The sequence below is a fragment of the Callorhinchus milii genome, unplaced genomic scaffold (genome assembly GCF_018977255.1).
Source record: "Callorhinchus milii isolate IMCB2004 unplaced genomic scaffold, IMCB_Cmil_1.0 Scaffold19, whole genome shotgun sequence".
Classification (NCBI taxonomy): Eukaryota; Metazoa; Chordata; class Chondrichthyes; order Chimaeriformes; family Callorhinchidae; genus Callorhinchus; species Callorhinchus milii.
In genome coordinates, this window is record NW_024704760.1 from 504,810 (window position 1) to 576,898 (window position 72,089).

Genomic DNA, 72,089 nt, shown 5'->3' on the forward strand with positions numbered 1-72,089 from the left:
CCCCCCACCGGAATCTCTGACCTTTGACTGGACCCACACTGGGCCAGCGTTTAGGAGCGTAAAAACTGTGAAACTTTCTGGAATCCGGGCCGAATTGGGAGCCGGTTGGTTTTCCGCAGCTCTTAGGAAGGTGTCAGGACTTTTCAAGTCATATTTTCCACGAAAATAATAATTGTGCAGGAACGTGAAAGCCAAATCGACCAACAGACTGGACTGACTGTGCTATAGCTCCTGAAATTGATGAAGAGAGAGAGCGAGAGAGGGAAAACGAGGGAGAGAGAGATTGTCGCTAACAGCTGCCTGTTCTGGGTAATTAGCCTCCGCTACTGGAGATATTTTATCACCTTGTGATTCTCCAGCTCGTCACTGCTCACATCCCTCAAACTGCACACACTCCACAGTCAAGTGGCTGCTCAGTCCTCAGCTATGTCCTGGACATTAATCCTCCTTCCCAATATGCCAGAGCTGTGAGCGGCAGCGCTCCCTGTTCGGCAAGTTTTCTGGGTTTCCTGCGGAATGTCGGAGACTGATGGAGCGAGTGAAACAGTCCAGTTAGTGTCTGTCCACTTTCCTGTCCACTGTGGCCAATCCAGCCTTGAGGTGCCGTGTCACAGGAGGCAAGTCCTCTGGAGGCTTGTTCTCTGCTGATCTAACCAAGAACATAGGAACAGGAGTAGGCCATTCAGCCCCTCGAGCCTGTTCCACCATTCTGTAAGATCATGGCTGATCTGTTCCTCAACTCCAATTACCCGCCCTTGCCTGATTTCCCTTGATACCCTGACCTAACATCTATCCAGCTCAGTCTTGAAAATTTGAATGGATCCAGCCATAATCCACAGCCTTTTGCGGGAGGGAGAGAGTTCCAGATTCCCACTGAGCCTTTGGGTGAAAAACTGACCCTGATTTCATTGCTTCTCTTTTTAGAGGCAGTTTTTCACAGGTTTCCCTTTTTTATGAGTAATGTACGATTAATGTTGGGAGGGTGGGGGTGGGCAGAAGGCGAACAAAGGGGAATCTTAAAAGAGAGGATTGAATTAAGCCTTGGAAGATCCAGGTTTTCCAGCATTATTCCTGGAGGAAATTCCTGGATTCCTGATATTCCTTGGGAAACCGACCTATCGGGGGAATCGTTTAAAACACAAATGATGGGAAGGGATAAAAACAAAGTCAATCAAAATCAGGAGATTTCCGCCGGCAGGTCAGATAATTTAGTAACTTGGGCCAGGGCTGGGGATGCGATGCGATGTGTAATAGATCAGGACTGATAATTAATTACAATCCATTACATTATTCATGAATCGCCGCACAATGATATAAATGACCTTTTTTCTCTCTCTGAAGCTATAATCGTGTCTCCATGGAAACGCTAATGGCTCCTTAATACTTCAGAAATGTTATATTATATATATGTATATGTATATGTCCCCCTTTCGTTCCAGAATGTCATAGATGCCATTAACCCTCTGCTTTATCCTTAGGAGGAAAATGATCCGAAGAAATCGAGCGTTCACCCGGGGAAGAGTGAGTGAGACTAGATCAGGGGTACAATTATAGGGCGGTGAGAGGGTGTGTGATAGAATGGGGAGGGGGGCTGGGGGTGAGGGGGCCACAGCACTATATCGAATGCCAAGGTCATTATAATTTATTCTGTGATTAACCGTAAATGTAGGACATCACTTCAATATCTGATAGAGTCTAATAGGTTCTTATAGCCTCTTAATTTCAAGCCAATGGAATTCATAAAGAGCCCCCCACTGGAGCAGCGGTGGTGGGGGGGGGGGGGTGGGGGAGGTCAGAGGAGGGGGAGGTACAGAACACTCTGGCGCTCTCTCTCTCTTTTTCTCTGTCTCTCTCTATCTCTGTCTCTCTCTATCTCTGTCTCTCTCTCCTGGCACAGACACGTGCTGGTAAATTTATATCAACAGCTTGTTTATGAGCACATAAGACCTTTGCTTTATCTTTAGCCATGTGTCAACCGTTACTCTCAAACCCCCACCCTTTCCATGCCCCCTCCTCTCCCCCACCACCCCCCAACCAACCAGCTCCTTACAGGTTACCACTAGAGAAAGGCTTAAAACTGACCGAGTGCGGGCGGAGTAAGTGTGGGCAGGCGGGCACTCAAGACACACTGCCCGATCAGTCCGTGTACTGCACAGGCAGCAAGTGTTAGAGTGAGCGAGAGGAACTGTCAACGTATAACTGTGAGCAAGTGCTGGTCGTGTTGGCATCACATGCCGGTGGCTGCCCCTCTCACTCACAGGACAGTGCCACCTGGGGAGGGAGGAAAGGGAGGGAAGGGGGGAAATGTGGAAGAGAATAACAAAAGAGGAACCAGCTTCGTGGGGGGTTGGGGTTGGGGGTGGGGCGAGACGTCCGCACTGCTCTACCCCCCCCCCCAGGGAATGTTCTCCATCATCGGTCAAGCGTTGTCGCCGGGAGTCTGTGTGCGGTCGCTGCAGCTCACACACCACACAGTGGAGTATAGGTTCCAGACGAGGACGGTGATGTGGGTTGGTGGGGTGTGGACAGGGCGGGCTGGGGGGCTGGAAGTACTCTTGTCGGCTGGAGGTTGAGGTGTGACGCCAGGTCCTGGCTTCCCCGGTGATGATTTTCTTGTTAAAAGTTGAAGTGCGAGAGTCTGCGAGTTATTCCAAGTCTTCGGCCCTGAGCTCCTCCTCCAGCTCTCTGCCGTCCGGCATCTCAGGGTTCACACTGGCCACCGGGGGGGCAGTGAGGGACACCAGCCTCTCCTCCTCCTCCATCTCCGCAGGCTCCTCCTTGATATGTAGCTGATGCCTGGGATGGGGCATTGCACAAACACGACTGTCATTCAATGTTCCATTCTTTGCTCCTCTGAACTTAATGCTTTTTCAAAACTCCCTGTCAATCTCCATCCCACCTCCCACCCAACCCCCCCACCATCCTCCTGAGTCGAGACTGTTCCGAAACTCTCCTCTATCTCATTGCGTCCACAAACCTCGAGATTGTGCAACTCCTTCCCCTCTTGCCCTCCTCCTCCAGGTCTGACCGCCCACTGTTTGCTGTGTATGTGTTGGGTCCCAGTGACCGCACTACGTACCCGTGCTGGGGTGGGGACAGGCCTGGGCTGCTGCTCCCGTTGCTGTTGACCTGCTCCACGGTGCTGCTCACGTCGTCGTGTCCCACGTTCATCAGGCCACTGGTGGACGTGTTGCTGATCAGGCCCGGGCTGCCCAGCAAGGGCAGGCTGCTCTCAGCTAGGGCCGCCTGGAGCGAGAGAGAGCGTGAGAGAGAGTGAGAGAGTGAATGAGTGAGAGAGGGAGTGAGTGAGAGTGAGAGAGAGTGAGTGAAAGAGAATGTGAGTGAGTGAGTGAGTGAGAGTGTGAGTGAGAACAGGAAAGTAAGTGAGTGAGTGAGTGAGTGAGTGAGTGAGTGAGTGAGAGAGCACGAGGGAGAGAGAGAGTGTGAGTGAGAAATATTCACATATAAGTATAAAGATTATTCACTATTGAGAATATCATTTCTTTTTCAATTCGTCCTATATATTTCATTGCTTGTCACTGACTTTGAGACACGCATCAGATGGGGATCAGAACCAATCAAAGAAAAGTGTCTTTTGAGGAGGGGAGAAATGGGGAGGAGGCGTCTAAACCCATGCTCCTTGTCCAGGAATCCCAGGTTCAGCCGACACGTTCCCAAGTCTGTGTCCTGGGAATCCCATTGCGTCACTGGGCTGCCCCCTGCTGGCTGAACACACCAGCTCTTGCCCACCTGCTTGCCGGGTCTTGGGGAGGGGGGAGATTGGCACAGTGTGTGTGTGAGGGGCTCAGTATGTGTGTGTGAGGAGTTCAGTGTGTGCGTGTGAGTGAGGGGTTCAGTATGTATGTGTTGTGTGGTGTGTGTGTGAGGGATTCAGCGTGTGTGTGTGGTGTGTGTGCGCGCATGTGTGAGGGGTTCAGTGTGTGTGGAATTATAATAATCCTTGCATTTGATACAGCGCCTTATCACGTCTTTGTCACAAAGTGCTTCACAGGATACACTGTAAAGTGAATTGACTGTATATTTGTGGGCGAAACGTGGCAGCCAATTGCGCACAGCAATGTCCCCACAAACAGCGGTGGATTGAAGTGACCAATCTATTATTATTATTATTCTTTGGGAGGAATTATTACCGCTGGAAAAGTGAAGCACCAATTCACTAACAACTGGGTTCCTACTTACTGCTGGTAAACGGAGGCGCGTGTCCGTGTGTGTGTGGAATAAGGAAACTTGCCCAATGTTTCGCCCTGACCCGCCTGGGAATTGAACCCAGGTCCTCTCGCTGGCGATGTGAGTGCTCTAACCACTGAGCTACAAGACTCCAGTTGAGGGTGGGGTTTCCATGACATGAAAGGCAGTACATTAATGCAATTTGTTGTTGTTTCATCTATCGCAATTGGCTGCCGCGTTCGCCCACAAATATACAGTCAATTCACTTTACAGTGTGTTCTGTGAAACACTTTGGGACGTCCTCCCGACGTGAAAAGTGCTATATCAAATGCAAGGATTATTATTATTATTATTATTATTATTATTATTATTGTCACCTCCTCCCCAACACATGGTCTAATTGCTGCCGGGCTGAGTGTAGTGTGAATGAGAGGTAGAGATACCGTGGCCAGCCGCCAGGTGTCTCTGTCCCCTACACTTTCTCCTTTCTTTATAAACCCTCTACAAGGGGCTGCACTCCTCTTGGGAGGGGGTTGGGGGGGGGGAAAGAGGGAAGAGGTGGGGGCCGTGACATGGTCGTTATAACGGCAGCCAAACCGCCATCGAAGCTGTAAAGCCGGTCGGGCGCCTGATGCTGTCAGACAACAACAACAACAGATTGTATTTATCTTGGGTCTTTCATGTTGGGAGGAACGTGGCCGGGACAGAACACGGCCTCTCTGGAAATAATTATTATTTATCAATCAATTATCAATGGTGATCAATAATCAATGGGCCGAGTCCAGCTGGATTCCCGTCAGTAACCACACAACCAGCAGCTCAGCGGGAATCCAAGATGGTGGCCTGGCCAATTGTCAGAAGGCTGGGGGTGGGGTGGGGGGAGATGTTTTAATTTGAATGCCTTGTCTTAAATAAGGAATGGAATGTGTTGAGCAATGGCGCAGGTTTCACCCCCTCCCCCCGAAAAAGTATCTTCGCAGGAAACGAACGTTAGGGAGACGGAGACTGACCTGATAGGTTGCGTTAAGTGCTGCCCCGTAGCCGAGGCCTGTGATCACGTTCTTCACCAAGGTGGGGCTCCTGGAGGAACAAACAGTCAGTCAATGGGTAAAGGCTCGGGGGGCTGTGCACTGACTCAGTGGAGGGGGGAGGATGTCTACCGGCTCGGAGTGGTGGTGGGGGGAAGACTGTCTGTGGTGCTGAGCCAAACACACCCAAGACGTCCAGCCGAGGCTGCAGTGTGGGGGGAGCCGGGGCGGGGTGTGTGGGTGAGTGCGAGGCTGGTGTCTGAGCTCCGTGTCCTTACCCAGTCATCTTGGGCGGCCTCCTCTTCTGGTATTCCAGCTCGTCCACTGTCCACACGGCTCCCTTCACGTTCTCCACTCGCACAAAGCACTTGTGGAGGCTCAGGTTGTGGCGAACTGCATTCTGGGTCACAGAGAGACACGCTCAGCCTGGCACGCCTCGCACGCACGGCCTGGCACGCCTCGCACGCACGGCCTGGCACGCCTGGCACGCACGGCCTGGCACGCCTCTCACGCACGGCCTGGCACGCCTCGCACGCACGGCCTGGCACGCCTCGCACGCACGGCCTGGCACGCCTCGCACGCACGGCCTGGCACGCCTCGCACGCACGGCCTGGCACGCCTCGCACGCACGGCCTGGCACGCCTCGCACGCACGGCCTGGCACGCCTCGCACGCACGGCCTGGCACGCCTCGCACGCACGGCCTGGCACGCCTCGCACGCACGGCCTGGCACGCACGGCCTGGCACGCCTCGCACCCACGGCCTGGCACGCACGGCCTGGCACGCCTCGCACGCACGGCCTGGCACGCCTCCCACGCACGGCCTGGCACGCCTCCCACGCACGGCCTGGCACGCCTCCCACGCACGGCCTGGCACGCCTCACGCGCCGCGCACACACATGGATGGCCTCACACACACACACAAGGGTCCCTCAGGGATGGGGGCAATGGGGGAGGGGAGGTTTTAACGTGTTGGGAACCACATTCAATTGATCAGTTTAACCCTCACTCAAACACTTGCATTTATACTAATATACAGATACATCTCAATGACATTTCACAGCCATAGATAGAAACACGTCCCCCTCCCCCGCCAGTGAGGTGTATAATTATGAATAAGGTAAACGGGGCCTTCCCATTAACGTGACTGTTCTCAGCTTTGCAAATGAGAATGACCCCAATTTCAGATAAAGGCCTGTATTTATATTTGCATTCCAATCCCTGATGGAAGATTTATTCATTCTGTTAAAAACATTAACAGCAGTTTGACAGGTCAGGCGGCAAAAGCAACATTACCAGTGGCAACGCAGCCAGGATATCAGGGCTTCAGACACCAACTAACGAACCAACTAGCTAACTAAACTAACTAACTAACTAACTAACAACTAACTAACAAACCAATCAGCCAACTGACAAACTAACTAGAATTGGTTTGGTCCCTTTTATCTCTCTCACACATATTCTCCCTCTCACGCAGTCTCTCTCACACCCCCTTTTTCCGTGTCATTGAATCCCGGAATTCCCAGCCCAGAGATTGAGGTCTCTGCTCCTCCCGAGGCAACAGGAGATTTTGCCCCCGGTCCAGCTTTTTCGGATTTCTGGAACCAAGAACCGTTGAGAGACCTGAGTTCAATTCCAGGCGAAACCTCGGGCAAGTTTCCTTACTCCACACAGACCCTAATAATAATCCCTCCAAAAAAAAAAACAATAATAAATTGGTCATTTTCAATCCAGGACTGTTTGTGGGACATTGCTGTGCGCAATTGGCTGCCGCGTTCACCCACAAATATACAGTCAATTCACTTTACAGAGTGTTCTGTGAAGCTCTTTGGGACGTCCTCCCGACGTGAAAAGCGCTATATCAAATGCAAGGATTATTATTATTCTTATTATGGGATAAACTGGGATGCGCTGGGGTGACATGGGGGGCAAAAGGTATCCTAGCGCTTTCTCCCCACTGGATTTATTCTCCTGAGGATCCCCCACTTGCCTGTCTAGATGCACATTACAAATTAGTGAGATTTCAGTGGAATTAGGTCAGCCAAGCTGAAGCATGCAGTGTAGGTGCGAAGGTTTAATGAACTTCCCCTCGACAGGCTAGTTAGTGAGTCTAGAGATCAAACACAGAGAGAGAGAGAGGGGGGGGAGAGAGAAATAGAGAGAATGAGAGAGGGAGAGAAAGAGGTAGAAACCCACGAGGGAATCCCTCTCCCAAAAGGAGTGGGATTCCTGCACGTATTACGGATTTCTTAATTAGGAAACGCCATTAAGAAATACCGTAAAATTGCCTTTTTTTCTGTCCGGCCCCGGGAGCTCCTTACACCAGCCCCGTGTGACCCACTGTCCTGTTTACGGAACAAAAACAATCCAGTGAAAGAGGTGGTTTGTACCTTCCACGTGGCCGTGTTCCTGCGGAAATAGGCGAACATTCTGGTGAACCAGTTGTAGATTTCGTTCAGTGTTAACTGCCTGTCTGAGGTCTCCAGGATTGCCTGTGGGGAGGAGAGAGAGGGCGAGGGAGAGAGGGCGAGAGCGAGGGAGAGAGGGCGAGGGAGAGAGTGTGAGAGAAGGCGAGAGAGAAACAGCTGATAATGCGACACTTTCCCCCCCACCCACCCCAGGGCTGCACTGGAATGTCAGGCCAGACTGTTAGCCCCAACGTGGGGCTTATTCCCACAACCTTCTGACGCCGAGGCAAGAGCGACTGAACACGTCAGGCTGAGACAATACGTTCTGAACAGCCCTGAGGGGGTCTCTCACATGGTGGGGGCGGAGGTTTCTCACAAGGTTGGTGGAGGACTCACTCACATGGTGTTGGGGGGGCGGCGGGGGGGGACCTGGGGGTCGCTCACCTGCCGGATCAGCGACGCGTACGTGAATGGCGGCCGGACGTCAGCGTTCTTGTAAAACTCGTGGTTCTGGGCCAGCTCTGGGGAGAGAAATGATCAACAATAAGAGGGAGCGGGACCAAGCCGGGGGAGAGGTGGGCACCGAACCGGGGGAGAGGTGGGCACCGAACCGGGGGAGAGGTGGGCACCGAGCCGGGGGAGGGGTGGGCACCGAGCCGGGGGAGGGGTGGGCACCGAGCCGGGGGGGGGGTGGGCACCGAGCCGGGGGAGGGGTGGGCACCGAGCCGGGGGAGGGGTGGGCACCGAGCCGGGGGAGGGGACTGAGCCTCACTGAGCGCGGTGCTGGGTGCCAGTACCTGAGGAGATGGGCAGGCAGTACTGATTGGGGGTGGGGGGAGGGGCGTGGTAGGTACCTGAGGAGATGGGCGTGGCCAGGCTGGGGGAGGGGCAGGGCAGGGGGCAGGTACCTGAGGCGATGGAGAGGCGGTACTTAACTTTGCTGGATGGGGCCTGTCTGGGGAAGGGCGGAGCTGGGAACCACTACCTGAGGAGATGGGGAGGCAGTAATGGGCGTGGGGTTGGACTGGGCCTGGCGGGGCTAGGGCGGAGCAGGGCGGGGCCAGGCTGGGCAGGGCCGGGCAGGGCGGGGCCGGGCTGGGCAGGGGGCGGGTGGGTACCTGAGGAGATGGGGAGGCAGTACTTGTCCGCATGCCGCCGTCGGATGCTCCCGATGCTGTGTAAGGAGGCGGAGCTAATGACGGATGGCCCCTGGCGGATGGGCGTGGCCGGGGAACTGGCCGAGGTGGGCGTGTGCGGTAACAGGTCCCCAAATGGCTCGGCTTTGGACAGGGTGACACTCGATACCAGGTTCAGCTGCCATCACACGGGGAGAGGGGGAGGGGGGGGGAGAGAAGTCGGGGAGAGAGAGAAGGGTGGGGGGGAGAGAGAGGGGGATGGGGAAGAGCGAAGGATGGGAGAGAAGGGGTGGGGAGAGGGAAGGGGAGCGGGGAGGAAGAGAAAGCAAGAGTTAAAATAATAATAATAATCCTTGCGTTTGATATAGCGCCTTATCACGTCTTTTGTGTACTTTGTGGGTGAAACGCGACAGCCAACTGCGCACAGCGACGTCCCCACAAACAGCCGTGGACTGAGTGACCACGTTTTGTTGAAGGGATCATTCCCCCCGGGAAGCGATCCGCCAATCGACTACCAACCGGGTTCCTAATTACTGCTGGGTAAACAGAGGCAGGAGCAGGGGGCTCGGGCGGGGGAGTGGAGGTGGGGGCTCGGGCGGGTGGGGTTCTACTCACGGGTTGAGCGAAGGGCTTGGGGTCTGATGGCCGCATGTGCAGGTGAGCCATCATGGCTTGCAATCGCTCGCTCTCTTTCGACAACTGCAGAGAGATAGAAACTTCCGGTCACTCAATACATCAAAGACTTGGCGGAGCTGTGCCCCTGATTCTCACCTGTGCCCTGCCCCCACCTCTCACCTGTGCCCCGCCCCCACCTCTCACCTGTGCCCCGCCCCCACCTCTCACCTGTGCCCCGTCCGCAACTCTCACCTGTGCCCCGTCCGCAACTCTCACCTGTGCTGTATCCAGATGTTTTGGGGAAGAGAAACACTCACCTGAATCTCCAGCTGTTGAACCACTTGCATCTGTACCCGGCACTGAGCTGTGCTGCGATCATCCAGAGCGTGTTCATTACTCAGGTGTCTGAGGAGCAACAACAGCAAAACACGTCACTCACCAGGAGAAGCCGTCGGCCACACACGCGTATTACACAGTGAGCGTGGGGGGGCTGGGGGAGTGGGGGGTGAGTAATATGTGTGTGGGGAATGTGAGTGTTTGTGAGTGTGTGTGTGTGGGGGCGGAATGCGTGTGTGAGGATGTGGTGTGTGTGTGTGTGAGGGTGTGGTGTGTGTTTGTGTGAGTGTGTGTATGTGGGGGGGAATGTGTGTGTGAGGGTGTGGTGTGTGTTGGTGTGAGTGTGTGTGTGGGTGGGGGAATGTGTGTGTGAGGATGTGGTGTGTGTGTGAGGGTGTGGTGTGTGTTGGTGTGAGTGTGTGTGTGTGGGGGGGAATGTGTGTGTGAGGGTGTGGTGTGTGTGGGGGGGAATGTGTGTGTGAGGATGTGGTGTGTGTGTGAGGGTGTGGTGTGTGTTGGTGTGAGTGTGTGTGTGTGTGGGGGGGAATGTGTGTGTGAGGATGTGCTGTGTGTGTGTGAGTGTGTGTGCGGGCACGCTGCCTGGCACTCTCACACTGAGCCTCGCTCACACACTGGGACGAGGTTCAGCTTGAAGGGCTTTCCTACAGTAGCTGCTGTTTGTCGAGTGTCTAATCATTTTAGTCAGAAGAAAAGATTAATGTGTGTTTACATGGTTTGTTTCCCCGGGATCAGCCTCCCTTTATCACTGCTGGTTAGTTTACAATCCCCTCAAGTGCTGCAGACTTGGCACGCACACAAACACTCGCTCCTCTCATGTCTCTTCCCGATCCCTGCCAACAAGAGGGGAGCTAATTGCCAATGAGCTCATTAAAGTGAACTATTGACGGAGCGTGAAAACAATTTGTCCGCTGGGTCTCGGCCACACGGCAGGCGGACCGGGAGCGTGGCAGTGCCGGGGGCCGGGGAGACTGTCTCTCCGGGGCACGGGGTAAATCCCGGGCATCTGTCACAGCGCCAGGAACACTGTGACGTCTCAAAGGTGGAGTGCGTGGAGCTGGTGTTTGAAGGCCGGTAAAGGACAGAAATCAGTGACTGAGGGACGTCAGCAAGACTACAAACAGTAACAATCCTTGGTGGCCGGACTTTCAGCTGCTAAGCCCCAAAACTCTGGAACACTCTCCCTCTATCCCTCCCTCCGCCTTGTCCCCCTTCCTTCCCCATCTCCAGGTCGCGCCTGAAGATCTTCCTCTTCGACCGTGGCTACAGTCACCTCCCCCCTCCCCGGTGTCGTGCTCCGCCACTGTCGATGCAAATTGTTGTCGTTGTTATGTGATATAGCTCCTGTGACCTCGCAAGGTCTCCAAGTGCTTCAGTACGGAATCGTGTCAAGTGTAGTGACTGCATTCATAGGGATTAATCCGTGGGGATTGTCGGCCAGGACGTTGGGAGAGAGACATTCCCGACTAGTAACGGAGCGGGGAAAATTCTCTCTTGGCCTTTTTTGCTTCGTTTATAATAATAATAATAATCACTTTGGTTTGTGGATTTCATTCAAAATTAGCATTTAGCCAGATCAGATAGAGCCCGGCCCGGCCGGGGTACAGACCCTGCAGTGTGGCCCGGGCTGGGTACAGACCCTGCAGTGTGGCCCGGGCTGGGTACAGACCCTGCAGTGTGGCCCGGCCGGGGTACAGACCCTGCAGTGTGGCCCGGCCGGGGTACAGACCCTGCAGTGTGGCCCGGCCTGGGTACAGACCCTGCAGTGTGGCCCGGCCTGGGTACAGACCCTGCAGTGTGGCCCGGCCTGGGTACAGACCCTGCAGTGTGGCCCGGGCTGGCCGGGGTACAGACCCTGCAGTGTGGCCCGGGCTGGCCGGGGTACAGACCCTGCAGTGTGGCCCGGGCTGGCCGGGGTACAGACCCTGCAGTGTGGCCCGGCCTGGGTACAGACCCTGCAGTGTGGCCCGGGCTGGCCGGGGTACAGACCCTGCAGTGTGGCCCGGGCTGGCCGGGGTACAGACCCTGCAGTGTGGCTGCTGCACTGACATTTACATGCTGTGTTACAACCTGACTGACATCAGCACTCGGCTGTGTCAGGCTGTTGGTGATGGGGACGGCTGGACTCGCTGTGTAAATAGCCTGAGGCTCGGGCTGATTCCAGCCTCCTCACTGCACGTGTGCGTTATTTACATCTGTAACTAGCGGAGGCCTGGGCCACCAGCCCCCTCCCCAACACCAGCCCCCCTCCCCAACACCAGCCCCCCCCCCACCCCCCCTCCCCAACACCAGCCCCCTCCCCAACACCAGCCCCCTCCCCAACACCAGCCCCCTCCCCAACACCAGCCCCCTCCCCAACACCAGCCCCCCTCCCCAACACCAGCCCCCTCCCCAACACCAGCCCCCCTCCCAACACCAGCCCCCTCCCCAACACCAGCCCCCCTCCCCAACACCAGCCCCCCTCCCCAACACCAGCCCCCCTCCCCAACACCAGCCCCCCTCCCAACCCAAGCAACTGAACAAAATACAACACACTGCGCATACACAGCAACCCTCACAGCCAGGGCTAAGGCACCAAACCCTCTCCCACTCACTCCACATTCCCAATAGATCTAATCCCTTCCCATTCAACAACAACATATAGCGCACAGAGACTCAACAGGAATTACTGTGGAAATCTAATCCCTCTGTGTGGAACGGCCAGACAAGTCAGGGTTAATCGGCTTTGATTGTATCTGTGGACCGATGATAGCAGTAGGGCAAGCGGAGTAACCAATTATTAGCCACCCCCCCAACCCCAATACGTGCGTCCCAATTATCACTGCCCCCCCCACCCCCCCCCCTGTGAGTGTGTAACTCACGGCAGTAATGAGGTCAGTACCTGGGAGCTTTACGCAGGTCTCTGTACTGTTAACAGACCGTCCGTGTTTGCACGTTTCGGTTAATTGGCCCAAATAAACTCCGGCTGTTAAACATCGGCAGTAAGTGCGCCTCACACGTCCGGGGGACACTGCGCTGCTCACTTTGCCGAGCAGTTTGGTGTTGGGGAGTCAGACACTAGGAACACACTGGGAAGTAACCGGCTCCAAACCGGATCGGATCAAAAACATGGCCTTTAACAATGGCTGAAATCATATTAATTCGTCAACAAAACTACCCAACGTACGATTTTCTCTCTGATTCTTTACATTAGTAACAATAATCCCTGCATTTGACACAGCGCCTTCTCACGTTGTCAAGAAGTCTCAAAGCGCTTCATAGGATACGCTGTAAAATGGAGTGACTGTGTTTTGTGGGCGAAAATACATGTTCAATCCACTTTGTCTGCACACAAAACTCACTGACACATGTAAACGTGACACAGTTCATGACATACACAAACCCTCAAATAACATTAGCCCCCACCACCCCCCAGCCCCAACCTCGCACCCCCCTCCCCAATGCCCCCCTCCCCTCCACACCCTCCCCCACCTTCTGCTGTCCGGTCACGTACGTACTTGAGAAACTGCCCGATGTCGTCACACAGCTCCTCACAGCCTGGCCACTTGCACTCCCCGTGCCCATACAGCTGGTGTGTTCCCGTGGCCTCCTCGTGTGATACACTGCGAGAGACACAGAAACTGCTCAGCAACAACAACAACATGACATTTATATACCACGGTGAACACAGGAGATGGCAAGCACCCAGGTAGGGAGTGCCAGGCAATGGGGGCGAGGGGGTTGCCAGGCAATGGGTGTGGGGTGCGGGGCCAGACAATGGAGCGAGGGGCAGTGCCAAGCAATGCGGGCGAGGGATGGCAGGCAATGGGGTGAGGGGTGCCAGGCGATGGTGGAGCAGACCCTGGTGACGTCTCCCTGTTACAGCCACGTACCTCTCTCTCTTGGGGGTGTGCATGGCGCTCCCCCCGTTGAGCAGCGAGTGGTGGGAGATGGAGGGGGAGATCTTGCAGGTGAGGAAGGTGGAAGCGGGGGAGGTGCTGGACAAGTCGAGTCCGTCAGACTTGAGGCTGTCCTCGAGGTTCTGGGCGCTGGTCACCTCCTTCCACAGCTGCTGCAGGTCAGTGGGACACATGGCTGGGAAACCAAACAAAACCTCAGTGACACCCAGTCCCAGCTCTTGCCGGCACCCACATCATCATAGTCATCATCTGTGTGTGTGTGTGTGGGTGGGTGTCTGTATACACGTATCTGTGTGGGTGTGTGTACCTTGTGGCAGGGAGGGCAGGGACAGTGGGCAGTGTGTGTATGTGGGTGTGTGTGAGGGTGTGTGTACCTTGTGGCAGGGAGGGCAGGGACAGTGGGCAGTGTGTGTATGTGGGTGTGTGTGAGGGTGTGTGTACCTTGTGGCAGGGAGGGCAGGGACAGTGGGCAGTGTGTGTATGTGGGTGTGTGTGAGGGTGTGTGTACCTTGTGGCAGGGAGGGCAGGGACAGTGGGGAGTGTCCAGGCTGCAGCGTGACGAGGCCCTGACGCTGAAGGCTCAGTAGCTGCTGTTGTTGGAGCTGCTGCATCTGCAGGAACTGTTGCTGGAGGGCGAGCTGCTTGTTCCCCAGCTGTGAGTACATGCACACACACACACATGCACACGTACACACGCGCGCGCGCCCACACGTACACACACATGTGTACACACACATACATGCACGCGCGCACACACACACGCGCGCGTACCCCCAAAACACAGATACACAGACACATGCACACACATACAGAGGCACAAACGCACAGAGAGAGAGAGAGAAAACGAGAGAAGGAAGTTAATAACTTGCCTCTGATGTGATCCACTGCCTAGAATATCAATCATCAATCATCTCAAAGTTTCTCAGTCAATCTGTGTTCAGTGTAGTGACTGTGCATTTTTCTGACACACCCAGAAACCCATCGCGGTGCTTAAGTTACCAAACCAGACAGAGTTCCGTGTTTGCCACCTACCTGTGTCTGGAATGGGACGCACTCTGCTTACTTTATCCCAGAGAGTATTGGGGAGGGGGGGGGTAGAGGGAGGAGGAGGCGTTGGGAACTGAAGGTTGTTCATGGACTAAATTGGGGAAAGAGTGTGAAGACTGAATCTCGCGGATGTGTCCTGCCCCGCCTGGAATATACAGTCATTACATTTTACAGTATATCCTGTGAAGCGCTTTGAGACATCTCGAAGACGTGATGAGGCTCTATATCAAATGCAAGGATTATATTATTATTATTAATCCAGCCCATGGGGGAGAGGGGATGAAGGGATTGTAGAGAGACTGGAGGGAGGGAGGGAGGGAGGGGAGGGAGAGATGGCTGAGGGGGGGGGGTTGTGGAGCTGCTGTAAAGGCCCCTTTGATGTGTGGGATGAAATATGGGCTGCATCACCCGTGTAGATGAGATCTTTAGAAGCAACAGAAGTGAGGAAATGATTCCTGATCGCAGTCACGGGCCTCACAAACCAAGTCAGACACGGAGGCCCCTGGAGATAGGAGCCGGGGTCAAGGCCATTTCCTGCGAGGGTGTGTAATACATTTAAAGATGCTGGGTGTCCGAGACTTTTCACTGATGCCTCTGACTTCTGAACACATTTTGTCTGTGTTCTGTTTACATTAGATGCAGTTCAGTGGCTAATGCTGGTCTGGTAACTGGCTTGTCAATTTGATTTATGAGCACATCAAGCTGGCTTGCAGTGTGCCATGTGAGACTGACAGTGCCAGTTCATTAATCTGGGTCTAGGGTGACTTGGGAGTCCACACGTTACAACCCACTGTTTAAACATCAACTCTTAACCTTCTGTTCGCTGTGCCCTCTCTCCCCCTCTCTCGGTCGGCCGCTGCTTATTCCTTAATAATCAATAAATAATCCTTGCATTTTAATACAGTGCCTCATCACATCGTTGAGGCGTCTCAAAGCGCTTTACAGAATATGCAGTAAAGTGGAGTGACTGTGTGTCTTGTGGGTGAAATTGCAGCCAATTGTTCACAGCGACGTCCCACAAACAGTCGTGGATTGAGTGACCAAATTACTAATCTTAGTTTTTACATTTTTGGGGAGGGATTATTACCCCTGGAAAAGCGATCTGCCAGCCGACTGACAACCAGATTCCTACTTACTGCCAGGTAAACCACACCATATCCCCTGCTTCCCCTCTCCTCTCCGCCCCACCGCAGCGCTCCTCACAGAGTTCTTACACCGCTGGGAGCAGATCGCTTTCCGAGGTCCATCTTGTTCGTCTTCCACCATCCTAGCAGTCGCTTGATGTGTCGTGTCCCAAACTATATACTGTCTTCCCCCAGATATTATTTTCTAGCAGTTTGCAATGTTTGATGATCGCTCACTGAAGTAGTGTTTCCACAGATTAGTTCTGAATTTATCCCCTTCAACTGCAGGCCGTGTCCCCTCTGGTTCTACTGTTCAGTAGAAGATAGAAACAGCTTATTGTGGTCTACATTATCTAGTCCCTTCAGGATCTTAAAGACCAGGTAACACTGCTCGCTAACCTGAGAGTGCGCGGACGGCAGCTTCTAAACCTGCGGAAACACCAATTCAGTGAACGAGCAGTAAACTTATGGAACAGGCTCCTGAGGGAGGCAGATGGTGGAAGCAGAAAGTATTGTTTGTTTCAAGAACAAATTAGATAGATTTCTGCTAGAAAATAATATCTGGGGGACCCAGTACATAGTTTGGGACACAACAACCATGACGACCATTACTATTGGGACCAGATATCTGTGTTGAGGTACAGATCAGCCATGATCTTATAGAATGGCAGAACAGGCTCGAGGGGCTGAATGGCCTGTTCCTATGTAATGTACCTCCTTAGCCTGTTTCCCAGCCTGTTGTTGTTGTTGTTGCTGCTGCTGTTGTTGTTGATGCTGTTGATGCTGTTGTTGTTGTTGTTGAGACAACAGCTGGAGATGGACCTGTTCTTGCTGTTTCTTGTAGTACTCTTGCAGCTATTGGAAGCAGAGTGAGGGGTGGGGGGGGGTTAGAGACAAAAAACACACACACAACACAAAGATCTCAAGTCAGAAAAAAAAGATGAAGCAATCAGAAAATTAATAGGAGAACAATGGCCAATCTTGGCAGCCACACGACACTGCAAATTTCCCTGGGATTCTGTATTCGACAACAGCAATTAAATCCTCTGAGGAAAGTTAATTATCTGTCAGCGTAATTCCACAGGGCCCCTGGGATCATTGTTTGCCGCTGACATGTGGATGAGGAGCTGCACATTGTGACTATGGCTTGAGCAACGAGGCAACAATATATTCATTTAGATTGTGCCTCACTCACAGCACAGCACAGTGAGGGCTGTCAGGATACCCTGAGCTACCTCTCCACCCCCACCACAAACACACACACACATATACACTCACCCACGTATATGTACACACACAGACACACCCACATACATATACATACACTCATGTATACACTCATTCACACACGCAAACATATATATACACACACACAGACACACCCACATACAAATACCCCCCCTCCCAGCACATAAGTACACAAAAACACAGACTTACAAACACCACCCATGCCCCTCCACCCATAGGGAAAGGTGTGAGGCCGGATCAATAGGCAGGTTTAACAGGGAACTGGAGTTGAGTCAAACCAGTGTAGAATGTGGGCTGGAGATTGGGGATTAAACAACAGGTGAGTCAGTCAGATAGACAGACTCTGGTGTGATCCCTGTGGGTGATTCCAGATCCCTCAACCCTTAATCCCTGGGGTTTCTCTCCTGGGAATTCATCATCAAATAGTCACACAGAGTTAAACATTCCTTGCTGTCTCTAACCCTGACCTGGGAGTGTGGACGCACAGTGTAGAGGAGCGTTACTGTGTCTCTAACCTTGACCTGGGAGTGAGGACGCACAGTGTAGAGGGAGCGTTACTGTGTCTCTAACCCTGACCTGGGAGTGCGGACGCACAGTGTAGAGGGAGCTTAAACTTAACTGCAGTTGATAAGTTTTTAAAATTCAACCCAGCAGTGATGGCGTGGCTGAGGTAAGGTTTAAAATCTTTCCGTCCCGCTGATCGATCTTCAATTTTCATTTTGAAATGAATGGTATTGAGGTGCTCTCGGGAGACAATGCCAGCGAGGCTATCTATCCCACACACTCTCTCTCTCTCTCTCCTCCTAACTGCATCCGAGATACCCATCCCTATCCTGTCAGCGAGAGAGTCTGCTGATCTCTCCGTTATCTACCGTAACATCCAGCCTATACCTCACACCGTCCCTCACACTCAGCTCAGCCAAGCCCAGAGAGATACCTGCCTGTTTCTCACTCCGCGATCTCCGACAGTGCCCCTGATACGCCGGAGCCCCCCCGACACACTGCCCTCCCCCCACCCCGACACGCTGGAGCCCCCCTCGCTGCTCCTCACCTGCTGTAACATGACGGCTTGTTGCTGCTGCAGTAACGCCTGGAGCTGGGGCGGAGACAGGATCTGCTGCATCTGCTGTGGGGTGATCACCTGGGGGGTCATCATAGCCACCGAGACCGGCACCTGTGGGGGGGGGTGCAACACACACAGCCACAGCGTCACCTGGGGAGAGGGTCCCATCAGCCCCACCTTCCCAGAACATCCAGCCCGCCCCACAACCCCACTCTTCTCCCAACCCGTTCCCTCAGCCCCTCACTTTCCCGACTCCGAGTCAAAAGGTTGTGGGTTTGAGCCCCCCGTAGTGGGTGGGGACTGATAACTTTCGTCCACGAAATACACAGTGTATCCTGTGAAGCGCTTTGAGGCGTCTCAACAATGTGATAAGGCTCTGGGTCAAAGGCCAGGACTATTATTATTGTTATTATTGTTATAACTGTGTCCGTGCTGGGAGGAGCCACGTGGGCAATTCCTGATTAGTCACCGCAATTAGTCTAATTTGATTTAATTAAACGCTAACTGAAGCTCCAGTGGGTTTTTATTAATCGACGCTTGTTTAAACAATGGGCTCCTTTGTTTTACATCACAGAGCGGGAGAGAGATACAGGCATCCAGTCAGTCAGTCACAGCCACTCGGTAAAACATCAGGGATATGTACCAGTCAAATCGAGAGTGGATAACTCCTCACCTTCCTCACTCTTCCCTCCCTCCGTCCCTCCGAAACTCTACACTCCTCACCTCCCTCGCTCACTCTTCCCTCCTTCCTACACTCCTCACCTCCCTCGCTCACTCTGTCACTCAACAGGAATCCTAAATCCAAGAAGGAGATGTGAACTTGACATTGGAGCCAGGAAGGTTAGACAGGAGATCAAGATGCACGGCTTGACTCAGAGAGGGCTGAGCGTGCAATCCGGGCCCCAGAGGTCGGAGAGAAATAATCCATCAGCTTCCAAACCAAAGTGAGCGCCAAACACTTGGGTCGCACGAGAACCCAGGGGGAGAGATACAGACACTTCATGGGCCCCAAGTTGGGTCAAGTAGCACTTGGCGCTGTTGGTCAGAGCACCACTAGAGGGCAGGCTAACACCAGCCTCCAGGGACATCCGCATCGAGACCGTAGGTGTGAGGATGGAGAGTCCAGGCCGATTTGACGTCAGATTTGCACCTGGTTCACGCAATAATCAGAAAAGGCTGGGAGCTGTCGGCATCAGGTGTCTGGAGGCCAGGAGAGCCTAGGTGTGTCCAGACAGACGGCATTTGTTTATTTAATAAAGATCCCTCTGCAGGACATTCCAGTTCAGCTTGAAATCAACTTCTCAATGGGCTGTAGCCCCTCAGGGAAAACACACGCACACACACACACACACACCGCTCCGCACCGCAGACAAAGAGGCCGAAAGGCATGGACTTCAACATGCCCGGTCACTCCCCGTGTCTGACTGACTGACTCCGAGACAGAGAAGAGTTGACGGAGCTGAGGAGTGTAGAGTGTAGGAGGGAGGGAAGAGTGAGGAAAGGAGGTGAGGAGTGTAGGAGAGAGGGAAGAGTGAGGGAGGTGAGGTGAGGAGTGTAGGAGGGAGGGAGGGAAGAGTGAGGGAGGTGAGGTGAGGAGTCCTGTAGAGTGTATAGGAGAAAGAGGAGGGAGGGAAGGAACGAGGGAGGGTTTGGAAAGAGGGAGCAACTCTTGTTAAACGTGAACTGCCCATAAACACAGTGAATAAGCAGGAAGTGGAACAAATTGGTACATTGGCAGTAACAGCCAGCGTCATGTTAATTTGCCTTCACCGCTCAGCTGCCTGGGACCTAAATGAAAGCCTGTAATTAATTGCTCTCCTGCCTCCCATTTCCCACTGACAGCCCATATATTTTATTTTATACACACATTCATTGACATTTTCAAGTTTGTGGCATAATAATTACCAGAGTATAACACCTCCATTTTGTGGTAGCAGTAGCCAGCTGATTGACGAGTAGAGAGAATAAGCTGCAGTTAAGGGCTGATGGCATTAATTGCTCCTATAATCTAATACTACAAAGGCAGAGCAGAGAGAGAGAGAGAGAGACGGAGGGAGGGAGCAAAGTAGGGACCGAAGGAGGGAGGAAATGTGTGGCAAAAAAGAATGATTCCTGGAACCTTGGACACTTGCTCACAGTGTAAGTGCGTCTTGCCCTCAGGTTATGGGGCAGACAGACAGACAGAAGACAGACAGACACACACACACAGTCAGCAGCTCAGTGAATATCTCTGTGTTTGCCGTGTTCCTGAGACACATTCTCAGCAAGAGCCGAGATCCAATTTCCACACGACTTTGTTCACTTGTACAATCGAATCCTGACACCTACGCGAACAAAGTAACACAAACGTTTGGGCCATATCCCACCCCCGGTGAATAATAATAATAATCCTAGCATTTGATATAGCTCCTTATCATTGAGAATATACTGCAAAGTAAGTGACTGTATATTTTATGGGCGAAAGATTCACAATCTCAAACACCCCCCCCCTCACCCCGGTTACTCAGACTCTGGTTTCCTTACCTGGACTGAGAGTTATTCACAAGTAATGTAGACACAACAGTGCGGTGTGCACGCATGTGCTTGTGTATGTACAGGTCCAGCACATGTGTACACGTGTCGACATGAGCTTGCATGTGGGTATATGCGTATGCACAAAATTGCCACCTGATGTCATTCGCACTGGATCAAGGTTACCTGCCCCAAATCCACGCACAGAATCTCTGCAGAAATCCCACTTTTCCCTGATATTCTCACACACACACACTCACGCACACTCACTCACTCGCACACACCCACGCTCACACACTCACTCATTCACACCCACACTCTCTCTCACACACACACACACTGGGGCAATAATAAAAATATATAATCTCTGCTCCTGTACTAGTGGCTTAGAGCCACCAGCCCCCCCCCCCGTCCCCCATTAAAGCTGCCAATTCAGTGGCTTTAATTCCTCTGTTAATGGACCCAAAACCTTCGCCAATGGATTTTTCAGTTTAGTGATTTAAAGGTTTTATAAAACTATATATTTTTGGGGGGAGATGGTTGGGGGGAGGGGAGGGCGCGAGGCAGCTCATCGCAGATTTATTGGGGGATGATGAGCTCACACAGAGAATAAACCTGCTCTCTCTCTCTCTCTCTCGTCTGTCTGTCTGTCTGTCTGTCTGTCTGTCTGTTCGTCGATGTTTATAACCATATTTTCGGTCACTTTCCCCCGTCATGTTTTCTCCCCACTCCCAGCCCTGCCATTGGCGCATCTCACAGTCGTCATCGCTCTCTCGCCTTGGTGTCGAGGGGTGTCGGGGGGTGTCGGGGGTGGGGACACACACACATATGATCTCAGATAAAATGGTCAGTCACTAAGCTGGTTTGACTTAGACGCCAATTAGACATCACAGCGATATCGTATAAATGTCCCAAAGCTGTGTGCTGCCTCCCCACACGCCAATAACACGCTCCCTCCCCACACGCCAATAACACGTTCCCTCCCCACACGCCAATAACACGCTCCCTCCCCACACGCCAATAACACGCGGCCTCACACAAAGGGGAATAAATAAATAATCCTGAACAAACATTGCTTCTCATTGTAAAATGCATAATTAAAATTTGAGGTAATTACCAAGCACTCATTAACAATCCTAATTAAACGACATGAGTGGCCTTTATTCAATTAAACACAAGCAACAAACAGCGTTTCCAAATCACTGTTAGATCATTGTCACATTTGCAACAAATTTAAATTCTCTTTAGTTAATCCCAGAGCCGGCAAACCACAGCATGTGTGTGTGTGAGGGAGCCAGAGAGAACCACTCGACCTTGTGTGTGTGTGTGCGTGTGTGTGTGTGCCTGTGTGTGTGTGCCTGTGTCTGCGCTCACTGTCTTGGCAGCGCTGGCTCTCAGGCACATTGTAATGAGTCGTCCTCCTGGCCCCTGAAGACCACGGAGCATCATTAAGATGCTTGTGGTGTGGCCAGAGCCACTGACAGTAGGTCTTTAATTGACAAGAGGTCAGCCTTGAACAGCGAGGGGAAGCGACGCTGGGGCGAGAGGGACAGTGAGTGGCCGGGGACACCGACCGGGAGGCTTCCTAATTACACTGATTGTTTGAAGAGAGTCCGAGAGTGATTAATAAAACAGAGACAAAGTTGGAGAGCTGTCTGTCCCCGAGCTGTGAGAAGGTTTATCCTCTCTCACAAGATGCCATGAGAGTGTGCGTAACATGAGCGTAGAGAGAGAGAGCACTCAACCCAGTTTGCATCACATTAACTTCACACAACAAGCACGAGTCACACACACACACACACAGACAAACACACACACACCGCTCCGATCTCAGCACTTGACTTTCCTCAGGCTGCAGATATCTGACCTGCTCTCTCTCGCTCCCCTCCGCCTGCCATCGCATCCCCACTCTCCCCCCAGCGCCAGATCCTCACACTGTGATCAGCCTCAATAATTATCGTCAGAATAATAATAATCTTTGCATTTGATACAGCGCCTTATCCCATCATTGAAACTCGAGTCTCAAAGCGCTTCACAGAATATACTGGGAAGTGGAATGACTGTGTATGTTGCGTTGGCGAAATGCGGCAGCGAATTCCGCACAACAGCAACTCACAAACAGTGGTGGGTTGAGCCTCAAACCAAAATGAGCAATTTTGTCTGGGGGAATTGACGGCCAGGACACCGAGAGAGAGAGAGATTCCCATCACTCTTCCCTTAACGTCCACCTGAACAGATGGGGACTTGGTTTAACATCTCTCCTGAAGGGAAGACCACACCCCCACCCCACCCGCACCCCCCCCAGCTGAGCACTGGAAAGTCAGCCTAGACTGTGAGCTCAGAGCGTCTGTTGTCAGGTGGGTCTTACACACACGGACACACATATAACATTGGGGCAATGGCTGGGGCCAGGCCGGTCACTACAGGAGTGAGGAGAGAGGAGAGGATACAGGAGAGAGCGAAAGAAGGAGGAGACAGGAGAGAGAGAGAGATAGAGGGGAAAGGGGGAGAGAGGGGAGACAGGAGAGGGGAGGGGGGAAGAGAGGGGAAGAGAGGGGAAGAGGGGAAAAGAGGGGAGACAGGAGAAAGAAAAAGAGAGAGAAGACAGGAGAGAGAGGATGAAGAGAGAGAAGATTATATGCAAAGTTAATCTTCTTGGGCACTAAGAACATTTCTTCATTAAAGAGCGGCTTATTCCAGGGCAGAATTACAGAGGGGAGAAAAGGGACTATTAGCTTTTACAAGGTCAAAATATTCCTTGTGAGATCGGCAATAAATGATGATATTTAAGCAAGGGGATGACTGATGTGGTGTCATTCACCACTTCTCTCTCTCCCAGCAGAACAGGGTAATTAGCACTTTCTCTGCCACACAATGAAATCAAACCCTAAAGAGGCCAGTGGTGATTCACGGCTCCCAATTCAGAGATTATAGGTTTCGCCCGATGCCATAATTGTGTGCCATAGGACATTATTGGCCAGATTAATAACTTTTAATCATTTACGACTGGGCCCTGTGTTTTTCTCTGCCGTCATTTCCACTAATCTTCTGATCCTAATCCATACCGATACCTCTCCCCACACCACTGCCCCCAGTGGAGCCACACTGACACCATACACTGCCCCCAGGCCCACACCGACACCGTAAAGCCCCCTCTTCACTACACTGTCCGGCCACATTCCCAGATCAGGGCTAAGCACAGTAAAGCTCCCTCTTCACTGGCAGACCATTTTGTCCGCATGGAATTGTGGTAAATTTGGAATTGGTTTGGGGAGTGGCTGAGGTGAAGAATTTTACACAATCTGGCATGTGGCAGGCTGACAGAGGGTGGGATTTGGGGCCAACGAGTCCTCCTGTGTACCTCCTCCCTCTCGCTCTCTCAGCAGCTCAGCGAACACTGCAGAGGGCAGTGTGTCTGTGACCCAATGCCACAGCCCGACTCTCACTAACTCTCAACTCCCAACTACAGCAGAGAAACAGATACAGATAGCCACAGACCAGAGAGGCGGGGAGGGAGGGAAGAGGCAGGAGAGGGGAGGAAGAGAGGGGTGGGAGGGAATAGAGGGGGGAAGTGGAGGGGAGAAAAGGAAAGAATTGGAGAAAGAATATCTGACTCCAAACCGAGCAGTGGGGGAAGTGGGGGGCGGACGCTCACTCAGCAAGGAACAGGTATTGAACAGAGTCGCTGAAGGGAAAGTGAAATGATGGGGGGAGGGGCGTGAGTAGTGTTTGGGTTTCCCACTCCTCCCCGTCTCCGCTAAGTTGCTGACACTTTCCTTTGTATTTGAACGGAGGGTCAGAGGTCACGGCTCCCACCCACCAGTCAACAAAAACACAACACAATGGGAACCAAACTCTCACTCTTTTGTCTCTTATCCCGAGCCACCGCAAAGGTTTGGTTTGGTTTAGTAGCCGGGCTCCGCGACACGTTTGATCAACACTTTCACCTTTCAGCCCTCACTGATTTTGTCCCCCAGCTCCCACTATCAACCCCCGCCGCCCCCCACCTCTCACCACTACAAACAACTTGCATTTATTTATTTATTTAGCGCCCCTTTTCGCAGAGTAGCATCCCAGCACCACAGCCTGGCTCATAGTCAGCACCTGGAAGGGCCGATCGGTCACTGGAGGCAGCGAATCCTCCCCCTCAGCTCCTGTTAACCCTGCAGCCAAAGCCCTAACTAAAGGCTAAGGTGGTTCCTAGCTGGACAAGCAGCAGGAAAGTTGGCCAGAGCATCTCCTTCACCCCTAAACAGTCTCGTACTTGGGAATTAAATCACAAACCACACTTGGACTCCAGTCATATTCAGCTTCCTCTCCCCACAGGCTCAAACCCTCCCCAAACCCACAGCCCTTGCTCCCTCTGCTCTGCTCCCTCTACTCTGTGCCTTCGGTCAACATCTTTGGTCAACTCTCACTTCCTCGCCAGTAACTGAAGTCTGTGAGCCTCTCATTCCTAGACTTCACTTAAGTGCAAAAACACTGAGTAAACACAAGGTGTTTTTTTGGTCAACCGGGTGTCTGACACACACAGAAACCCACCACCGTTCTTTTGAATCTCCAAACCAAACTGAGATTTCCTTGCGTCCCAACTACACATGGGAATCCCAGAGATAAGACTGTTGGAATGGAATGTGCTCTCTCTCTCTCTCTCTCCCTGCATTCCGGAGAGCATTAGGCTCAAGAGCCAAGACTGGGGGTGGGGGAGCCCAGAGTGCGCATTGGGGTAACTGCTGGAGTCTAACCAGCTAAAACCACAGAGCTTAGTCATTGGGAGCATTGACTAGCTTTCCCTTTGCTTGTTCAGTTAGGACTACCCGACCCGTTACTTAGGGCTTTAGCTGCAGGGTTAACAGGAGCTGAGGGGGAGGATTCCCTGCCCCAAGTAACTGGTCTGTCCTTCCAGGGTGGAAGGGGGCGCTGGTGATTACTCCATAGGCATTTGCCGAGGGTCTCCGCCCCTCCCATGACATCCTCTGTGTCCCTCCCTGGGCGCTGGGCAGAGGAAGAGCTGCTGATTATTCATGTTACTGAAGCCTCTGCCTCTGGCTTTGCCGCCTGTGTTTTTTTTCACAGACGGTGACAGCGTTTCCTTCCTGTAACAAACGGTAGAAAGTGTAACGTCCAAAGCTGTGCCTGATCCCAGCCCCTGGGGAAGGGGAACCCACAGACAGTCAGTGCTCCTTCTCACCCCCCACCACAAACACACACACACACACATAGGCAGTGAGAGAGAATGGGAAACTATGGTAACCTGACATCTCAGTGTACAGACTGGGTAATAATATCAGGAAATAATCCTTCCATTTGATATAGAGCCTTATCACATCGTTGAGACATCTCAAAGTCTCAAAGCACTTCGTGAGATGAACTCTTTAACCACTGAGCCAAAGGACTCTGGGTATACTGACAGCTGAGTGTACTGTCAGGGTACACGGAGGCTGGGTATTGGTGGGGTACACGGAGGCTGGGTATTGATGGGGTACACGGAGGCTGGGCACTGACCTACCTGCACGGTGGGCTGCTTGTCGACGGCGTTAGGGGAGCTGAGCCCCGTGGCTTGCTGAAGCAGGAACTGCCGAGCGGCTTGCAGGGCCTGTGGGAAGAGAGGGAAAGAGAAATGGTCACACTGGGACACGTGTGGCAGCAAAACACACCCCAACTCACAATCCCTCACAGACCCCCCCACCCCAGGCTCCATGCTGGTGATCAGCTCACTGCCGGCAACTCCACACTCTTCACTGCTCTGCCTGATCGCCACCAATCGCCTAACAACCGGGTTCCTACTTACAGCTGGTAAACAGAGGCGTGTGTGTGTGCGTGTCTGTGAAGTAAGGAAACTTGCCTAAGGTTTCACCCTGACCTGCCCGGGAATCGAACCCGGGTACGTTCGCTTGTGAGACGAGGGATCTAACCGCTGAGCTACAGGACTCCACACTAACCACACTACAGAAAAGCGTCCAAATTCAGGCTGAGGTCAGAATTCAGCCCACGTCCTGACTTCACCTCCTCAGCAACACACTGAGCCCACAAGCCAACAGGACTCAGTCTAGTGGGAACGGGAGAGGGAGAGAGAGGTGGGTGGTGGTGGAGGGAACGGGGAGGGGGTTGGGGAGAGAGTAAAGAGAAGGCTGCAAGAATGTAAGAGATTATAACTGAGTTGCTGGGAAACGCAGGCAGGATGGCTTCTGTCAGTTGAAACACTGAAAGGTTTGATCGTTGCACAAATTTCTTTTTAAAGAGAAATTGGTGCTTTTCTGGGGCGAACAGACGGAGAGAGACAGAAAGTGTCTCCTCGACAACTGAGACTTCACAGACACTTCAACTGTGACCAGCAGCTGGGGCTGAAAATCATCTGTCTGTGTCTGTCCTACTGTCTGTCTGTATGCATGTGTATGTCTGTTTGTATATCTATCTGTCTGTGTCTGCCTGTAGTGTGTCTGCCTGTCTGTCTGTCTAGAGCCCTGTCACCCGCTCATTTCCAATCAAATCCCAAGTTTCCAAAAGGAAAAATAAAATCTGAGAGGAAGAAGTTGAGGGGAGCGAGCTGCCAGGATAAACACTTCGGGCACCGAGAGATCTCACTGAAACTCCACCACGCTCTGCTCTCTGCTCTGTAAAAATCTGCTGCTACTCAGCTTCCCTCCAGGAACAAGAGCAGCATTGTTGGGTCGCGAGGCTCTGGCAGGTTTATGAGCTGGGAGTTGCCGGGGGGGGGAGAGGTGTGGGGGTCAGCGAAGTGAAGCTGGGCGTTGGCGAGTGGGGGATGGGGGAGAGGGGAGGTCAGCGAGGCAAATCTTCAGTTTGGCCTCAGTGCTAACTGTTGGCCTCACACGTGTCAACAGCCAAAGCACAGCTCATCCCTAACCAACTCCCTACTCGGTAACCAGCAACCAACTAACTACCCAATCAATCAACCAACCAACCAAACTAACCAACTAACTACCCAACCAACCAAACTAACCAACTAACTACCCAACCAACCAAACTAACCAACTAACTACCCAACCAACCAAACTAACCAACTAGCTACCCAACCAACCAACCAAACTAACCAACTAGCTACCCAACCAACCAACCAAACTAACCAACTAGCTACCCAACCAACCAACCAACTAACTACCCAACCAAACTAACCAACTAGCTACCCAACCAACCAAACTAACCAACTAACTACCCAACCAACCAAACTAACCAACTAACTACCTAACCAACCAACCAAACTAACCAACTAACTACCCAACCAACCAACCAAACTAACCAACTAGCTACCCAAGCAACCAACCAACCAACCAACTACCCAACCAACCAACCAAACTAACGGTCACACTTGCAGCTCCAGCTGTTTCTCACTCTCTAGTAGGATTCTGATTGGCTGAGATTATGCCCTTGAGTTTACTCAGAATCTCTCACGAGTTTCACTAACGTTTGTGTAAAGTGTAGTGACTGTATTCTGTAAGACCAATGTGGAAACTAATTTGCCCCCCACCCCCACCCCACGCCACCACCGCGGTGTCCCACCTACCAGCCATGGAGCGAGTGAGCGATGGGATCTGAGGGGCTGCTAGTCTGGTTAGTGTTGGCTATTGGAAGGAGAGGGAGGATTAAAGGTTAATCATGACCAGAGTTAACGTCAGGTCACTGGAGGTGCAGAAACCCAGTTTGGTGAGACTGCAGCGATGGTTAAAGACAAAACTATTTGGTTTACGCAAAGTATTGGCAGGAACAACTCCAACCTCACAGACACAGAGGATATCTTGGGCGGAAAGTTGTGTATGACAGCTCCCTCTGGTACCAGATAACTTTGTGTGTGATCATCATTTCGCCTCTCGACCCCATTACCTAAGCCAGGAACAATGCACGGATGAAGCATCCTCTGGGAGCCTTAGGGCAAGAACCAACACAGCCACTCCCTTCCCATTGCTCCCTGCCAGCGAGAGAGAGAGAGAGAGAGACAGAGAGCTCCAAGTGGATAGGAACAGCTCAGACAGCAAGTCAGCGAATCACTATGTAAACACGAGAGAAAGAAAGAGATGAGAGAGAAAAAGAGAGAGTGAGAATGAAAGAGAGAGAGAGATTCAGAGGGAGTGACAATGAGACAGAGAGAAAGTGAGGGAAAGAATTAGAGCGAGTGAGAATGAGAGAGAACAAGTCAGAGAAAGTGAGAGAGAGTGTGAAACAAGAGAGAGAGAATGAGAGAGAAAGAAAGTGAGAATGAGTGAGAAAGATTAGTTAGTGAGACACATTACAGTAATCAGTAAACCTGTCTCTAACTATTGACAACAGCTCCCCCAGGAACCTGCGATAGCCATCTGTGCGGCTCCCAATGTCTGTGTCTAATGGGCCCTTCCTCTCTCTCCCCCCGCAGCCCAGTGCCTCTCTCCCCAGCCACATACATCATGTTTATGGGGAACCTCGCACTTCACGAGGAGAAATGGAGATGCCGTGTCGAGGGCTTTAAAATATAGTTTTGAACTCTTTCTCACATCTCGCTTCGAAAGACCAGCTGGTGTAAATGTGGCCTGTGAAAGCGCAGTGTGTTAGACTGACATTATTACCTCATGAAAGATGGATTTAGAGACTTTATCACCCTCACACCTGGGCTCCTGTCGCCCTTCCCTGTCTCACAGTCACTTCTGAAAGCTTCAGTAGACCTCTGTCCCCAGCCAGGCAGACTCTCACTGAAAGCCTCCAGAGCCTGGCGGGCCCCAGCGTTAGTGCGGAGACTGAGCATCAGGATAACAGCATAGGAGGATGCACAGTGTAGAGGGAGCTTTACTGTGTCTCTAACCCTGACCTGGGAGTGTGGACACACAGTGTAGAGGGAGCGTTACTGTGTCTCTAACCCTGACCTGGGAGTGTGGACACACAGTGTAGAGGAGCTTTACTGTGTCTCTAACTAACCCTGACCTGGGAGTGTGGACACACAGTGTAGAGGAGCTTTACTGTTTCTCTAACTCTGACCTGGGAGTGTGGACGCACAGTGTAGAGGGAGCTTTACTGTGTCTCTAACTAACCCTGACCTGGGAGTTGTGGACGGACAGTTTGTTGTGCTTCAGAACACATTCCTTATGTTATAACTAGCACAAAAAATGAGTTATGAGTCGTCATGAAAACACTGTCCCCAGAACCTGCTTGTCTTGTTTACTCTGGCTCCCGCGGCCTCGAATGATGAAATGAAAGTGTTACGACACGTGGACGGAGAGCAGGGCTAATTTTAGGAGAGAAAGTGGAGTAACTTCCTGTCGAAGGGGCAACAGTGCGGAAACATCCTAACTGTGGGCAGTGCCGACGGCCATTGTCAGCACTTCCTGTTTGGTTTGTTGGAGAAAAAGCAACTCCCTCTTACTGGGTATCTTTCCTGTGATTATACAGTTCTGCTCTCACCTTTTATACTGGCCCCAATTACACACCATGTGTAAACCATATGCAAAGGCTACAAGTGCTACCCTGGTGAAGCGCACTATATAAATGAAAATTGTTGCTGTTGTTATTGCAAAGAGAGAATGAAAGAAAATGACTATTAACTAAAGGGAGCTTTACTGTGTCTCTAACCCTGACCTGGGAATTGGACGCACAGTATAGAGGGAGCTTTACTGTGTCTCTAACCCTGACCTGGAAGTGTGGACACATAAGTGTAGAGGGTGTGTTACTCTGTGCCCCCCTGCAGTGGCCTTGTTCTGTACAGTATTGTTGTGCCAGTTGAGCAGTGCTCAGTCTATCTCTCGCTATCTGGGATTTCCAGCCACCGTTTCCTGAGGATGTGCTGGGCCTTGCTCACAGCAGCTCTCTCCAACCACGACACCAACTACAGCCATCGCCTATCCCTACACAGCTAACACTGGCCACACTCTGATACACTTTCCTCTGGAGAGTGTTGGGGATGAGGCATGCTTCCCCCCCCCCAATTCTCCACTCTATTGTATGCCCACCCACTCAAATCATAACCACAGGCGCTCTAGAGACTGAGTACAGTCTGACCTGGGACTGTGGACCCACAGTGTAGAGCTTTACTCTCTCTCCACCCCAGCTGTGGCTGCCCGAGGAGTGTGAGAAAGACAGTGTAGAGATTTTCAGTACTCTTGATGAATAAAAAGTGACATTGAAGCCCGACAGCCCATTGCTGTCAAATCTAAATCACGGGATTGCTGTCCATCACACTCGAGGACAGTGATGGATGGGAGGCAAAAAAGATTTCAGCTCATCTACATGTCTCCCCATTTGCTCACATCACAGTCCTCCTCAACACTGTATCTGCTGTTTCTCTGTCTCCTTTCACACACAATGTGTATCACAGTCTCAGGCAGAGCGGTGACCAGCATAGATACGCTCCAATCAACAGTGTCTCAAACAGCGCCCCTAGAGGTCACTGTATTATACACAGGATAACACACAGGCTACCCCCACCCACACCTCTCCCCCCCCCCCTCTCCCCTCAGAGCTTCCGAAGAGGGGGCGGTTGACTGGCAGCGGGAATAATCGCTGTTATTTCCCGTTAGTTTTGGACGTTCACAAACTTGGAAAAACAAAATGATGTTAAAAAAATGAACATGTTCCCAGCCCCAGGGCCCGAGGAGTCAGGCCAACTCCTGTCGGGAAAAATCCACTGCAATCCCAGCGGATGGAGTTGCTCCGTTCGGGAATGCCAAGGAAAACCAGAAGACAGGCTTTTATCTTGCGCATTGGTTTGTGTTGGGGGGGTGAATGGGGCGGGTCACAAGAACAGCCCCAGGGAGGGTGGGTGAGGGGGGGTCACCAGGGTTTCGGAGATGCCATCCTTCAGATAAAACGTTAACGTGAGCTCCAACCTGTGCCCTGGGAAGTGCATTGAGACCTTGTGACTCTGCACACACTGGATCAGTGTCTGTCTGTGCTGTTACTCTGGTTGTGGTGGGTAGGGGGGTCATTAACTCAGGAGGAAAAGGCCTCAAGGGGCTTCGGGAATATTTACCTAAATAAATGATTAGATAAATAGATAAAAAGGCACTTAACTTCAAGGGCCACTTGGCCACTTGACATAAGAACAGTAGCTTCAGGGGTGGAGAGAGAGATTGCAGTGTCACCTCTCTCTCACACAGAACGCATTCTCTCTCTCAACACGTTTTCTCTCTCTCTCTCTGTGTGAACACACACACTCTCACTTTCTCTGTGATCTCAAGACGTGCCCTACAAGTCTCCCCCCCCCACCCCGTGTCTGTCTCTGTGTCTCTCTCCCGCTGATGCTCCCCCCTGGTCTTCCCTGCGCTACCACAACAACAACACACATACACACCGACTTTTTCACGTGGGAAATTAATATGGAAAATAACAACTGTCCATTAACCTTCTCTACCTTACAGTGTGAAGACAAAAAGACGAGAGAGGGAGGGAGAGAGGAATAGAGAGAGAGAGTGAACCGCTCCTGTCTGGCTGTGGCTGGTTCGGGCTGCTGGGCCGATCTGGGAGTTTGACTCAAAGGCTCGATTCTGGCCTGAGTTCAACCCAAACAGGAGGAAGTGTAGTAGATCAGCGGTTTGTTGTGTAAGAGGGGGTTCCAATGGCCTTGAGGCCTCAGCTCCCGCCTGGTCTCTCTCTCTGCCTGGACAGACTCCAATCCCATCCCAGGCTGGAGGCCAGGCCAGACCAGGTGAGCGACACTGACACACACTCACACCCATTGCCCTTTGATGAAGATGTCCTGAATATATCTAGTTACAGCTACAGTATATAGTTTGGGACATGATATATCAAGCGACTGCCAGGATGGTGGAGGATGACCTGGATGGACCTTGGTCTTCTTCCGCCTTCTAGTAAATTCTTAGGAAGATCCGTCAGGAATACTGTCCCTAAGCCGATCTCAGCTGATCTGGCACCGCCGGAGTGTGGAGCGACCAACCCTGTGGAACTTCATCCTGGAGCCACTCCGCCCTCACTCACTCCCTCTCTTCCCTCAAGGCCCATCTCAAGAACCTCCTCTTTGACTGAGACGGGTGAGACAAGCTGAGGGTGAGAGAGTGACTGAGCCAGGGTGAGGGTGAGAGAGTGACTGACCTGGACCTGTTGCTGTTGGAGATGCAGTAAGTCCACGGGGCTGACCTCCCCATTAATTTCCCCGTTGGCCCCCCCATCACGACCTCCGGCCGCCGGCTGGCTGCTTAAACTGCTAACTCCATTCTGATTGGCGGCCGAGCTGCGTATTGCTTCTGATGCGGATTCCACCATCATGGCTTGAACACCTAGAGTGAGAGAGAGAGAGGGGGGGGGAGAGAGAGGTGTGGGGGGGGGGGGGGGGAGAGAGAGGTGGGGGGGGAGAGAGAGGTGGGGGGAGGGGGGGGGGGGGAGAGAGGTGGGGGGAGAGAGGTGGGGGGGAGAGAGAGGTGGGGGGGGGGGGAGAGAGAGAGAGGTTAGAAACTGATGAATCAGACCCTCGTCTCTGTACCCCCTGCTCTGTGCCCTTGTCGTGCCGAAATTTGTTTACAATCACAACGTGGTATAAACGTCCTCTGAGTCTTCACGTGTGATGCATCAGTGAGTCTCTGCCCAAAGCCCAATGAACCCTCTCTCTCCACGTCCCAACATTTACACGTGCATCAGACCCTCAGTGCATCTGTTCTGGTGTTCGGAACCTTCACCGAAGGAGATGTAGAGAGACAGAGAGAGAGACAGAGAGAGAGAAACAGAAGGAGGAGAGAGAGTGAGGAGAGAGTGTGAAGAGAGGGAGAGAGTGAGGAAAGAATGAGCCAAGAGGGAGAGTGAGGAGAGAGAGTATTGAGAAGGAAAGAAAACTCACAGAGAGACAGACAGAGAGAGAGAGAGAGAGGGAGAGAGAGAAAAGAGAGAGATAAAGAATGAGAGGGGAAATGAGAGCGATCTATTACACAATGTCAGACTTTAGCAAAAAAAACTTAGGCCCTTTTATATAAAATAAAAAAACGTCTTTGTGATCCAATAATTCATTAATATATTCAGTTGCGGATTCTTTAAGAGTCGTCTTGGGTCTGTTCCAAGTGCACTAAAGGCTTTTTTTTTGCATATTTTCAGATCCATTACCTTTTGCTGTGTTTCATTATACTATCACGCACCACATCACTTTCCATGTTGAAGTCTGACAGAAAACAAAAGGCAGCAATTGCACCCACAGGGTCTCTCGCACACATAATGAATGATAATGCCAGTCATTAGGGGATTCCAACCCTAATAGCAATTTGATAGGAATAGGGAGAGGGCTTTGCTCATTGCCACCAACCATCCTTACACACACGCACACACACACTGAATGGGAGAAACTGTCTGAATAGAGAGGTACAGCGTTTTTCTATTAATAATAATATAATAATCCCTGCATTTTGATAAAGCGCTTTTGAAATAATGTCTCAAAGCACTTTGCAGAATACACTGTAAAGTGTAGTGACTGTATATTTTGTGGGCGAAACGTGGCAGCCAATTGCACACAGCAGCGTCCCACAAACAGCCGTGGATTGAGCGACCAGATTATTATTATTAAAAAATATATTTTTTTGAAGGGATTATTACCCCTGGAAAAGCGATCTGCCAAACGGCTAACAACTGGGTTCCTACTGCTACTGGTAAACAGTGGCGAATGGAGCAAGGAAACTTGTCCATCGTTTCCCCCTGCCCGGGAATTGTACCCGGGTCCTCTCGCGAGGGAGAGAGAGGGTCTGCGGGGGGGAGGGGGAACGGGGCTGTGAGGGAGGGGCTGCAGAGGAGAGGAAGGGGCCCTGAGGGAGAGGAAGGGTCCACAGACTCCCCTCTGTTTACACACAGAGCTCGGCCACGACTCTCAGCGAAGCTACATTGCCAGGAAACGTGGCTGAATCAGGGAGTCCCATCAACAGATAAAAAGCAGCCAATTTGTTTGAACCTGTGTCCCTGAGCCACTGAATCATTCCAACCACGATCCAATCTCAACAAACACACCGCAAACACTGAGCACAAACACAGCTCAGGCCAAAGCCATTACAGGCTTCTCAAAGGTCCCGTTGTGTTGGCTGTGAGCTTGACAGCGGGTTTCAGAGAGATCGCTTCACAAACCCAGAGCTTTCACACACGGGGATAACGAGTGAGTGAATCCTTCATGCTCCGAGCAAACAGGGGTGGGGGGAGGAAGGGGGGGTATAAAGAAGCCTATCTCAATGGGGAGGGTTTGATTGACTGGAACTCTGGCCGTCACGATAGGTTGAAATTCCCTCTAATAATAATAATATAATAATTCTTGCATTTGACAGCATGTTGTCGAGACATCTCAAGGTGCTTCACACGATTTTACTGCAAAGTGTAGTAACTGTGTATTTTGTAGGTGAAACTGAGAGAAGAGAGAGAGAGACTCCCTTCTTTTTTCGAAAACTTTAGTGTCACGGGATCTTTAATATCCTCGTGAACAGGCACAGACAGGACCCAGGTTTAACGTTAGCCGGACCCCCAGCACTGACCCCCAGCACTGACCCCCAGCACTGCGCTGGAGTGTTTATGAGGTTCAAAGTGGTGACGTAGGGCTCAAACCCATACTATTCTGATGTCCTGGTTAATCGGCACTTTACACAATATAATAATAATAATCCTTGCGTTTAACACAGCGCCTCATCATGTCTTCAAGACGTCTCAAAGCGCTTCACAGGATACACTGTAAAATGTAGTGACTGTGTATTTTGTGGGAGAAATGGGAGTGAATGGGAAAGGAGGTCGATCGATCAATGAGATGCCCCCCTGTGGAATGGGAATACTATACTGTCCGCTCAAGCTTTAGTGGGAATCTCCTAATTGTTTATTATCAATGTGATCATCGGACAAAGCCCCTCCCCCCCAGCAAACCCCTTTTACCCCACGTGAACCAGCCAAAAGATAGAGCCGTGGGGGAGAAAAAGAGTGACAGACACAGAAGGGTTAATCTCCAAGAATGAGCGGCAGGATTAACTAGGTCACCGGTTACGTTGGGAATAGTGGCACAAAAACGCTTAATGGGAAAAAAAATCATTAAAAAAAATAATTCTCAATGTCCCTGCTTTATATAAAACCGGTCTCCCCGGGTTCCCTCCCCCTCTCTCTCCGCTGCCCCCCACCACCCACTCTCTCTCCACGGTCCCCCACTCGCGCTCCGCACCCCCCCCTCCCCCTCTGTGTCCCCCCCGCCCACAAGGTCTCGTGAGGCGGCTTCTATTTTTATACTGAAATATAAGCGCACGGAAAGAGAGAAAAAAGGTGATGGAATTGGACCCGATAATCAGAGGCGAACGGGAAGATGATAATTTGTATTAACCGGGGACCAGGCGTCAAAGTCATTTACATCTTTTAGATTATCTGCATTTCACAAGTAATTTCTGCAGGTCCAGTGAACGGCTCGGGATTCCCACGTGGCCTTCACATAACTGCAGAACCAGCCCACCCCCCAACACAGCCAGCCAGCGAGAGAGGGGGGGAAAGTCAGCCAACAAATGCAATCCAGCGTCCAACCCCCCAACCCCCAAGCCCCAACCAGCGAGACGCCAGGCAGAGAAAGCAAACCTGAATTATTTTTGTACACCCACGTATTTACCACTGAACAGAAACATCTCCACTCCTGAGGCGCTCGAGTTTAAACATCTCATCCTAAAGACAATCCCTCTGACAACACAGCATCCGTGCCCCCTAACCCTAACCCACCCCCACCACACACACACACCACAATGCTGAGCTGGAGTATCAGCCCAGACTGAGCTCAAACTTACAAAACGGCATTAATAATCATAATAATCATAATAATAATCCTTGTATTTGACCCGGCGCCTTATCATGTCTTCGAGATGTCTCAAAGCGCTACACGGGATATACTGTAAAGTGAATTGACTGTGTATTTTGTGGCGCACAGCAGAAAACTAATAAAGGGATGGAGTTGAGTGTGAATGAGTGTGTGAGTGTGTGAGGAGAGGGGGAATCATTTGGAGTCAGTGGTGTGTATGTGTTGATTGTGGGATTTGCGATTTTTGAGCCATAAAGATAAATTACCCCCAAATACATGTCCCACCACAGTGATGGGATTTTTCTGTCTGTCTCTCTCTCAAACACAGTCACTCCACACGCTGCCCGTGTTCTCACAGTCAAGGAATCTCTGTCCTACAGATAAAGGCCTCACAAACTCGCCTCCTCACCCCGTGCTCACACTCACCCCCTCCCGGGCTCACACTCGCACCCCTCCTGTGCTCACACTCACCCCCCGTGCTCACATTCGCCCCCCTGCTCACACTCGACCCCCCCCGTGTTCACTCTCAACCCCGTGCTCACACTCGCCTCCTGAGCTCACACTCACCCCCCCATGCTCACACTCACCCCCCGTGCTCACTCTTGCTCACACTGTGTGAACAGACATCTTCAAATACAAAGGACAACTATTATTATTGGGACCAAATAAACAGCCCCAAAGAATAGCCACGAGACCGAGCCCTCAGCCCTAATCGCTCACGTGCTCACTCACTCGCTCAGGCTTTGACTACCCCACACACTGGAACCCAAATCGCTGGTTAATTTTGACTGATTAGAGTCATTACTCGGGGGAACAGGAGGGACCTGGTTTGTGCCTCTGTCACCTCGCATTGCTCCTCCATCAATACAGCTCAATACCACAGCTCACAGCCAAGTAAATAAATAAACCCTTAAACAGCAACAGAGAGAGGTTGTCAAGGCTCACTCCACCACCGGCTGTGATTAATGCCTGCAATCAGCGCAGTGATATGGGGGAGAGAGAGAGCGAAAGGGAGAGAGCGCTAGCAAGAGAGAGTGAGCGAGAGAGTGAGAGTGAGAGCACGAGAGTGACAGCGCGAGAGAAAGAGAGCGAGAGAGCAAGAGAGAGAGAGAGTGTCAAGGAGAAACGACTGAGGCTATTGCAGTGATTCCAGAGAATCGGAATGCTGGACAGGGACCCCCTCCCTCTCCCTCTCTCACTCCCTCCCTCATTAATTTGTTGGGAATAACGGGGAGTTTGGACCATATTTAGGCTGGAATCAGCTGAAGGAAAAAAAAGTAATATTAATTTCCGATTTAATCAGAATTAAACAGCTTCCCGTCCACGACAATCCATTTCCATCCAAATGAGAGCGAGCGAGCAAGCGAGTCACAATTAAAAAATATTATGGAAATGGGGCCAGAGATGGTGGTTTGACAGGAACCAACTTCATTTAGATACAAAAAAGCAATTTAACACAATTTTCTGATTACCATAAGTTTCCTAATCACTTTAGCAGATCAGAGGCCGTGCGTATGGAAATGTAAAGGCTCTGACTGGCTGCGGATGTGGCTGCCTGTCTGTGTCTGTGTCTGCTTGTCTACCTGTCTGTGCCCACCTGTGTGTCTGTCTGTTTGTCTGCTGGCTCACTTGTCTGTCTGTCTACCTGTGTCTGTCTAGCTGCTCGTCTATCTGTCTGCCCACCTGCGTCTCTGTGTCCAGACACTGATCTCGGCTGTGCTCTGTGTTGATCAGGCCTGTTTGTGGGTCGTTGCTGTGCACAAATTGGCTGCTGTTTGTGCCTATAAAATACACAGTCACTACACATGGCAGTAAATCCTGTGAAAATCCTGTCAAACCGCCATGACACCAATCAAACCAAATCATTAACAAGCCAGTATTAATAACAGTAATCCTCGCATTGATACCCAAGTGCCTTATCACGTCTGTGAGATGTCTCAAAGCGCTTCACAGAATATACTGTAAAGTGTAGTGACTGTGGATTTTGTGGGAGAAAAACGGCAGCCAATTGCGAACAGCAGCGTCCCCACAAACAGTCATGGATTGAGTGACCAAATTATTATTTTATTTTAGTAGCAAGCTCCATAACCCACTTCACTGCCACTGTAATAGCCAGAACATTAACACTCACAATCTTCACACAGCAAACAGCAAAACTAGCATCGCAGAACCAGAGCTCAGCTAAAGATTGTTTTATCTGTTTCAAATCAAAGTAAAAAAAATAAAACTAATTTGATTTACTTTGTGTTTGTTTACTGTCCCGAGTCAGACGCTGAAATCAGTTAATCACAGCATGAGTTAGAGACAGAATAAAGCTCCCTCTACACTGTGCGTCCACACTCCCAGGTCAGGGTTAGAGACACAGTAAAGCTCCTCTACACTGTGCGTCCACACTCCCAGGTCAGGGTTAGAGACACAGTAAAGCTCCTCTACACTGTGCGTCCACACTCCCAGGTCAGGGTTACAGACACAGTAAAGCTCCTCTACACTGTGCGTCCACACTCCCAGGTCAGGGTTAGAGACACAGTAAAGCTCCTCTACACTGTGTGTCCACACTCCCAGGTCAGTGACAGCACGGTTTAGAGACACAGTTTAACAGCCACAGACACTTGCGCCCCGGACTTGATCCCCAGTTCCTGAGGTGGAAGGTCAGTGTCTAACCCACTGTCTCCCAACAAACTCCTGAAACATTCATTGCTTCGCGGAAAACATGATTCTAGCTTTTACTTCCTCAAACACTTGATAAGGAATAGTGATTGAAACAGCAGCCCTTGCCAATGGAAATCTCTATTAGTGACTCAGAAGTAGAGAGAGGGAACGAGAGAGAGAGAGAGAAAGAAAGGAGGAAAAATGAGAGATAGAAAGAGAAAGAAAGAGACAGAGAGAAAAAAAGACTCAGAAAGAGGGAGAGAAAAAGAGAGGCAATGAAAGTGAGAAGAATAAAAGTTAAGAGTAAGAAAACAAGAATAAAAAAGATGAAGGAGACGACAGACAGTCCTCTCTGATGCAGGTCTCTGTGGCTCCTGAGCGACGTGGCTGAGGCAGTGAGTTTATCCCTCGTTCACGGCCAGGGATCTGGTGAAGCTGATTTAGTGTCTGGGAGGCCAGACAGAGAGACCGACTGCTGTGTGTCAACCCCTTAGCCCCTCACAGATACACACACAGACACGGATATACACACAGACACGGATACACACACAAACACGGATACACACACAGACACGGATACACACAGACACGGATACACACAGACACAGATACACACACAGCCACAGATACACATACAGACACACACACAGACATGGATACACACACAGATACGGATACACACGCGGACACAGTTACACACGTGGACACAGATACACACGCGGATACAGATACACACGTGGACACAGATACACACGCGGACACAGATACACACACACACAGATAAACATACAGATACACACACAGACACACATAGACACACAGATGCAGACACTGGGAGTCCCATCTCACACAGCCTCACACCATATGGTTCAGGTCATACTAGGAGAAATCTGTGCCACACAAACTGTCTTTTATAATAATGAACATAATAATCCTTGCATTTGATATCCCGCCTTATCACGTTGTCTGGACATCTCAAAGCTCTTCACAGAATATACTGTCAAGCGGATTGACGGTGTCATTTGTGGGCAAAACGCGGCAGCCAATTGCGCACAGTGGTGTCCCACAAACAGTCGTGTGTTGAGTGACCAAATTATTATTGATTTATTGATGTGCACATGAAGAACGAGAGATCATTATTACCGAATGATTTTCTCAACAGTTTCTCAATATCTTGCATGAGATTTCTTACAGAGCCCCAAAAAGTAAAGGTTTGGGGAGGGGGGGGGGGGGGGGGGGAGATTTACAAAGTTTCTTAACAGATTAAATAATAAGAAATGTGCAATTATTGAATTTCCTCCTCCTGATGTGAAAGCTGCTCAGTGTATCTCAGTGTAAATCTGTAATTTCTAAAATCGTCAACAGGGAGAAACTCCCACAGGTTCGAGATTTACTCTGTCTCTGTCTCTGGAGGTGGATTCAGTTGAGTTCAATTAAATTTGATTAAATAATTCGAGCATTTTAAGTTTTGAATTTCAATAATAATAATCCTCGCATTTGATATCGTGCCTTATCACGTCGACGAGACGTCTCAAAGAGCTTCACTGGATAAACTGCAAACTGTAGTGACTGTGTGTTTTGTGGGCGAAATTTTGAAATTGGTCTGAACTTTGAAGCTGTTTTTCTCTGCCATTTCTTATCAAAGAAACTCAGGGAAATGGCTCCAGGTTTAGGGCTGGTTTCAGAATTCGCCAAATTCTGGATTTTGTGAAACGTGACATAAACAGAGGAAACGGAGACTCCGGCATCTCCAGCGCACTGCGTGCCGAGAACAGAGCATCAGCAACAACAGCAATGTGTGTTTATATAGCACCCCTCATGAGGGTGTGTGTGTGTGAATGTGAGTGTGTGAATGTGAGCGTGTGTGTATGTGTGTGAATGTATGTGAATGTGAGGGGGCGTGTGTGTGAGAATATGTGTGTGTGAGGATGTGTGTGAGTGTGTGTGTGAATGTGTGTGAGGGTGTGTGTGAGGGTGTGTGTGTGTGTGAGGGTGTGTGTGTGGAGGGTGTGTGTGTGTGTGAGGGTGTGTGTGTGTATGCATGTGTGAGGGTATGTGTGTGTGTGCGAGGGTGTATGTGTGTGTATGCATGTGTGAGGGTGTATGTGTGTGTGAGGGTGTGTGTGTGTGAGGGTGTGTATATGCTGCTTCACATCCCCCGTAGGGCCTGCCCCACCATTGGCGGGTAGGCATTCAGCCTCTTTGCCCCCACCCTCTGGAGCTCCAACCCACAGTCCCTCCTCCTCACCCCCCTCCCTCACCTCCTTCAAGGTGCGCTTCAAGACCCTCCTCTTCGATCGCACTTTTGGCCACCCTCCTACCCCCACCCTCCACCCCCTCCCTGATTCCAACCCCCAGCTCGGGTGCGGATCCCTGACTGTCAAGCGCCTTGGGACGTCCTCCTGACGTGAAACTCACCACGTAAATGCCATTTGTTGTTGTCGTTGTTGACATACGTTGCAGTAAGGGAATAGATTGTTATTGGGGGATAGAGGGGGGCAGGGAGGAGGAGGCAATGAAAGGGTTAAGGTCACCAATGGCTTGAGCAATGAGGGTTTCACTTCAGTGGGATCCAGGTTCCTCAATTGTAATTAGAAACAGGGGCATCAATCACAATAAACATGTTAGTGACAGATGCCCCATTAAAGAGATGGCCAGTCCACTTGGGATGTGAATTTATGGACTGACTGATAGACTGGCCTCACTCTCTCTCTCCACCCCCCCCCAGTGTGAGCTCTCTTTCCCTCACTCCCCCAACTTCCCAACTGAACAAGGTCCTAATCTCAGGCTGGTTTGGGGAGCAGAGCAAACGGGAACAGTGAACACAGAGGGTTTGAGAAACAACAAGAACCAACTTGCATTTATAAAGCGCCCATCATGTGGGGTTGCACCTTGAAGGCTTTGAACCTCGGGGAGCAAACTGTAATAGACATTGGGCTCCATAAACACTTGTAAAATACAAAGTGGATCTTTCCAAATCCCAATACCCGAGAACCTTCTTCATAACATAGCTTCTGAGGGGAAATTTCTCCTGCTCAGAACCTTGGGATCTTAGCAGTGGGCAGTGCTCTCATCTCTGGGTCAGGAGGTTGTGGGTTTAAGCCCCCACGTTGGGAGTTGAGCTCACAGTCCAGGCTGATCATAATAACAACAATCCTTGCATTTGATATAGCGCCTGATCATGTCCTCGAGACGTCTTCAGGGAATATACTGTAAAGTGAATTGATGCTCTAATGTAGCACTGGACTGGGGATGTGTGTGTGTGGGGGAATGGAGGAGCGATGCAGTGTTGGAGGTACCATCTTACAAATCACACGGACATTCAGGAAATACATTTTTGGCCACGTTATTGCTGTTTCCTCAACACATTTCACTTCTCCATCCTGAAAACTTTCATTCTCTAATCGGCTGCTTCGCTCGTTTCCCAGGATTCATAGCCTGAGATCCTCCGATCATTAATAATAATAATAATAATAATTTGATATGGAGCCTTTCACATCTGGAGTCTGCTTCACTGTGACATCCCCCCAAAACAGCCACGCAGAGAGGGGGAAGCGTTTTAACCCCAGTCATAGCGGTACAGCGGGGAGTGAGTTTGAGAGCACCCTACCATCATCCAACCCTGAATACATTTCTTTTTTAAAAAATACACCATTGCAGCTGTGACAGAGTTTTAAAAAAAGGGACCCAGGAGGAATCGCCCCACCCCCCTCATACACACACGTCACACTGGTATCACCCCCGAGGAGGGCACAGCACAGCCCAAAGCTCTTGCACAGAGTTTGCGAATTCAGCAAAGCTTTTTGTCTCTTCGACAAAAACAATGGCATCGAAAGAGTTGCCGAAAGATCCAGAGGAGACACTGGCCGCCCTCCGCCTGTGGCCCAACACAAACACGTGGTGTCAGGAACTCTCACAGTAACACATTCCAATCACTAACCACCCCAAGCAAACAAGTGACAGGGCGACAGAGAGAGAGAGAGAACGACAGTCACCGTCTGCCCCTCCTTCTCTCTGTGTCACTGCGGGTCAGAGACCAGGAATGCTGTAGGTGCCAGAATGCATCATGTGCTAACCGTGTGCTAACCCCATCCACCCCCGGCACGTGTGAGTGAGAGCGTGAGTGTGTCAGTGTGTGTGAGGTGTCAGTGTGTGTGTGTAGAAACAATGGCAGGTGCCTTAATTATGTAATTAACCCTGCGGTTACTGTGGTGATTAGAGATGGTAATTAATAATTACACTCGTCTGTCTCTCTCTCTCTGTCTCTCTCTCGCAGGTGACGTCGAATGACACAGTGAAGAAACTCAGGAGGCTATATGTGCCCCCCCGCACACCCCCTAATCTAATCCCCTTCAACACTACCTCCTCTTGATAACTCCACTCCTCTTTAAAAGGTTTTGGCTGTAACCCAGAGTTGGTTAGAAGGGGGCTTGGGGTTGCGGAGAGGGGACGGGACGGGAGGGGGATGGGGGGTAGATAGCTAATATTAAAGGACGAAGAGGAAACCAAATTTCACAAAAATACTGCCCTGAGGCGGTAAAGCTCCCAGTGACACTGTTGGAAAAAAGGGAGTTTCTCTCTCGATGTCCTGCCCGACAATCCCCCGGATTAACCCCAAAGCCTCTGGCTTCACGGCTGTTTTGAAGGGGAACATTTCCATGCGCAAAACTGGATGGAAGGGGTTCACCTGCAGAACACGCAGTCACTGCACAGACAGCAATATGACCTTACAGCACAGCAACAGCAACATGGACACTCAATCCACGGGTGTTTGTGGGACGCTGCTCTGCGCAATTGGCTGCCGCGTTTCGCCCACAAATATACAGTCAATTCACCTTACCGCATATTCTGTGAAGCGCTTTGAGACGTCTAAAAAAACGTGAAAAGCACTATATCAAATGCAAGGAATTATTAATAATAATAATAACGACAAGAAGTGGAGCAGACTGTGGCACTGACAACGAACACGGAGTCTTATCTTCACTATATCATCAGTGGACAAAAGAGATTACAGTGATGGACATACCCCAGTGCAGAGTGGCTGTGGGGCAAATCAGGCACCAAGGGGTTAACAGCAGCTGGAAACACGACAGGGACTGCTGTGCTGCCAGAGTCACAACAACAACAACAATAATAATAGCGGCTTATCACGTCTTCAAGATGTTTCAAAGCGCTTCACGGAATGTACTGTAAAGTGTAGTGACTGTGTATTTGGAGGGTGAAACGCTGCAGTCAATTACGCACAGCAACATCCTACAAATAGTCGTGGATTGAAGTGATCACATTATATTTTGTTTGTTTATTTATTTATTCATTTATCTATTGAAGCGATTATTACTCCAGGAAAACGATCCGCCAATCGATTAACAACTGGGTTCCTACTTACTGCTGGTTAACAGAGGTGTGTAGGTGTGTGTTTGTTGTGAGTCGTGAGTGTGTATCTGTTTGTGTGTCTCTCGTGTGAGTGTGTCTGTGTGTATCTGTATGTGTGTGTGAGGCGGGGGGGGGGGGGTAAGGAAACTTGCCTAAGGTTTTGCCATGTCCTGCCCTGTCCCGCCCAGGAATCAAACCCAGGTCCTCTGGCTTGCGAGGCCAGTGTCTAACCCCTGAGCTACAGGGACTCCACATTAACAATAATAACGTACATATTCGCGCAACACGTTAGCAGAAAAAGCAACACGTCCCCGTCACGCAAACCCAGTCCCTGCGTCAGGGACTAAACATCAGCTGAGCGGCTGGTGGCCAGATGCTGTGCACAGCTGTGCCTCATTCAGACCAACACTACAGACCGAGAAATATTACTGAAGAAAGAGATGGGAGTTGCTCTCCAAACAGTGTCCTGGCGATAATATCTCTCTGCCCCTCACACACACACAGATACACACACGCAGACACAGATACACATTCACACACTCAGATACACATGCACACACAGACATGCACATGTAGACACACAGATACACACGCGCACACAGGCACACAAGCCCACAGACACACGCACAGTCGTACAGTCACACACAATCATAGACGGCCATGAAATGACAATGTAATAGAATAGTTAGAATAGTTTTTGTATTTTAAAGGAAAAAAAGGCTAAAATTAATGGATGAAATATCCGGTAAAGCAGGAGCTTGGGTAAGATAATAATAATCCTTGCATTTGATATAGTATCTTATCATATCGCAGGGTTTGACAGAATGTATTGCAAATTGAATTGACTATAGATTTTGTGGGTGAAACGTCCCACACACAGTCATGGATTGAGTGACTGATATACTGTGTATATTTTTTGGAGGTATTATTACCCCCGGAAAGCGATCCGCCAGTTGACTAACAGGTGGCTGTTTGTGGGGACGTCTCTGTGTGCAAATCGGCTGCTGCATTTCGGCCACAAAACACACAGTCACTCCACTTGACGGTGAATCCTGTGAAGCGCTTTGGGATGTGAAAGGCGTGGTACCCAATGTAGGGCTTATTTACTGCTGCTATAGTGAGTGTATCACAAGCACAGACTGAGGCCAAGTGACAGGAAGATTAAAAGCCTAAATCAATGGAGGGTCAATAGCAGGTTGTGATTGGTTTAATGAAGTTCCTCTAGAAGTTAAAATAATGATCAAATGCAATGAAATAAAAAAAACAGCTGGGAGAAGATAAATGTTTTTCTTTAAAGGGAAAATCCGCACTTTATTAAAAAAAACCGTGCCAGAGTGTAATCAGGAGGGGCTAATTAAGTCTTTAATTAGGCCGGCTCATTACTAATGCAAATTAGATTACATTACTGCCATCCGTCTCCCCACAACACGCTCATAATTGTGGGGCTTTGAAATTAAATTACACAGTAATTAGCATATCAAAGGCATCCATTCCTTCCTCCCCGAAAAACAATTGACCAGTTTCTGATACTCGGTGTCACTAATTAAATATCTGCTTTCATTGGCGAGGGCTATCAGTTCACGGCACTTAGAGGTGATAGCTAACCAGCTAACTGACTGACTGGCTAACTAACTGACTGACTGACTGGCTACCGCCTCTGGTGATGGAGTTTCCTCTCCCTTTTCTCCCACAACAATACACAGCGCACACAGTGGTTCAGAGACTGACGCAACTCACACACAAGCCGCTACAACAAGATTCCTCTTGGTCTTATTTACAAACACACCACACGTGCTCGAGGAAGGAGAGAGATGCTGATACAGGGCTCCTCTGGCCTTCCTCACACATTCTCTGACTCTCTCTCTTGCTTCTCTCTCTCTCTCTCTCTCGCTCGCTCTCTTCTCCCCATCCTGTGTCGCAGTTATAATTACCAGAAAATGTTTGCACAATGAAGAAACAAAATTGCTGTATAATTGTTTTAAAATTTTCCGCCAAATCCCACAGAATAAACACAGGCGGCTAATTAATGTTTATGGAGTGAAGCGAGTGAGAGCTGCCTCAATTAGTCTCTCTATCTTTCTCGCTCTGGATCTCTCTCTGTCTGTCTCTCTGTGTCTCTCTCTGTCTACCTCTCTGTGTCTCTCTGTGTCTCTCTCCCTCTCTGTCTCTCTCTCTGTGCCTGCTTGATTGGCTCAATATTTCAAGCCTTTCACACCGGTTCCAGTGATATTTAGTAATTATAACAATAATAATCCTTGCATTTGATACAGCACCTTATCACGTCTTCAAGATGTCTGCAAACTAATCACTGAATATACCGTAAGGTGCAGTGACTGTATATTTTGTGCATGAAACGCGGCAGCCAATTTCATACCGCAGCGTCCCACAAACGATGGTGGATTGAGTGACCAAAACAAATGCATGGATGTAGGCAGTGACGCAGGAAACACACACGTTTACAGTGTTAATTGGCAAAATAAATTAAAATCAGGGATAATGATTGACAGCTGAGATCAAAGTCTGAACCTGTCAATCATCCCTCTCACCCTGGAGGGTCTTCACTTTGGATTGAGTTAGACGGAGGGGCATTGCTGTCTGTGCTGGTTCCCAGTGCCTGACAATTCACATCAGAACACATTACCATGTAATTGTTACCTTGTCTAGATTATTGTATCAAATGCAAGGAATATTATTAGTATTATTATTATTATTACATCGTTTCCCGGCAGTTTGGGAAGCTGCGCTCTCTCTCTCTCTCCGACAAGCTTATGATTATAATTTTCTCCCATTAAAAGCTCGTAAATGGATCATCCCCTTTCTACAGGTCTCACGACAGTGTCTGTGAACACTCCTGTATGTGCCTCCAACCCTGTACAGAGCACAGACGCCTGTGTGTGCGCACACACTCTCACATACCCTCACACACACACACACACACACACACACTCCCGTCCACACACACACACTCCCGTCCACACACACACACTCCCGTCCACACACACACACACGCCCGTCCACACACACACACTCCCGTCCACACACACACACTCCCGTCCACACACACAGCCATAGCTGAACACTATTCTATTCTCCCACTTTTTTTGGAAAAGAAATTCCTGTTTTGACAGATTTCCCAGGGGAACGCCAAGTCCAGACAATGTCTGACTCCCCCACTCTCCCCCCTTCCCCCCCCCACAGCCCCAGCCCTAACCCTAACTCTCCCCCAGGACTTTTTCTGACTGAAGTGTATAAAAGATCTCGAGTTACAGACATAGTAAACCTTGCGAGTGGAGTCCCGCACAATGAGAATCCCCTCTCCTCTCTCCCCGCATCCAATCACTCAACAGATGAAAGAGTGTGTGTTTACCCCTCTAATAGCCAGAACCTTCCTCCCTCTTTCCCTGTTTCCTTCCCTCTCTCTTATCCTCCCTCACGGCCTCTCTCCAGTCTTCAGAAACCTCCTAAAAATCCCCCTCCCCCCTCTCCCTCTCTTCCTCCCTCTCGAGGCTTTGGTCAAAGTCTCCCAGTCGCTGATGTCTCTGCTCCCTGTGAGCACACACAGTCTGGGAGGTTAAACACAGGTTGTGGGAAACGTAGCACTTTCCCTGTGGTACAAAGGACAATTCAAGTTGTGGGTTCGAGCCCCATCTTGGGCTATCATGGTGGGGAAGACGGGGGGTTACCCCGTTGCCGATGGCACACAGTCCTTCAGATGAGATTTTAACCCGAGGTCCTGACTGCGCTATTCGGGTTAAAACAAACCCCGGCCTCACTATTGAAAACGGGAAGCGAGTTTCCCTCCTGATTAATCGCTCACTCACTTCATGGCTGTGCATCACGAGCTGCCGTATTCACCTTCAAAAACAGTCACTACATTCAGCATTAACCTGCCCAGCGCTGTGAGACGATCAGAGAGGAGAGAGGGTGCTACAGAAAGACGAGCTCGTTTATTCCGGGTAATTTCAGCAACGAGGATTAAACTGAAAATATTTTTTTTTTAAAAAGTGCATTTACCCAGATTCACTTATTCCACCAAATCTCCTTCTACCTCCCGTGTCTGGGAAACAAGTCTGGGTAGAGGTTGGGGATTATTTTCTATAAGTAATTTTCCTGAAAAAATACATATATATACAGAGAGTGTGTGTGTGTGTGTGAGTGTGAGAGAAAGAATGTGTGTGTGTGTGAGAGAGACACAGAGAGGGAGTGAAAGAGAGTGTGAGAGAGACAGATAGAGAGGAAGAAAGAGGGAAAGAGAGAGAGAGCGAGAGAAGAAATAATTATTTTACGTTTTTTTTGCGTGTGGAAAAAAAACCTACCGAAGCATTTGGCAGTAAACGGCAGCCGAGTTAGCAAATTAAAAGCAAATTTGCCAGACTGATTATTAATAATAATATTTGCATTTAATACAGAAACGCCCGTCACATTGAAAAGAAAAGAGCTTAACAGAGACAGGAGCCTTTTTCTGTGTGTTTTTTTCCTCTCTCCAGCAATTTAAGATGGAAAATGAAATTTGGAGTCAGATTTCCGAGGTGAACGAGAAAAGGATTCTGATGGCAGTATCAAAGTAATTAACTCTGGGCCCAAAACACCCATATCAGACCTGCTTAACAATTTTTTTAAAATAATTTTTATAATGAATTTTTTAAACTCCTGAATTTCTCTATTTCTGCAGTCGGAATCGACGCCCGTTTATAATAATAATAAGGCGGAGAGAGAAAAAAAAGCTCTTAAAAAAAAGATCTTTCTTAATCAGGCGCCAACGTCCTTGAAAAATTAATTGGAGCTCGTTTCTTATCAGTTAATTAAATCTAGTTTAAATCATTGTAACTTAACCGTGATTAGCTATCTCACCCCTCTCTCTCTCTCTCTCTGTTCCTTGGCATTTTTAGATACCGTGCCATAAAACCTTTTAACACAGCGAAACTAAAAGAAAAAAAATGTGAATTAAATGTCTGAATAATTCCAGCCACTTGCTCCGTTTCCTGCTAATTAGATCGCCGGCTCAAAGCACCTTATTCCATCTTTTGTCACATTTTTTAATTAATTTCACACAAGTTACATTTCCCCCCTTCTCTCTCTCTCTCTCTCTTTTTCTCCCTCTTTCTTTCTCTTTCTCTCCTCTCCCTCCCCTTCTCTTTTTCTCTGTATCGTTCTCTCCATATACATTTATTTCTTTCTTCTTTCTATTCCTTCCTCTCTCTCTCCTTCCCCCTCTCTTTTTCTATTTCTTTCTCTCTCTCTCTTTCTCTCTCTCTGTTCTTTCTCTTTCTCTCTATTTCTGTCTCTTTCACGTTCTCATTCTCTCTCTCACACATTAGCGTGAGATTATTTTTTAAGTGAAACGCCCTCCCCCCCCCCTACCGATTTCTTCGTTAATAGACAATTTAAAGTTAGGAATTCGGGGGAAGATTTCACAGGATTCCGTTCAGAAACTTACCAACGTTTACGCTGTTCAAATACGGACAATAATTTGGACTTTTATTATTATTATTTCAAAAAAATACCAAACCTTCCAACAAATAATAGAGATTGTGTGTAAATTCCACGCGGCTGATCTAACGACAGAACTTGCTGAACACTATGTGACGCTCGGGTAATTATTCATTTTGGTCATTAACAAGGAACCCGTTTCCGCTGCCCTTTCTCCACAGTCTAATCTTTACATTTCTGCACCCGTCACAAACGCACTCACAGCGCAGAGACCACAGGCCTGAAATTCCCCTTGGTCTTAGCCCGCGAGACAACTTCCTCCCCCCGTGGGCACAGATTCCCCGCACAAGGTAAGCAGATTTCCTGAGGGAAACGACATTGACTTTGGGGAAAAAATTCCTCTGCCACCCACCCTCCCCCACTTCAAAATAATCCTTCGGAAAAACGCATCACAGATTTCATCCCTCACTGAGCGATATTGTTGGGTGCAATATTTTATTGGTGCAGTTTTGTGTGGCAGGGAATCACTGACAACTGTAGTGACTGTGTGTTTCACGGGCAGCTAAGTTGCACACGGTGACATCTCAAAATGAAGTAAGTAAACGGGTGGGCGGGGGGGTGGGGGCGGTGGGAATTGTTAGCCAAGACACTGGGTGGGTGGACTGGTGGAGGAGAGAGAGGGAAACAGAGAGACAGAGAGAGAAACTCCCTTGTTTATTTGCATCAAGGCCACAAGAGGAGTCTTTAATGTCCACCTGGACTGGCACAGACAGGAGAGGGTGGGGAATGTTTCACTGAATAAATCAAATAGTTTAATAGCTAGTGGTTTGCCAGCTCTTGCCCGGTTCTTTGTTTTTCCCTCTCACAGACGGTGGGGATTTCCAGGCTGTGGCTGGGGTTGGGGGCTGGGGTTGGGAGACATACACACACGCTCACTCGGTCAGAGCTGTGAGCAGGAGTGACCGTGACTCCCTCACTCCAGCGCACAGCCGCATGAGAATAATCTCCACAGACGCAGAATTCCCGCAGCTCAGCGGTTAGAGCCCTCGCCTCACATGTGAGTGGTCCTCAGTTCGATTCCCGGGTGGGGTGAAACCTTAGGCAAGTTTCCTTACTCCACGTGCACAGACACACACACGCAGACACAGACACACACGCCTCGGTTTACCAGCAGTAAGTATGAACCCGGTTGTTAGGTCAATTGGCGGATCACTTTCCGGGGGTAATAATCCCCACAAACATAAATGGTCACTGAATCCACGACTGTTTGTGGGAGGGAAACTGTTGTGCGCAATTGACTGCTGTTTTCCAGGCTCTGGCACCGACTGGGCTTGGGGGCATCACCTAAACACATCGCAACAACAAGCCTCGGACACTGAGCGACACCCGACTTCCCACAGAGAGAAATAATCCCCCTTCCCCAGGACCCTCGACCCTCGTCCCGTCAGAGCCTCTCAACACGCGATCACGGGGACTTGCCCCACGTGCAGTAACTGTTTCTTGGCCGAACACAGCCACCAAGTGACCAAACGATTAACCCGGGCGAATGTCAGCCAGGACACCAGCGAGAGAGAGAGAGAGAGGAACCTTCTCTACTCTTTCTCTAGAGCCTCGTGGGGAAGCTTTATCTAATGTTAGCGGTTAATGTGTGTGGGGAGGGGGAAATGGGGGGAGGGGGAAACGGGTGATGGGATCTTAGCTTAACATCTGATCTGAATGACGACTCCTGTGACAGCACAGCCCCCTCCCACCCCACCCCCACACGGCACGTTTTCACATTAAAACTAAATTTCAAAGAGTTTGACAAACATGACACACTCTGAACACGATGGGGGTTTAAGGGGACTATTCCCCTGAGCGTCGACGGTTTGGGGGTGTGAAGGGGTAAAGTGTTTGCTGGGTGTATTGACAGGTGGGCGAGGTTCTTGGAGCATCTCTTAGGAGGGGAGAGGGCTCTCGCTCCCTGTTTAAAGTCCCCCCAACCTTCCCCCCACCTTGTCCCTCGTGACCAACTTCAAACAATTTGTTAACGATTTGAAAACAGGCTGTGTTTGGGGGCGGCTGGACGTGAGAGGCTGGGGATAGCAGTAATCAGATGCAAATGCTTTAATAGCAATGCAGATCTGTAATGAGATGCTAATTTGGTAATAAGATGCGGCTAAAATGCAACTTTTTAGAATAAAACGACAGTGAAAATCAAACGTCTAAGACAATTGCCTGGATTTCACTGAGAGATAGCTGTCAAAACTGTCTGTGTGTGGTGTGTGTGTGTATGAGAGAGCAAGAGAAAGAGAGAGACTGTGTGTGGGTGCGAGAACGAGACAGTAATTGTGAGTGTCTATAAGATAGAGTGAGTGTGTGTGTGTGTGTGTGAGAAAGAAAGTGAGCAACTGTGTGTGTGAGAGAAGTAATTGTGTTTGTGTGTATGTGTGTGTGTGAGGGAGGAATGAGTGACTGTGTGAATCTCTGTGCGCACAAATGCGAGTGACCGTGTGAGTGTGAGTGTGTGGGTGAATACAAGTGTGTCTGAGAGTATAAGTATGCGTGTGAGTGAGTGAGTGAGTGAGAATTTAATTGCGTTTGTGAGTGCATGCGTACGTGAGTATAAATGTGAATGAGTGTGTGTGTGAGAGAGTGTCTCTCTCCCCCCCCCCCACAACAGTTTAACGTTGGTGTGTGTGTGGGGGGGGGGGGCACGGATGGGACTCTAAGCCTCATCAAGCCTTTACAATAAAGAGTTTCTGCAGCCACATGAAACCATTGTTCAAAAGGCATGTCAAACCTGTGCTGATCGCTGCACACACGCACTGAATGCAATTAACGGTTTAAAAAAATATATTCTATTCAGCGCGCTGCCAAATCATAACAATCCAGATCAGCGCTAGAAGAAAGGAATGTAAAAAACACACACACACATAGAGCCTCAGACCGAGTAATTATAGTGTTAGTACACAGACTTGCCACCGCTAGACTACAATTTACCGGCGTTTTGAATAGACAAGATAGAGATTTACACTTTATTAAACACAGAACCAGGAGGTTAATGGCAGAAAGCAGAGGTGTGCCTACACGGGTTTGAGGATATTGTTCAATGTTATTGTCTTTTCTCAAAGTCTCTCTCACCCCTCCACCCCCCAAACACACACACACACACAAACAACCTGCTTGGCTGAAGTTGGCTAAGCTTTGAGATGTCTGTGAAGCTTTGAGATGCCTCAACAACGTGATAAGGCGCTGTATCAAATGCAAGAATTATTATAATAAATATTATAATCATAATAATCCTTACGTTTGATACAGCGCCTTATCACATCTTCAAGACACCTGAAAGCGCTTCACAGGATACACTGTAAGGTGAACTGTTGGTGTATTTCGTGGGTGAAACGCGGCAGCCAATTTGCACACAGCGATGTCCCCGCAAACAACCGTGAGGTGAGTGAGCAATTTTATTTGGTGGGATTGTCGGCCAGGACACCAGGAAAGAGGAAGTTCCTTCACTTTTTTTTTAAAATTTTAAAAAATAGCTCCGGAAGATCTTTAACATCCACCTAACCTTGTAAATTCCAACATCCCCAAAAACTGAATTTCATTAGCTTTTTGTGATTGTTGAACACAATCTGATGCCCCGTCAGAAAGTAGAATAATTACGCTGGAGAAATTCATCACAAAATATACCGTCACTATACGTTACAGTATATCCTGTGAAGCGCTATGAGACGTCTCGAAGATGTGATAAGATGCTGTATCAAATGCCAGGATCATTATTAATTATTATCATCATCACCACCACAAGCATCCATTCAGAATATTCATTCTCATTTTTTAATTTCACAGTGGATTTAATTTCTCAAATGAGAATTTTAGTTTTAAAAAATTGTTCAGTGAAATAATAATAATCCTTACATTAGGTACGGCACCTTTCAAGTTAATAATAAACAATTCTACTACTAATAATAAGTCTGCGCATTTGAAGAAGCAAAAACATGAGGATTTCATCCACAAAATGCACAGTTAATACACTTTATAGTATATCCTGTGAAGCACTTTGAGACGTCTCAATGATGTGATAAGACACTGTATCAAACGTAAGGATTATTATTACAATTAATACTAATTAGCTAAAAATAAAAACTTTATTTTAAAATTAAGTTTTATGGCAAGAATGTGAGAGCAGGAATATTCCTTCTCTAAACAGCCCGTCTCCCTGACCTGCCAAGGAATAATATTAATAATAATAATAATTCTTCCATTCGCATCTTATCGTGTCTTCGCGACATCTCAAAGCGCTTCACAGGATATACTGTAAAGTGGAGTGACTGTGTATTTTGTGCACTCACAGTCTGAAATGTGGAAATAAATGTGTTTTTAAATTAAACTACAGCACTGTAGAAAACGAGCTGTCAAATCAATGGTCCATTTTACTTAACAGTCGTAGGAAGTATTAACAGTGTTGGAGGCTTTGAGTGAGTGGGCTCAGCTGGGCTGAGTGACTGAGGCTCAGTGAGACTCAAACTGAGGTTAAACCCTTTTCCCAGAAAAGCCCCTCTTCTGTCTCTCTCTCAGCGCCCACCACTTCAGCCCCAGTTTGTAATTCAAACAGCCGCCAATTCATTCACCGCCGGCTCCAGCTGGTGCAGAAGCCAAGGACAAAATAATAGCAGTGATATTTTTAGGGTGGAATTTTTAAATTCAACCCTGTAAGATTGAATAATAATACTTGTATTTGATATAGCCCCTATCCTGTTGTCGAGACGTCTCAAAGCACTTCACAGGATATACTGTAAAGTGTAGTGACTGTGTATTTTGTAGGCGAAATGTGGCAGCCAATTGCGCACAACAGCGACCCACAAATAGCTGCGGATTGAGTGACCAAATTATTATTATTTTTGTGTGCTTTGTCAGGGCTGCACTGGCTATGTGACTGTCTGCTATATCTGTCTGCTTTCTGTCTCTGTCTGTCTCTCTGTCGGTTTACCCCCCCCCCAGCCACTCTCCCTCTCTCCCCATCTGTCTCCTTTTATTTCTCCCTCTTCTCTTGCCATCGCCTGTTTCTATCTCTCCCTTTCCCAGTCGCCTGTCTGTCTCTGTCTGATTCCTGCTCTTTCTCTGTATCTCTCTCCCTTTCTCTCTTCCCCCCTTTCTATTATTCACCTTCACTCCCCCCACACCTGCCTCTCCCTGCTTTCCTTCCTCATTTACTATGATCTCCTAACCTACCCACCCCCCAAATTTGCTTTCTAAAAGTTACTGGGAAGCAAGAGATCATTTTTGTTTTAAGAATATAAAAATTAAAGAAATTTGTAGTTGCTGAGAGAGAGGGACGGAGTGATTGTGAGGGAATAAATGAGAGAGGGAGTTAGAGAGGAGAATGAACGAGTAAAAGAGTGAGTGAGTAAAGGAGGGAGAGAGTGAGTAAATTGAAGGAGAGGGGAGAATGAGTGGGGGGGTGGGACCCTCACATTGGGCTGTTGGTTAGTATATTCCTGGCTTGGGGGGGTGGCGAGGAAGGAGATTTCACTAAAATATAACATCAAAATCCCTTTTTTTTGCAGGAAAGTATATCTCTCTCACTGTGTGTGCCTCTGTGGGTATGGGTGTGTCTCTCTCTCACTGTGTGTGTATGTCTCTGTGTGTGTTCTCTTTCTCATGGTGTGTGCATGTGTGTCTCTCTCCCCCTGTGTGTGTGTCTTTCTCTCTCACTGTGTGTCTCTCTCTCTCTTTCTCTCACTGTGGGTGTGTCCCTCGCTCACTGTGTGGGTATCTCTCACTGTGTGTGTGTGTCTCACTGTTTGTGTGTCTCACTGTGTGTGTTTGTGTCTCTCACTGTGTGTGTGTCTGTGTCTCACTGTGTGCGTTTGTGTCTCTCACTGTGTGTGTGTGTCTGTGTCTCTCACTGTGTGTGTGTTTGTGTCTCTCACTGTGTGTGTCTCTCACTGTGTGTATGTCTCTCTCACTGTGTGTGTATGTGTCTCACTGTGTCTCTCTCACTGTGTGTGTGTGTGTGTCTCACTGTGTGTGTGTGTGTCTCACTGTGTGTGTGTGTCTCTCACTGTGTGTGTGTCTCTCACTGTGTGTTTGTGTGTCTCTCACTGTGTGTTTGTGTGTCTCTCACTGTGTGTCTCTCACTGTGTGTGTGTGTGTGTGTCTCACTGTGTGTGTGTGTCTCACTGTGTGTGTGTGTCTCTCACTGTGTGTGTGTCTCTCACTGTGTGTGTGTGTGTGTGTCTCACTCACCTCCCAGCCCTGTAGCTGCTGGAGGAAAGTTTGTGATTATTTAACGAGTTTTTCAGGGTCGCGATTGAACCTGGAAACGAATAAAATCTCGTAACAACTTTGCCTGAGTTTAGGTTGAATCCAACACACACAGACACAGACACACACACCCCAGACACCCCCCACCCCACCCCCAGACATCACCCACAACGTGTGAAAGAAATTAAATCAAATCAAATAAAAGCTGGTAATTTAATGAAATCTGTGAGTTAAATGTGTATTTAGCGGCTGAGCCGAGATCCAGTATAAGTCGCTTTACTTCAGTCTCTCTCTCTCTTAAGCGGCTTCAATGCTCAGAAATGAGCACCAGTTGAAACGAAAATATCATATCAAACCGTTTAACTTTCTCTTCAAAACAAAAAGCGTGAGATCAAAACCTCCATTGATACCTGTTTTTGTTTTCTCTCCCCCCCCCCCCCCACCACCCAACAAAAAAACACTGGATTTTTTTTTAAAATTAAAAAAAGTTATTGATGAAATGTGGGTTTAGAAGGGAGCGACTGTGTAAAGTGGTCAAACCAGACAGGACACAGAGGGACACACACACAGAGAAAACACACACACACACACACACACACACAGAGACACAGACACACACTCTCCAATCCCGACCCCACACGGTTAGCTTGAAAATAAAATAAAATGAAAACCCAAATTCGTTCTTCGAATTCCTTCCCTTTGCTACAACTCGTTCACATCAGTGATTTACAGACAGACTCGGAAACCTGGCGAATAGAAATATCTCTAAATATATATATATATATACACACACATAAGACAGTATATATAATACATAAATACACACACACAAATTTAACTATATATAAATAAAATGTTCGTTACTGGAATGCGAAGGGGATGGGTTGGGGGCAATAATTCGTTTAGAAAGAACCAAAAAAACAACGGCTTTGTGATTGTGGGAAATAGGAAAAGTGAAATCTAAAATGCACATTTTTGCTCTTCTGTCGCTATCGCCTCAATAACGGCAACTCAAGGCTCGAGGGTAACCAGCGAGTGTGAGGTGGTTAAAACAGGCAGACAGAGAGACACAGACACACAGACACAGACAGACTGACACACACACAGACAGACACACACACAGACACACAGACAGACTGACACAGACAGACACAGACACAGACAGACTGACACACACACACAGACAGACTGACACACACACACACAGACAGACTGACACACACAGACAGACACAGACAGACTGACACACACACACACACAGATAGACTGACACACCCAGACTGACTGGCACACACACAGACAGACACACACACAGACAGACTGACACACACACACACAGACACACACACAGACAGACTGACACACACACAGACAGACACACACACACAGACAGACTGACACACACAGACACACACAGACAGACACACACAGACAGACTGACACACACACACAGGCACACAGACACAGACAGACTGACACAGACAGACAGACAGACAGACACACACACAGACAGACACACACACAGACAGACACACACACACACACAGACAGACTGACACACACAGACACACACACAGACAGACTGACACACACACAGACACACTGTGGTCAACGATACTCTTTACAAAAAAAACTCGGATCAGAAGCTCTCGGAGCCGCTAAAGTAAATACATTGAGAGCTAAACTGGACTTTCACACACACTGAGTGTGAGAGTGAGTGTGTGTGAGTGAGTGTAAGAGAGTGAGTGTGTGAGTGTGTATGTATGAGAGTGAGTGAGTGTGTGAGTGTGTATGTATGAGTGAGTGTGAGTATGTGTGAGAGTGTGTCAGTGTGTGAGAGTGAGTGTGTATGTATGAGAGTGAGTGTGAGTGTGTATGTATGAGTGAGTGTGAGTATGTGTGAGAGTGAGTGTGTGAGTATGTGTGAGTGAATGTGTGAGTGTGTGAGAGTGAGTGTGACAGTGTGTATGTATAAGAGTGAGAGTGAGTGTGAGAGTGAGACACAGTATGTGCGGGGAAATAAAACGAGTTTCTGACAATTTAGATACAAGTTGGGGGGAAAACGGGAAGTTTCTGTGTGTGTGAAAAATACACATCTGTTCAGCAGATACACAACGTGTGCGCAGCCTCTTCCCAGCCTTTACACACTCACTTGCACACTCACTTACACACTCACCTCGCCAGTTCCTCTCCTACACTATAAGCTGCTTCGCCATCAGCAGAACCCGCGGCTCTGCTTTGTAGTCAATGTTGAACTGAGAGTGTTTCTCTTCCTCTCTCCCACACTCTCTCTCTCCCACACTCTCTTTCTCTCTCACACACACTTTCACTCTCAATTTCTCTCTCTCCCTCTCACTTTATCTCCGACTCTCAACATCTTCTCTTTCTCACATTTTCTCTCTCACACTCACTCACTCACTCGCTGACTTTTTTTAAAAAATAAAAAAATTCGCAATTCCACACAAACCAAATCCACAAATCTGTGTCCCATATAAATAACAGATTTCACAATCCCTTTCACCTTCCAGTTGCTTTATAAAAAAAGACAATTATTTTTGTTTGAAAAAGCACATGAAAATAGTACATTTTATTGAGGCGAATGAGCTGGGGAGAAAGAAGGAGATTTAACAGCGATTTGTGATCGTGGGTTTTAAACAAATAACTCGATTCTTTTAAAAACATGTCTGATGTTAAATAAAATTACAATAATAATAATCCCGGCATTTGATAGAGCGCCTCATCACGTCGTTGAGACGTCTCGAAGCGCTTCACAAATATACTGTAAAGTGAATTGACTGTATTTTGTGGGCGAAATAAAATAAAGTGCTCTGTTCATTACACAGTAACTGTGAGCCTTTCACTGGGATTTAAGTGAGAGTGTGGGGGAAGTATACAGTCACCACACTTCACAGTATATTCTGTGAAGCGCTTTGAGACGTCTCAACGCTGTGTCAAATGCCAGGATTATTATCATTATTAACGAGAGGTTTATATGGTTGGGTTAAACTGGTGAAAATGAGAGTTAATAGGAAGTGTGGACACATGGCGAACCGCCATTCAGCTTCAGGGGGAAGTTTCAAGATTTTTATTTAAAATAAAAGATAAGTTTTATTAATTGGATATAAAAAAAACAATTAACAAATTAAAATTGCCCCGAGTTCCACCACCTTTCTGTGTCTCTAACACTAAATCGCCTCGAGATCGCGTCGAGCACATTTTACGCATTCTTGCCCTGTTCGCTCGCTGTCTGCTGACCTGCCGGTTCGCATGTGAAGCGAAGGGGCAGCGCCTGTTAGCGAGCGGGCGTGAAAAGAACGAAAGTGACATATATAAGGGTTTAGGGGGAGAGAGAGGGAGAGAGGAAATGGCTCATCCGTACAGGAGAGAGGAGAGAGGAGGGGGAGAGGCGGCGCCGGGAGCCACAGGAGGAAAAGGGAAAGTTTGACTCAGGGAAAGTTAATGGTTATTACAGTGTGAGCGGCTCTGCCCCTCTGTGTGTGTGTCTGTGTGTGTCTGTCTCTGTGTCTGTCTCTCAGTCCGTCCCCAGTCCCTCACACACAGTTCGCTCAATATCCCATTAATTAATAACAATAATGATCCCTAATTCACACCAAATGCAGCCCGAACTGGAGTGGGGGGCGCTTTCCTCTCCCCAAACCGGTCACAGCTTTGCTCAATGACTTCGGTCTCTCCCTCCCTCCCTGTCTGTCTGTTCCTCTGACCAGACCCCCCCCCCCCCCTTCACCCTCCGCTCTCTCTCCCCCCCTTTAAACCCCCAACACTTTCCACCTCGAATTCCGCTTTAACACAAACACGTTCTCTCGTCTCCTCTCTCTTTCTCTCTCAAACCGCCTCCTATAAAATGTAATCTTAAACCCCAGACTGTAAGATACATTACAATTGCTGACACCCCGTCTCAGAGACAGAAGGGAGAGGGGGTCGGGGGGGGGGGGGGGAGATGTTACAAGCAACATTGCTCGCCCCTGACTCCAAAATAAGATGCAATACAAATAAGACACTTTTGTACTCAGAAACCCACCAATCTAGGCGTTAGCTTCACACCACTGTGAGAGGCGTTGTGATTGCAGTGTGTAAACCCTCCCCCCCCCTCTCTCACACACACAGACAGTCAGACACTCACACACAGACAGACACTCACACACATAGACAGACAGACAGACACTCACACACACAGATCTTAAACACTCTCAGAAATCCAGCTGTGAATCGAATGCTATCAGTGGGTATTAACTGTGTGTGTGTGTGTGGGAGGGGGGGGGGGAGAGAGTAAATTTGCCGCAACCCCCCCCCCCTCACACACACACACAGACCCTCCATTTAACACAAGGATTAAACAATCAGACATCGATCGTTCCACAACAGCACCACTCGCCCGACCCACATTCACACATTGAGCAACATTTCTTTTTTTTTGCCTCTTTCAACATTTCCAAATGTGGGGAGGAAATAAAAAGGTTTTACTGTTCAAACGACCGTCTGCTCTCACTGCCCCCCAACCCCAAAATAAGCTTTCAGCTCAAACACATCGATCCGTGATCAGAACCCGCCTCACCCACAGTCCACCGCCTCACGAGGCAAAAGGGAAAAAGTTTACAATATTTCACTTTGTTTTTATTGTTGTTGCTTTTCCTACATTAAAAAAGGGGACAATTTCTCTATATTTATATATAGGAGAAAAGTAACGTATTAAAGTTGCTAAACTTTAACACAGGAGCTGTGGCTTTTCCAAAGACAGCGATTAACACAAGTCAAGCGTGTGAGTGAGTGTGAGTGAGTGAGTGAGAGTGTGAGTGAGTGAGAGTGTGAGTGAGTGAGTGTGTTAATGAGAGGCACTAACCTGGCTTTACTCCACACGTTGAGACTCTGCCCCTCTCTCTCGCTCTGTCCCCTCAAAGCCACCGACTCATTAGGCTTTACACACACACAAGTCGCTGCGGAAAAGGCTGGAGAGAGATTGGGGGGAAGAGATTGGGGGGCGGTGGGGGGGGAGACTGGGAAAGGGGTTCTGCGCTGAACACCAGCTGCTCTCTGTGGGTTGATGTATATTTCACAGCTCTTCCTCTCTCCTCAGTCGCACTCTCCGGAACGTTTGGGGGTTACATTGCGTTGCACAGCTCCTTGTGTTGGCTTTCGGATCAGATCAGATCTTCTCTCTCCTCTCTCCTCTGCTCACGCAAGTCGAAGCCCCCTTTGGTATCAATCAGTGGCGCATCCACTCACACACTCAGCCTCTCTCTCTCTCTCTCTGTTTCTCACAGGGAAAAAAAAGAGCAGGTTTTTAATCTCAAGCTTTGTGACTTCAGACAGTGAGGGAGGGGGTGAGAGAGCTTTTTCCAAAGGGGTCGTAATCTACCTAAACAAGGTGCTCCCTCTCTCTCTCTGATTCCTTCCTTTCCTGGCTGTTTTGTCATGTGTCCTTGAGACTGAATGGGAGAGAAAAGGGGGGCGAGGGCGGGGGGAGAGGGAGAGAGAAGGGGAGAGGGAGAGCGAGAAGGGGGGGGGGGGGGGGAGAAAAGGGAGGGAGAGAGAAAGGGAGGAAGAGAAGGGGGAGGGAGAGAAATGAAGGGGGTGAGAAAGGGGAGAGGTAGACAGAAAGGGGAGGAGAAAGGGGGGAAAGAGAAGAGAATTATATTTCTCAGGAACTGTACTAAACTGATGTCAATGGGATCTTTTAAATAACTGCTGTGTTTTTCAAAATATATATTTAGAGAAAAATGAAACATTCTTTTTTCTTTTCACTCACAAAATACAACAGTCACTACACTTTACGATATACGCTGTGAAGCGCTCGAAGACGTCTCGAAGACGTGATAAGGCGCCGTATCAGCTGCAATGATTATTATTATTATTATTTCCCCTTCACTCCTGCATTTCCCTGCACCATTCGCCCGGTTCTACCAGAACAGGACACACTGTGGCCCATTGCAACAAGTGTTTGTTTATGTAAGTGCAAGAGAGAGAGGGGGGAGAGCAACAACAACAACTTGCATTTACACCGCGCCTGTCACAAGGGGAGTGTTCCCAGGGTGCTTGACAGCGGCAAATGAGGGAGGAGGTGACCATAGGTACGGTCAAAGAGGAAGGTCTTCAGGCGTGACCCGAAGATGGGGAAGAAAGGGGCAAGGCAGAGGGAATAGAGGGAGAGTGTGACGGAGTTGTTTGGGGGGAGGGGGCAGAGGAGGGAGGTGCGGAGGCTCTTTAGCACTGGCGGCATCCAGGCAGTCGCTCAATATCACCCCATCTCCAAATACACAGTGAATATAATTTACAATATAAGCCACTACATGTGGCTGTGAGTGGCTCAGTCATGTGGCTGTTCTGCAACCATTCATACCTCCAGTGTCACACAGGCACAGGAGCGAAGGAACCTGATTGGCTGGAACAAGTGACACCAAATTCACCTTAATCTCAAAAAAGGCGGCTCGGCACAGCATTAATACAGATACACAGTAATACTGCGATTAGTGGTAATTCACAAAGCAATAAGCCCGATGGCAATGATGCAAAGGGCACAAAAATCAAACGGAAATAACAATCAGAATAGTGATATTTCGCCCACAAAATATAGTCAATTAATTTTACAGTGTATCCTTTGAAGCGCTTTGAAACGTCTCAAAGACGTGATAAGGCGCTATATCACTTGTAAGGATTATTATTATAGTATCACAGTCAGGGGTGCAGGGTTTGGTGGGGGGTGGGGTCAACGACTTGAGTAAGGACCTGGAGTATCCCCGGTAACTATCTCAGTGAGTCGGGGGGAGGGGTTGAGGGGGGACACTCGGTCTAATGAACTTCAGCAGTCAGGTGGTGAAGGGACTTGGGACTACTTGAAAAGGTTAATTTAAGTCCAAACACAACAAATGCTTTGTGAAAGATGCACATGAAATGGCACAGTTTATTCTCCTGCAGAGAGCGTGTCTGACACAAAGGGTTGGTTGTACACAGCCGGGCACTGCGTACAGTGGGATACAGGAAAGCCATCAATTACAACCAGAGTTGAACAGGGTTCTCTCCACTGACTTAGAAGAACCTTTTTGTTATGTTTTATCTCTTGGTGCGTCACATGTTGGTGAGCTGGTGTTCAGAAACGCCTCGATTGGTCTGTCTCACAAAAGGGGCTCAATTCAGGGAGTTTAGAAGGTTGCGGGCTGGGTGATCTGATTGAGGGTTTTTTTTAATTATAAAGGGATTCGATCGGGTAACGACCCGAGAAACTATTTACTCTGGTGGGTGGGGGAATCCAGAATAAGTGGGGCATCATCATAAAATTAGAGCTAAACCATTTAGGAGTGAAATCAGGAGGCAGTTTTTCACTCAAAGGGGAGTGGAAATCTCTCTCTCCCTCCCCTAAAAGGCTGTGGATTGTGGCTGGGTCCATTCACATTGTCAGCACTAAGGTGGATAGATGTTTGTTGGGTCAGGGTATCAAGGGATATGGGGCAAAGATGGGTTAATGGAGTTGAGGTACTGATCAGCCACGATCTTATATACAGGCTCGAGGGGTTGAATGGCCTCCTCCTGTTCCAATAGGGGTGCTATATAAATGCAAGTTGTTGTTGTTGTTAACCATTCAGCCTATCAAGCCTGTTCTTCCACATACCCCGGACCCATGCTGTAGCAGGAAAGAGTAAATAGTTACAGGTTCCTATCGGTTTTCAGTAAATCTCAGCAATTTACACCCAAATGCAGCGCTGAAACAGCTCCTCGAACCCAACGGCTCCAACAATGAGGAGAACAAATCAGTTCCCCTGACCCTCCAGCACTCGCTTCTTCCTGGACCTCAGTCATTCGGCATCGCTCTCTACCCTGTGTCCCAACCGAAGACAATCCCACACTGGCCTCACCATTGGCTGCTCCTCTGGCGTCCCTGAAGCCAAGACCAGGGAGGGAAACAACCTCCATCTGTGACCTAAAGCCTCCGGATACACGGTTATGACACAGGAAACTCACCGGAAAACCACAGCACTCTGCGGGTGACGTAACTCACAGCTCACAGCGACCTTCAATACAGCATTGCACAACAGAACCCTAAGACACAAGCAAAACACAAGCACGAACTCTGACACTGGATTAATCTTCTTCCCCACCTGCACCTCCCTCCCTCTCTCTCCCTCCCACCTCCTGCAGAATGAGCAGGATGCTGGCGTGCGAGCCAGCTTTGGATGCAGGTGGAATAAATATAGTTGTGATAATGATAACACATCAGGAAAGTGATGGGCTGATATGTGACCCAAACTGCGCGGTTCACGGCTGTGGTGGTACCAGCTCCTTATAGCAACAAAGGGCCCATCGAGGCCAGCTTCCCCCATTGGCGTTGACTTCTCTCGTCCCAATTCCCTGCTCATTCCCTCAAACGAGTTTCAATGCTTCCTCTTCAAGTGTTGACCCGGTTTCTCTAAAGCTGTGACAATCTCAACAGCTACTTGTGACCAAACATTGCAACAAATGCCTCTCCAGCCAAAGTCTCCCAGCGACAACTCCCAGATTATTCCCCCACTGTTTTTGTTTTTAAAAGCACCGTCTCAACAGATCATTATTATTGTTATTAATGCTTATTATTAATATTATTATTATGAGCTGCCAGGCTGTGTACAGCTCTCCATACACCTTCAGGATCAATGTCACCGGAACCATCACAGATACGGAGAGACAGCTCCCCGGATCCCGAGCTCTCGTTTCTCTTTAAACAGCGGCGAGAGGCTCGCACCCCTAACTCTGCCCCCACAGGGGCTCTTCTTGCCCCCTCACTCGTCGCCTCACTCCCAGTGGGGTCTCCTCTGCTCTGGGCTACCCCCTCCCCCCGCCCCTCCCCTGGGCTCTCCAATGGGGTTATCTGAGAAAATTGTGACAAACAAACAAACAAACAAAGAATGAATTAATTCCGAAGCTGATATTATGCCATTAACCCCTCGATTGCCGTTGCCATGGAGACATAATTACATTATAATTAGGGTCAGTGTGGCGGAGTGACTGAGTACACACACCGACCTTCAGAGCTCACTACACAGGCAGCCGCGCCCCCCCCCCTCCCAGCCCGGTCCCCCTTCCCACACATACAGTCCCCAACGCCTCAACACAATCCCCCAGCCTGGTTACCCCCCCCCATCCCAACACACAGCCCCCAACACCCCCAACAAACACCGTCCTGACACCCCCCAACACACGCACCGCCCCCCGACACAATATTAATATTAATAATAATAACCCTTGTATTTGATATAGTGCCTTATCATATCTTTGAGACGTCTCAAAGCGCTTCACAGGATTTATTGTGAAGTGAATTGACTGTATATTTTGTGGGGGAAACGTGGCAGCCAATTCTGCACAGCAGCGTCCCACAAACAGTCGTGGATTGAGTGATCAAATTATTATTTTTTTTGGAGGAATTATTACCCCTGGAAAATGATCCACCAAATCAACGAACAACTGAGTTTCTGCTTACTGCTGGGTAAACAGAGGCGTGTGTGTGGAGTAAGCAGACTTGCCCAAGGTTTCGCCCTGTCCCGGGAATCGAACCCAGTTCCTTTCGCTTGCGAGAACAGAGCTCTAACCACTGAGCTACAGAACTCCACTTGCTGCATGGAATAGGAAACGTGCTTGGGGAGCCAGGGAGCTGGGGTGTGGTGAGGGGAGGGGAGGGACCCTGCACTGTGTTGGGCTGAGAGTGAAGCGGGCTGACCCACGCTACACCTGACCTTGGAGTGACTGGTACCCCCCCACCCCCCCAAACACACCGACACAGAGAGAGAGTGAGAGAGAGAGAGAGAGAGAGAGCGGAAAGAACGTTCCATTTCCCCAGCCCCGACACCTTGCCTTCTCCAAGACAAATATCCTCCTTGTTCTCCTTTCCCGAAGTACCGAGTTAGTAACAACTCTCCTCTGTATGGTTCCACTCACGCAAATCCAACACACATGTACTTTCTAGACCAAACAAGGGGAAGGCAGTCTGACCTGCTTTCTCTAGGAAATGCTTCACCCTGAGAGGCAGATGCGAGCAGTGAGCTGTAGCTCGGTGGTTAGAGCACTCGCCTGGCAAGCAAGAGGACCTGAGTTCGATTTCGGGGCAAGGAGAAACGTTGGGCAAGTTTCGCCCACAAATATACAGTCAATTCACTTTACGGTGTATCCTGTGAAGCACTTTGAGATGTCTAGAAGACGTGATATAGCGCTATATCAAATGCAAGGATTATTATTATTATTATTAAGTTTCCTTACTCCACATACACGCCTCTGTTTACTTAGCGCTAAGAAGGAATCTGGTTGTTAGTCGATTGGTGGATCGCTTTTCCGGGAGTAATAATCCCTCAAAAAAAGAATAAAAATTTGGTCACTCAATCCACAACTGTTAGTGGGACACTGCTGTGTGCAATTGGCTGCCGTGTTTTGCCCACTAAATGCACAGTCACTATATTTTGCAGCAATAATAATAATAATCCTTGCGTTTGATACATCGCCTCATCACGTCTTCGAGTTGTCTCAAAGCGCTTCTCAGAATATACTGTAAAGTGAATTGTGGGTGAAATCGAAATAAATAGCAAGAGAAGACTAGAGAGAGAGGAGTCTGTCTGTCTGTCTGTCTGTCTGTCTGTCTGTCTGTCTGTCTGTCTGTCTGTCTGTCTGTCTGTCTGTCTGTCTGTCTGTCTGTCTGGGTAACAATACCCATCCCATCCCCACAAGCCTCCTATTCAGTGTGATTAGGTATCAAAGCTTTGAGCAGCACACAAGCTTCTGATCGCACGTTGATGGACACTATCACCCCCCCACCCCCAACCCCCCGCTCCCAACTTCATTTTCCCATAGGAAATCTGCTTCCCTTTGTTCTTTGTCCCGCGGAGGAGTTTAATCCACTCGAGGGAATATTCACACTTTTTTGGGGGTATAAAACTCAGTCAGAAACTTTTATAGTAATCACTCAGTTTCCAGCCCTGAGTTTCTCATCCCTCGTGACACGCAAATCTAAATAGCTGCCGCATTTACCCACAAACACAGTCACTCAACGGTGAATAATCAGGCAGTTGTGGGTTTACGTTACCTGTTGAGGGCTTGAGATCACAGTGCTGGGAGGGTATTGGGGGGAGTGGGTGTAGGAGGGGTTGAGCACCACTTTGCTGTGCTTGGGGTTAAACATTAAACCGAGAGATCTCTCGTTGGCCTGGTCAGGTAGTCATTAAAGAACCACAACACTATTGGGAAAGAGAAGAGACAGATAATTCCACTCCCCCCCGCCACCCACCCCACCCACCCCATTGGTCACTCAATCCACGACTGTTTATGGGACGCTGTTGTGTGCAATTGGCTGCCCACAAAACACAGTCAATTCACTTTACGGCATATCCTGTGAAGCGCTTTGAAACGTCTCGAAGACTTGATAAGGCGCTGTATCAAATGCAATAATTATTATTATTATTGTGTGTCAGGGACATCTGCAGCCCATTCCCCTGCTCCCTCCCCTCCCCTCTCGCTGATTGTCACTCACACCAGACTCTGCTCCACAGTGTATACTGCACGGCTCCGGACACGCCAGCCCGCGGATCTCTCTGGAAGCTTCTCTTTGATGCTCCTGTTCAGCGAAGAGGAAAGATATTTTTTTCAGATGTTGCGGCAGCTTCTGAGGGATTTGTGTGATGTCATTCAGGAGCATCAGCAAAGATCTTCACTACAGAGTGAACTTAATAGGGAGTAAAACACACTCACTCATCACTCACTCACTCTCACACACTCTCACACACTCACTCACTCACTCACTCACACTCACACACACACTCACTCACACTCACTCACTCACTCACTCCCACTCTCGTACACACATACTTACACATTTCCCCAAACAGTGACTGTTTCAGACTCATTTTATCAATTACAAAACCGCTGTGTACCCTCAATATTACCAGAAGATTAACCCTGTCCACAAGCCATCACTGCTATCACTGAGCTGATCGTAACAATGATCATAATCCTTACATTTGATATAGTAACTTTCACATCAGGAGGACATCTCAAAGCGTGGCTCATTACATAATGTAAGGTGCAGTGACTGTGTGTTTTGTAGGTGAACACAGATGCCAATTTGCAAACAGCCACGTCCTGCAAACAGTGAGCGACTGATTTTATCTGGAGGGGGATTGTCAGCCAAGACCCCGGGAGAGACAGAGAAACTCCCTTCTTTTTTAGAATAACGCAGTGCGAACTTTAACGTTCACTCGAACCGGGCACAGATGGGAAGCTCGGTTTACCTGATGGATGGAGTCTTCAACAATGCAGCGCTCCCCCTCCCCCCACCACCCCCCACCTCCCAATTCTGTATAAGGCTCCCCAAATCCTGCCAGGAATCAACCATTACAACGGCACCCTGTTCGTGTGAATACAAGTCACCTCCAGCACCGAGTCACGTACACATGTAATAAAGCATTATCATCACACAACTTCAGTAAAGAGAAAAAAAAGGGCAACTTCTTGTGTTTGACAAAAATCAGAGGGAAAAGATCAAAAAAAATCCACAGATCAAACATCATCTTCATTAGAAATCTGAACCATTCGCTGGTCTACACCATTAACATACAGCTAACCTTGGATCTCATTGCCTGAGTCAGGCGGAGAAAAAGGAAACAGGTTAGAAAGAGTGACGAGGAAATAACAGCCACAAAGATAAAGCCTCACAGCTTCTGGTCTGATCTATAACAATAATAATACTTGCATTTAATACAGCGCCTTATCATGTTGTTGAGATGTCTCAAAGTGGTTCATGGGATGTACAGCAAAGTGAATTGACTGAGTATTTTGTAGGCGAAACGCAGCAGCCAATCGTGCACAGCAGTGTCCCCACAAACAGTTGTGGATTGAGTGACCAAATTATTATTATTATTTTTTGAAGAGTTTATCACCCCCGGAAAAACGATCCATCAATCGACTAACAACTGGGTTCCTATTTACTGCTGGTAAACAGAGGCGTGTGGAGTAAGGAAACTTGCCTAAGGTTTTGCCTCGCCCGGGAATTGAACCCGGGTCCTCTCACTTGTGAGGCGCGGGTGCTAACCAATACGCTACAGGACTCCACTTGATTATTTTTTCCATCTAAACACGCACATGTGCCAAAAAAATACATGTTTTGCTTTCCTCATTTCTGTTCCAATTACTCCCCGTCGCCATCCCTCCCCCTCTCCCCCACCTCCAACTCCCGCCCTCCACCACTCCACCTCCCTCCCCCCCCCACCACACCCCACCCTCCCATACCCCCCATTTCTTCTTCAGTGACGCCCGCATTCCCATCCCAAGGTCACTGGAGACAAATGATGCCACGGGAGGCAGTGTGAAATGGCAGAGTTATTAGCGACCACTGACTTTATTACCATAGCAACCCAGTAACCATTAATTTTCAATTACACCTGACAATAAAGATGACAGCCTCAGGTATACGGAGGATGTCAGGAATCTAATATTAACACAGAACGCCAGGACAGAAGAGTGTCCATCTTCACACTTCCTTTCTACCATGTGTGGAACCTCAATGCCTGTAATTAAGACAATATAATATAGATTATATACATATATAATATAAAAAACTTTCCTTTTGTCCCTTCATCATTATAATTCATGGCGAAATCTTTTTTTTCCCGGATAAAAAAAAAATCAAAGCGTCTGATGAATGTTTTAGATAATGTGTCGAGATGTTGAATATCGTCACGTGGTTTCAGCAAGCTGGCTTCCCCGCAGGCTGAGCTTGGTACCTTCAGCAGAGACAGACACCAGGAAGAGTTTCCATAGCCTGTGTCAGGTGTGGAGTCCTGCAGCTCAATGGTTAGAGCACTCGCCTCGCGAGCGAGAGGACCTGGGTTCGATTCCCGGGCGGGTCAGGGTGAGACGTTGGGCAAGATTCCTTACTCCACAGACACGCCTCTGTTTACCAGCAGTAAGTAGGAACCCAATTGTTAGTCGATTGGCGGATTGCTTTCCAGAGGTAATAATCCTTTCCCCCCACCACAAAAATTTAGCCAATCAATCCACAGATGTTTGTGGGACGCTGCTGTGCACAATTGGCTGCTGCATTTTGCCCACAAAATATACAGTAAATTCACTTTCCAGTATATCCTGTGAAGCGCTTTGAGACGTCTCAATGATATGATAAGGCACCGTACGAAATGTAAGGATCATTTCAGCATTTCCATACCCAGAGGGTATTTCAGTTTGTGAGGAAAGGTGGTTGAGACAAGATGTTGGGACCTATTTGCGGATGGTCAGGTGGGTTGTTCTGCAAGGACGAGATCAAATGGGTCGAAGGGTCTTCCTCCACCGAAGACAATCTAGTGAAAACTTCTCAAAGAGCATCTAAGGTGATTCCTGCCGAGTGTAGTGACTGTTTTTTTAAACACCCACATATCTTTCTTCCTTTGAAAAAAAAGGATTGGGGTTTAGAATAGCAGGAATTAAACTGTGATGATTTTTTTTTGGAGTGGGTGATGGGTTGTGGGGCGGGGGAGAGACAAAAAGATTTCTCTGGTATAATGTCTGCGTTGAGTCCGGTCTTTGGAAAGATTATTGACTGTAATTACTGCCTTTAAATGAAATCCCAGCTGACAGGGAGTCCCAATCCTGACCTGACGGCTGTGTGCTGACAGTCTAATTACATCTGTTACATCCACCAGTCAATGTGGGACATGAATTTGCTGCTAAAAATCACCCACCACTTCCCCCCATCTCCCCCCACTTTCCCCCCACCTCCCCTCCCTCCCCCCCCCTCCCTCCTCACCATAAATTGGAAAATCAAATGGAGTAATTTACATTCCAATAATATTATAATAAAGAAAACACGGCCATAGGAAGGAACCCGATGAGAAGTGACACTCGACGCGAAGCCGTGAACGCTCTAGCTGGCGCTCCGGAACATCACCTCGCGGGAAGGGCACTGGACAAACTCAAGTTGTTGTTGCTGTGAATTAAATCTCACGAGAGGAACACGGCTGGATTCGAGCGCTCGGAGCGAGACATTGGACACACCTAAAGCGTCCCCAGGCAGCTGCTCAAATCACACAGCAATGGCCATCCCTCACCTGGACAGTGTATAAATGCGAGTTGTTGTTGTTGTTGTTGTAAAGCCCTTCAGCCCAGTGTGGTTGCTCTGTGCTGCTGAGGGGATTGGAAAGTGTCTCAAGGTTGGGAACTGGAGACGTTCTCTTTTTCTGCTACAAGAGTTCAAAGCGTTGGAAACAAACTTAAGACAAAGATGTCACCGAATACTAGGAATCAGTGATAACCTTTGCAATCTGCCTACAATAACCCCCCTCCCCGCTCCCCCCCCCTCCCCTCACTCCCTCACCCCAAAAGATTCCCTTTTCCAACTCTTCAAAGCACATGTTATTATAACACAGGAAGGAGAGGTGAAGCCTCGGCAGATGTTCAAAGAAAGATTTGACTGTATGATTTCTGACGGCACTGATCACAGAGAGAAAGGGAAACGTGGGTAATATACCAAATGCGAAGCTGGGATCTGAATCTCTGCCGCATGTTATTTAGGTTTGTTTTCTTAAAAGTGGAGATTTCCCTCTCTGATGTCCTCTTCCCTCCCTCCCCCCCAGTTTTGACTCTCCGAACTGCACAGTTCCACACTCGCTCTACAAACCTCCCTCTCTTTGTCCAACAGCACCGTGAGATCTTATAACAATAATCCTTACGTTTGATACAGCGCCTTATCACGTCGTTGGGACGTCTCAAAGCGCTTCACAGGATATATTGTAAAGTGAATTGACTGTGCATTTTGTGGGCAAAACGCGACAGCCAATTGCACACAGCAGCGTCCCACAAACAGTGGTTGATTAAGTGACCATATTATTACTATTTTTCGGGGCATGGATTATTACCCCTGGAAAAGCCATCCGCCAATCGACTAAGAACCAGATTCCTACTTACTGCTGGTAAACAGCCGGGTGTGTGGGGAGTGAGGAAACTTGCCTAAGGTTTCGCCCTGCCCGGGAATCGAACCCGGGTCCTCTCGCTTGTGAGGCGAGTGCTTGGTCCGATCGGTGTGAGATCTCCCCTGACC

At 49.1% G+C, this 72,089-nt stretch overlaps 1 protein-coding gene across 1 annotated transcript; it reads right to left on the reverse strand.

Annotated features, from left to right (window-relative positions):
* Positions 1-2,385: 2,385 nt before the first annotated feature.
* foxp4 (forkhead box P4) lies at positions 2,386-32,823 on the reverse strand. The gene is made up of 16 exons (XM_042342131.1): positions 32,650-32,823; positions 26,129-26,215; positions 18,097-18,219; positions 16,512-16,652; positions 14,135-14,279; positions 13,600-13,801; positions 13,225-13,329; positions 9,691-9,778; positions 9,374-9,457; positions 8,741-8,936; positions 8,067-8,143; positions 7,605-7,706; positions 5,495-5,616; positions 5,199-5,268; positions 3,080-3,246; positions 2,386-2,796 (listed from the first exon to the last, which is right to left on the reverse strand). Exons 1-16 carry the CDS (start codon positions 32,821-32,823, stop codon positions 2,646-2,648), a joined length of 2,034 nt encoding a protein of 677 aa, XP_042198065.1. The 3' UTR covers positions 2,386-2,645.
* Between the last annotated feature and the right edge of the window lie 39,266 nt (positions 32,824-72,089).

Coding starts and splice junctions, on each gene's coding strand:
- foxp4 (XM_042342131.1), bottom strand. CDS start 32,823: ATGATGGTGGAATCCGCATCAGAAGCAATACGCAGCTCGGCCGCCAAT. Junction 8,144..8,740: donor CTGCCTCCCCATCTCCTCAG/GTACCCACCCGC, acceptor TTCTCTCCCCAG/AGCTGGCCCAGAACCACGAG. Junction 5,269..5,494: donor AGGCCGCCCAAGATGACTGG/GTAAGGACACGG, acceptor TTGTTCCTCCAG/GAGCCCCACCTTGGTGAAGA.